Source organism: Hibiscus syriacus, unplaced genomic scaffold (genome assembly GCF_006381635.1).
Source record: "Hibiscus syriacus cultivar Baekdansim isolate YM2019G1 unplaced genomic scaffold, ASM638163v2 tig00112508_pilon, whole genome shotgun sequence".
Classification (NCBI taxonomy): domain Eukaryota; kingdom Viridiplantae; phylum Streptophyta; class Magnoliopsida; order Malvales; family Malvaceae; genus Hibiscus; species Hibiscus syriacus.
In genome coordinates, this window is record NW_024063352.1 from 313,372 (window position 1) to 385,460 (window position 72,089).

At 33.1% G+C, this 72,089-nt stretch overlaps 2 protein-coding genes and 1 long non-coding RNA gene across 3 annotated transcripts; 2 read left to right on the top strand and 1 right to left on the bottom strand.

Moving 5' to 3' along the window:
• Positions 1-11,194: 11,194 nt before the first annotated feature.
• On the top strand, positions 11,195-13,810 carry LOC120181125 (BEL1-like homeodomain protein 1). Its single transcript, XM_039186325.1, has 4 exons — positions 11,195-11,962; positions 12,150-12,523; positions 12,609-12,669; positions 12,767-13,810. The coding sequence occupies exons 1-4, from the start codon at positions 11,210-11,212 to the stop codon at positions 13,514-13,516; spliced, it is 1,938 nt and encodes a 645-aa protein (XP_039042256.1). The 5' UTR covers positions 11,195-11,209; the 3' UTR covers positions 13,517-13,810.
• A 6,342-nt stretch (positions 13,811-20,152) lies between these two features.
• LOC120181092 lies at positions 20,153-36,672 on the bottom strand. Its single transcript, XR_005521732.1, has 3 exons — positions 36,485-36,672; positions 20,263-20,502; positions 20,153-20,188 (listed from the first exon to the last, which is right to left on the bottom strand). It is a non-coding gene; the product is annotated as an uncharacterized LOC120181092 (long non-coding RNA).
• A 1,862-nt stretch (positions 36,673-38,534) lies between these two features.
• Positions 38,535-39,300, top strand: LOC120181101 (RING-H2 finger protein ATL70-like). Its single transcript, XM_039186310.1, has one exon. It carries the CDS (start codon positions 38,709-38,711, stop codon positions 39,237-39,239), a length of 531 nt encoding a protein of 176 aa, XP_039042241.1. The 5' UTR covers positions 38,535-38,708; the 3' UTR covers positions 39,240-39,300.
• The last annotated feature ends 32,789 nt before the right edge of the window (positions 39,301-72,089 follow it).

Below are 72,089 nucleotides of genomic sequence, written 5' to 3' on the forward strand. Positions count from 1 at the left end.
GACTCACACATCAAAATCAGATGTGCGACCCAGGTTGATTCAAATTAGTTAGAGCGAAGCTTTGAAACTGGAGGAAACAAAAAGAAAAAAGAGAAAGAAACAGATAACATCAAAATAGGAAAGTAATATATTTATTGATTGTAAAATTTAAAATTTTACATGGTTTTTAGATCAATGAACGAGTAAAAATGAATAGTTGAGATCATGAATGGATTGGAGGACAGGTGGGGCAGTCGTCTCAAACTCCCCCTAACATAAAATCATGCGTCTGTCCCTGGTTAAGATTAACAATAAAAAATTACTAGTTTTTTTCTTTTAAAAAAAGTAAAATATCTTTAATTTGAAAGTTGTGACCTTAGTCATTAAATTTAATTAATTTAATGATAAAAATGTACTACTTTGTCATTAACAAGATGATAATATGGTTAATGGTTGATGACGTGACTTGCCACACCAAAATAACATCATTTTGGTGGTGGTGTTTTGAATCCTATAACGACATCGTTTTAAATATTAAACTTTAGGGGTGTACAGATTTTACCACTAAACTTTAAAAAAAAAATTATCATTGCATTTTCTGGTCGTCACCGGAAGCCAAGCACCACCCGTCATTGTTCATATTTTATAGTAAGATCATTACTAAAACATTCTTATTTCACTCATATTTCTTTTTCTATGATTGTTTTTTTTCACAAAACTCACTCAGAATCGACGATAATTCATTTAAAAGTTTAACATATTAATACTCTGATATCTGTCAATGATTGTCTAATGAGGTTAATTTTAAGATATGTTGTTCGTATTCTCGAAATAATGTTTTTCGCCATTCAAAATTTTGAACAAACACCCAAACTATCGTAAATATAAGAAAGTATTCAAACATGAAAAAATGGTAGATTTGTGTTTAATTTCATCGATTTTGAGTGATTTTCATTAAAAAAAAAACTATATGAGAAGAATGAGTAAAATACAAACATTTTGGTATCAATTTTTCCGTGAAAAATGATAAGTGATCGGTGATGATTGGCTACTAGTGGCAGCCAGAAAGTGCGGAGTTAAATCAATAAACTATTTAAAATTGATGTAGCAAAATTGATACACCGCTAAAGTTTAATGTCTAAATTGACATTGTTTTAAGCATGAGAACAATCACACTAGAACAATGTTGTTTTGGTGTGGTAATCAACAACCGTTAACCATATCATCGCTCCGTTAGCAACTTAAAGCCAAAGTGTCATAACTGAATGTAAAACTAAAGTTTATTATTATGATTGGCAACAATGAAGATTTAGTGATATAAACGAGTCAAAGACAAAGTTCAATGGTATTTCAAGTAGTTTTTCCTAGATGTTTTTAGGAGCAATTTTTAAACTATTTAATTAAATATAATAACAATAACATCAATGTATACTAAAAAAACACCTTTAAGTTTTGACTAAATAATTATTTTCGTCTATATTCTTTTCTTTTCACCACTTCGACTCACAATGATTTACTTTGGGGCAAAATGCTCCTGATTGAATGGAAAAGATTAATTGACTAAATATTAATACTTATAGTTGACATGATAAGTTTTTCTTTTTCCAAGTGCTAATGTAGCACATGCAACGTATCCAAAGTGATGACATGATATTATCACGTGTGCAAAGTGATGATGTGATATGTCGCATCTCAAAAGTGATGATGTAACATTTTCCACATTATCACTATGAACACATAGAATTTGTCATGTCAAAGAAAAATATTGGTCATTAATCAAACGATTTTTATCCATACAAGGATATTTTTCGTAAAAGAAAACATTGTTGCCATAGTTCTTAAAAAAGGAATAAGCGTCAAAATGACTATTTTATCTAGCGTAAGGGACGAATTTCAATATTGTGCCTAAAATTTAAGTGGGTTCTATTTTTTATGAAAAAATAAATATTTTTTTAATAGTATGAGATAATCACAAAAGATCATCTAGGGATGGACTGAAGGAGTGTTAGAGGTACGAAAGATGATCTAATTTTACCCCTGAAAATTTATAATTTTATCCATCTAAATTTTCAATTTAACTTTCAATCTTATTAACAACAAATATATACAATCTACAAATATAAATCTTTAAATTCTAATCTTTTTAATTTTTTACTGCAAAATAACTCGATGAATTGTAGAAAAAAATAATTAAAGATATGGATGTAAAAATTGACCCAACCTGTAAAACTGACTAAAACCGACTCGAGTCAAAACTGTGTGTGACCTGAGCGATGGTGATCAGAAATTGACTCGAGTTCGAACTGGTGTTGACCTGAACCAGAGTTGGACCTGAAAATTGTAGATCTAAACCCGACCTGCACACGATCTGATAATGACCTAAACATGAATTGAACATATAATATGATAATTGAATCCGACTTGCATCCAACTGATATGAACCTAAACCCGAGATTAACATGGTAAATAACTAGTATTACCCGACCATCAACATGACCTGATATGATCCTCGCCTATAATTGACTAAACTTGTAAATAATCCGACTTGTTATTGACCTGATTTGATATTTATCTGACTTGATATTTACCTGACTTATAAGTTACAATTGATGAAGTTGTGAGATTTTAAATTTATAATAAACTATGATAATTAATATGATTACTTTTAAAATTTAAAATAAATTGTTAGTTATGATAATTAAATTAATAAATTTATTTTATATATTAATTATAATCCTTATATTATAAATCTTAATTATAATCATTAAATTAATTTCATTAAACAATTTATTTATTGAACATGATTTTATTAGATTATATAAAATAATTAAATATTTACAAATTTAATTTATTTTTATGTAATAATTAATTTATAATTTAATTATAATTTAACATAAAATTTTAAAATATCATATAAGATGAAATTATTTGAGATTAAAAATGTATATATATATATTCAATGTAAGTGGGAGAAAACTTTATAAAAAAGTTTTTTTTGTGTGGAACATTTTGATTATATTTGAGAATTTAGAGAGAAATTGAGAAATTTTGGGACATTAGGAAATTAAGAATATAGAGAGAAATCGGGAAACTTTGGAAAGTTGAGAAATTAAGAATTTAGAGGAAATTTGGGAAATTTTGAGAATAGAGGGAAATTGAGAAATTTAGAGGGAATAGATAAATTTGGGAAGTGAGCGTCAAATATAGTGTCCAACAAGATATTTTAGGTTAATTAGGCCCTATTCCTCCAACAATCATCATTTTTCCACTTTGTAAATTGTTTTTTGATTTCTTTCATTTTTAGTCATGGTTTAATTGTAAATCTCTTCTTGAGTTTTCAATTCGATGCAATTTAATCTTGTACATATTCTAATTACTTATATTTTCCCTTATTTCTTTAATATGCAGAATTATTAAATGTAAATGTTAATTTTAGAATTACTCATGTTTAATTATATATATACACTTATTATATACTTATGCCTACTTATGAATGTACAATGTATGTATACTTCTGTACATACATCACATATATATACTTACATATACTTATATATACATATTTATGTATATACTTTATACTTATATATATATATATATATATATATATATATATATATATATATATATATATATAAGTATATACATATATTATTTTTCTTTTATTTTTAAATAAATTACAACATATATATAAACATACATGTATCATACATGCATCATTGATCATACATAATTACACACACACATATATATACACACACACATAAGTATATACATGCATCATACATATGTACATACATGCATATATATTCTTATATATATACTTATACTATATAGTTTATATACTTACATATTATATACAAATATACTTATATATATATACTTGTACTATATAGTTTATATTCTTATATATTAAATACAGTGGCAGATCTAGAAATTAAAAAACGAGGGTCCAAAATTTTAAATATCCATTTCTTAAAAATAATGGCTAAGCAAAATTTTTTATTTTTTCTATTTTTCCTTAACATATTAAACTAAATTTCATTTTTTTCCTAAATAATAGGATGCACTTGGTCCCCTATAGGGCTTACTGCATCCGCCCCTGATTATATACTTATATAGTTATGTTATATTGTTTATATCTTTATATATTCTATATATTTTATATATATATTCTTTTCTATATATATATATATATATATATTCTTATATATACTTATATATATTATATGTATATATTATAAGTATAATGTATACTTATATTATATATTTATATTGTATGCATAAGTATAATGTATATTATATATATATATATATATATATATATATATATATATATATTATAATTGTTTCAAAAATTTTCCACAACTTTTGAAATGAATGCAATTCATTCTATTTTACAAATTTTTTTTCACATTTTATAATTATTTCAATTTGATCCCTCTATGTTATTTAATTATTTAACTTTTAATTTACAATTTCATATTTGTTCAATTTAGTCATTAAAATTATATTTGTATATGAAATTGGCTTATACTTATTTATATTTTGTAATTTACTTTATACCCTATAAATCACATAATAAATTTCATTTCAAATTTTATAAATTATATTATAATCTCCAAACCCTATAAATATTTGTTCACCAACTTTTTAAATGGATACAATTTAGTCCAATTTTATATTAATTTCAACTTCAAATTTTAAAATTATTTTGATTTGATCACTCATCAATGTGTGTTGTTTAATTTATTTAAATTTATGTTTGTTTAATTTAATCCTTCAAATATTATTTTTATCCAAATTGATCCATTATATTTTTGCAATTTACTCTAAATCATATACAATTAAAAATTACAATTCAACGTTCATGAAAGGTGAAAAATAATTAATCTAAAAATAAAAAATGAACCGACGTTAAGTCAATCTGTATCCGATAAGATCCAACCTGAATTTTATATGTTAATGATGTGACTCGATCTAAACGAGATCCGATTGAAGTCTATCCAAACCTGAATTAACCTGGTATTTAACTGCTTAGGAACTGAACCGTTTTTATCTAAACTAATATCGATCTGAATTGAAATTAACCCGACTTGAACCCAAAGTAACCCTAATGTCAAATCAACCTGAAAATGACTCGAACTGATTTAACTTGGACATAACTTGATCCGATTCGAACCATCAAATTGACTTAATACGACATATATCCGATTTTACCTTACCTAACAAAATCTAATTGAAACCTGAAAGATTACCTAATTTTACATTCGAAAATAAAGGAATTGTTACGAATAGAGGGAATGCACGTGGGATGGACACGGTGGGCCCGCTTGCTTGCCTAACTCTTACAATTATTAATGAGCTTACAGGGTGACTTTTCTTCCTTCACCTCCATCATGTCCTTTAAAAATAGGATAAATTATACCGTTCTCTATTAAACTATACTTTTTCTCCTATTTTCATCAACTTACTTTAAATTTTTTTATTTTACTCATTAAACTTTAAAAATTGAATCATTTTATCCACTCTATCTTTAACTTTTTAAATTAATATAAATTATCAGGATTTATTTTAAATTACACATTATTAATAACTATTAATGATTTTATCAAAACCGTAAACAATTATCAACGATTTCATCTCTCATTCACATCAGTTAGTGTCTTTGAGGTCGTATATACTGGTATTGACTTTATTTACCACTAAAGGTAACGGAAAAAAAAAACACAACACGATGATTTACTTATTTAGTATAAAATTAAAGAATTTTATACTAATTTAAGATCATCGGATTACTATAAATTAATATATAAGATTAGCAGTTAAAAAATTACATCATCTGTTTTAAATTATAAAAATCTTTTAATTTCTAACTATTAATCTTAATCATTAAATGATTTTAAATCAATAAAAAATATCTAATTTTATACAATATAAACGAATCCTACCTTTTTATATAAGGGTTATTATTTCATATACAAATTGTGTAAAAGTTATTTTTAAACAATTTACTTATTTTAAACTTCAATCCCATAGTCATGAACCTTATAAGATACTAAATTATAGATCATAGACACTAAATATTGAACGCACACCATAAATTTTAAACCGTAAAATCTAAAATCCTAAATGAAATAACTAATTGAAGTTGATTTAAGTGGTAAGGAACTTGATATTGCTTAAGCAAAGTCTCAGGTTTGAGTCATTATGTACGTAGAAAATCTATGCTGGGAGACTCACACATCAAAATCAGATGTACGACCCAGATTGATTCAAATTAGTTAGAGCGAAGCTTTGAAACTGGAGGAAACAAAAAGAAAAAAAGAGAAAGAAACAGATAGCATCAAAATAGGAAAGTAATATATTTATTGATTGTAAAATTTAAAATTTTACATGGTTTTTAGATCAATGAACGAGTAAAAATGAATAGTTGAGATCATGAATGGATTGGAGGACAGGTGGGGCAGTCGTCTCAAACTCCTCCTAACATAAAATCATGCGTCTGTCCCTGGTTAAGATTAACAATAAGAAATTACTAGTTTTTTTCTTTTAAAAAAAAAGTAAAAATATCTTTAATTTGAAAGTTGTGACCTCAGTCATTAAATTTAATTAATTTAATGATAAAAATGTGTAAAACTCTTAAATTTATATGGCGTAAATAAAGTATACGAAAGAGATAAAATCTAATTACACTTAAAAAAATTTGAGAGTTTTACACAGTTAAATAAATGATTAGTGCTAAAGGACCAGAGGGAGGGAGGTGCTATTTTAGCTCAAAGTAGTCCATGCAACCCAAGGGATTTTCTCACACGTAAAACAGAAAAGCAAAAATGTTATTTCTCTCAAAACAAGAAACAATGACAAATGATCCATGCAAGTTCCTCTACTAGTTCTTAGCCGACAACATTTTCATATCTACATGGAAATATTTTGTTTTTAACATAAATATCTACTTGGAATTATATCTTAAAAACACGATATTCTGATAGATGATTTGATTGTGATTATGATATTTTTTTACTCCAATTAATTACGGAAAGATGACATCATTATTACGAGTGCATACGTATATGCGTCGTTGTCTCATGCATTTATTTATTATTTTAATGTTCTGTGAAGAAGAAAACACAAACCGACGGTTAAATAAATCTACAGCAAAGAGTAGTCCCAAATCAAAAGAAATGGGTCCAAAAATTTAGTAATGCAAATGCAATGGTGTTTGTGGAGAATAATAAACCTCATTCAAAAAGGTGAAACTAAGAATCAATATATGTTTTCTTCAAAAAAAATCAATATATCTATCTCATTAATTAAGTTATAGAATGACTTTAATATCACGAATTAATCAGACACAAATTTAATTAAAAATTATTAAAAAATTAAATCTTTATGAGTTATTAAATATTTTTTAAATTTAAATTTATCATTTAAATTTAGTATACATATTAGGTTTTAGGGTGTTCGGTTGTATCCAGTCAAAATGACCAATGACTACTCCAATCACGTAACAAACGATTCAAAGATTCAATACATTCGAATCTTCATGAGATGACTTTAACAAGTATCATCAAATTAAATATATAAAAATTCAAATTTCAATTGAAAAAAAATTGTTAATAAACTTGCATGCACATGCAAGCGTTATACATGTAAGAGGGATTAAAATTGTTGCAATTTTACAGATAATTATTGAATGCATTTGTAAGACATATTGCATTTCAAAGATAAGAATCTAAGTTTGAATCTTAAAAACGACTTTGTTGAGAGTAACAACAACAAACTTTGAATATAAAATAAAAGAAAATTAACAGACATGAAAGTAAAAAAAAGTAGTCGTTTGTGTTCATGTTAATTAGTTATATCCCTAGAAATATTGTATACTAAGTAGTTGTTTGTGTTCATATGTTAATTAGATAAAAAAATATATATGAAGTTTTATAATTCAAATCCAATATATATTTAGGGTAGGATCTCCCCCATTCTATTTTTTATTCATTATTATGCAAAGCGTGGCTAATAACTATTTACAATCTATAAGCCTTAACAATATGTTAAAATTAATAGAAAAGAAACAATGAAGAAAAACGTAACCCATCATTTATGTGTACAGATTTTTTGGTTTGTCAATGCATGGTTCAACAGGTGGCATATAATTCGTAGAAACAATGCAGAGATAGGTTAGTAGTCTTTTGGGGGGCAATGGTCCGCTGTGAAACAGTTGACCAAACCCCATCCTAAACATTGAAAATTTGGTCCCCTGTCTTGTTTTGTTCCAAACATTTCCCCCCACATTGGACCTATATCTTGAACAAATAAAAAAAACTAATTAATCATATAAATATTTTTTTTCATAAATTCAATCATGAAGTTGATGATGGTATGAGTTGTAACTATATATCAATTTTTTTGTTATATTTGGATATATTTGGTCTCTTTATCGTGTTTCTTAATCCATCACTAATTGAAGTATTGGACATAGAATGGATGACAACAGAGAAGAGTTGGTGGGACATTAGCTACTTTGAAAATTTAAAATTATCATGTATTTTAAAAAAATTTGCGAATATTTTTTTTACTAAACATCTATTTTCTATCATTTTAAAATTTTAAAAATTCACCTCATGACATGACATGCATAAAAAGAATTAAGCTGCTGCAACCCAAAGAGATTCCATAATAACAAAACTAGAATAAATGTAGAAAGAAAAGAACAGACACAAAAAAGGCAAGCACATAATCCCACTTCTTACATGCAATCTTCATGGAAAAGAAAATTAATAAAATATATTCATCAAAGAGAGAGCGAAAGAGGTAGTTCGATGTGATGTGTGCCACATTCATGGGTTTTGCAATCCCATAGATTCCATTAAGGGAACACATACGACAATGTACTAGGATTAACAATATTGCTAACATTAAAAAATATATATATATAAAAGAAGATTTGGGTTCTTTTCTTTAGGTATAACAGACACATATATCAGTTGGAGTTGAGTCAGTATTCGGTGATCAATGGGAAAGCTCAAATAAATAGGGATTACCTGAAATAAATTAATGCATAACAGCTCTCTCCTTTATTACTAGTAGTACCATAAATTGTTACAGATGATGACGGTGATAGCAAAACTTAGTTGAAATTGTTATTGTTCAGCTGAGAATTAACATCTCCCCTATAGAATCTTCTTCGATTTCATTCCCATCATCTTTTATCCTTTTTAATAAAAACATTTTTAATTGTTTGAGGGTATATATAACGTCATCTATTCTGAATCTTTTTTAGTTATTAATAATATATACATTCTATATATACAACTACTCGAATTTAAATATTTAAAAGATAATAATATTTTCTTTTATTATTAATGTGACTGAGTTCTTTTGTTTTAAAAACTTATTGCTACCATATATCTTTCAAATATATATTATTTTTTTCTAATCCCAAATGGAGCCATGGAAAGGTTGTTTAGGGAGATGAAGATTGAAGACAGAATATGAACGAGAAATTAAAAAAAATGAGACATGGGATTGGTTTCATTTTATCATTTTTTTAATTATTAATTTAGTTCGGTTTAGGTTTTAATTTTTCATATTAACTTTTGGTTTTATTTAAAAGGTAATTTTAAAAATATATTTATTTTATGTTATTCTGATCTTTTTAAAGTCTTTGATGTAAATATTAATAAGAATTACGATATAAATAAATATAAATAATTAATATTTCTTATATAATATTTATAAGTTATTTTCATTATTTAAGTATAAAATAATTATTTGTCTATTATAAAAACAGAAATTATTTATGAATTAGATAAAAAAAACTAAATATGATTCAATTTGAATAATTATTAATAAATTCAAATATTATGAGCTATTAAAATACTTCAATTCGATTTGATTTTTTATTGAATCTTTATTTAACCCTATTTAAAAGATTTATTTTAAAAAAATTATAAATTTTCTAATTTTTTTCTAAAAGGGTTGTTGCATGAAGAAACCAAAGGAGGGTCCTACACAGTTTTGGAGCATTTGATTCAAATTCTCCATATTCATGCTGGGATCCACTGCTTTTGTTTTGTTTCAATATAGGTTAAAACCATTTACTTTTGGATAGGTTTCAAAGTTTTTATATGCATTGGGATAAACGATACAAACCAAATCATGTCGAATGCGTGTGTGTATATATATAATTTAATCTTATCTTTAAAATAAAATTAAAGGGTTTTATGTTAACTAAACTATTTACGAGAACACAACTTTAGTGATGAAATAGAATGTGTTTTATCTTAAAGTTTTAGGTTGGAGTAGTTATGTATGTAGGAAGTACATGCATTTTCAATAGATTAAGAAAATTTTAAATATATATATTGTAATCACTTCAAATAATTCAAAAAAAAATATTATGCTTTATGAAAATTTGACGATGTCATTTTATATATAATTAATAATTTAAAATGTGATTATAATATAATATTTATATAATTTTTTCTTAACTAATAATATGTATATATGTTGTCGATATCATTACTCAAACCTAAATTCTCTCTCTCTTTATATATATCTCTTAGACCTCTTAATAAAATCTTAAAAGTTTAGAATTTTTTATATCATAAACCAAATGATATTAATGATTAAAAAATTACTATTATTCATCAAAATTTCGAGTTTAAACACTGTATAAATAAGAGTATGAAAATTTATACTATTTTAAAAATCGGTGGTTAGCTCTTGCACTCCTAATTTAATTGCTTTATCTTCAGTATCCAACTGAAGGGGAAAAAACAATAATTGTGAAAATCTTAAAATAAAAAAGAAAACGACAAACAGATATTTAATGTTGAAATGAGGGGTAGGACCATCTCCACCCTCATCTCTTTCATTTTTTTAATTAATTTCATTTCTTAATTAAGCTTTGTTTGTGGAAGGAGACGTTTCTCCATGTTTCAGCAGTTTGTAAACTTTCTGACTCAGAAATATTTATTTCCTTTTAATTTAAAAAAATGCCCTTTTTATTTATAAATTTCAACTTCAATTACAAAAATCATCTCTCTTTTTCTTTCTAGTATGAGGGAGTTGCAGAGATTTTCAGTCTGACAAAAGAAAAAGACTCTTTTTGATGATATTGGAATTGAATTGATTTTGATACCGAATCATATATCATATTCAGAGAGGTAGATTTAGACTCCTCTCAGATTATAAAAGTATATTAGATTTTCTTTCTCAACTTTTCATGGCGACGTACTTTCATGGGAACCCTGAAATCCAAGCGATGGATGATCTTCAAACCCTCGTACTTATGAACCCTGCCTATGTTCAGTACTCCGCCGCCCCTCTGCCGCAGGCGCCTCCTCCGAACAGCCTCGTTTTCCTCAACTCCCTCTCTCCTAACGTTCCATCTTCTTCCCACGCTCAGCAACTCATCGGCATCCCTCTTCCTACAACCTCAGATTCCAACCAAGAAGCCGTCTCCTCCTTGCATGGCCTCCTACAGCGCGTCCACTACAACTTGTACAACTCGATAGACCCTTCTGGACCGGCACGTGACATGCCACGCGCTCCGCAGGGACTGTCTTTGACCCTTTCTTCCCTACAGCAACCCTGTTATGGATCACAGGCTCAAGCAGTGCCGGGTGGGGACATGCGGGTTTCCTGCTGTTCCGCCTCTTCTGGTTCAGCCGTGACCAACGGTGTTTCGGGTATACAAAGTGTGTTGGCGAGCTCTAAATACTTGAAGGCTGCTCAAGAGCTTCTTGACGAGGTTGTTAATGTCAACAATAGTGGGATTACAAAGAGTGAATTGGCTAAAAAGGGTACTAGTAGAAATCATAACAACAGCAGCAAGACTACCGGAGAATCATCGGCGGTGGTCGGAGATGGCTCTGCAGACGGGGAGGCCGGTGGGAAGCGCAATACTGAGCTGAGCACGGCTGAGAGGCAAGAAATTCAGATGATGAAAGCAAAGTTAATTAGCATGCTTGATGAGGTATGGAAATTATGTGTATGAAATATAGAAATGTATTATTGTCGATTTGTATATAATTGTATGTCTATATGTATTGGTGGGTTTGGTTTGATTCTTTTGAAAGTGAAAGCGTATAAGAAAACAATTTTGTTTTCTGGGAAAAAATTGTGTGTTTTTATTTTGCTTAACCGTGATATTGTTTTCCCAGGTGGACCAAAGGTACAGGCAATACCATCACCAAATGCAGATTGTTATTCCCTCATTTGAGCAATCAGCTGGAATCGGCTCTGCTAAAACATATACGTCTCTTGCATTAAAGACCATCTCTAAGCAGTTTCGGTGTTTGAAAGACGCGATACTCGGTCGAATTCAAGCTGTAAATAAAAGCTTAGGTGAAGAAGATTGCCTAGGAGGGAAGACAGAGGGGTCGAGGCTTAAGTTTGTGGATCATCACCTTCGGCAACAAAGAGCACTTCAGCAATTGGGGATGATCAAACACAATGCTTGGAGACCTCAAAGAGGATTACCGGAAAGATCGGTTTCGGTTCTTCGAGCTTGGCTCTTCGAACACTTTCTCCACCCGTAATCCTCTGAATGATTCCCGTGCATTCATCAATGACATACCTTCAACTTCCTAAATGTCTGATTTTGTTTATTTGTATTTCAGATATCCTAAAGACTCGGACAAACACATGCTGGCTAAACAAACAGGGCTTACCATGAGCCAGGTACAGGCTAAATTCTATATTGTTTGAGTTCAGCATTGCTTTGAGTTGTCCAATTGTGGCATGTCTAAATGGATGATGCCTTTTTGTGATCATTTAGGTATCTAATTGGTTCATAAATGCTCGAGTTCGGCTTTGGAAGCCAATGGTGGAAGAGATGTACTTGGAGGAAATCAAGGGGCAAGAACAGAATGTTGAAGATTCAGCATCCAAATCCTCTGGTCTAGACAAAAGTCCAGCACCAGCAGAGAACCAGGATAAAAGTTCATCGATGACAATTTCCATGGCGTCGGCATCTCCTCTCAAAGGAAATGTCCAAAACCAGTTAGCGTTTTCGTTCATCGGGTCATCAGAATTGGAAGGGATCACTCAAGGGAGTCCTAAGAAATCAAGGAGCACCGAAGTAGTATTGCAATCACCAACTAGTGTGCCATCTATAAACTTGAACATCAAGCAAAGAGAGGCAAACGATGAGGTCTCCATGCAGTTTGGCAAAGAGGGATACTCATTTATGGGAACCAATACAAATTTCATAGCAGGTTTCGGGCAATATCCTATTGGAGAAATGGTGAGATTCGATGCGGAACAGTTCGCTCCAAGGTTCCCTGGTAATGGTGTTTCACTCACTCTCGGTCTTCCCCGTTGTGAAAACCTCTCATTGTCCGCAACTCACCAAACTTTTCTACCAAACCAAAGCCTGCAAATGGGGAGGAGGCTCGACATTGGCGAACCAAATGAGTTTGGTGCTATAAACACTTCCGCACCCCACTCTTCCGCTGCATACGAGAACATCGACATCGAGAACCAAAAAAGGTTTGCCACGCAATTGTTACCCAACTTTGTTTCCTGATGAATATGATTCCAATTCAGATTCAAGAAACTTATAGGGGAAGAAGGGTGTCCTCTTTTTCACTATTTATTGTCCATTTTCTCTCCTTTAGGGAAACGAGTAAAATGCATGGTAGTATAAAGAAAGAAGAAAATATAGTGTTAGTATAGATATATACTTTGGACAGCACAATTTGAGTCCTTAGCCAGTTTAGGATTTCAGCCATATATTTTGAGGATTGTATATTAATTTTGTATATTCTGAGGATTGGTATCATAAATTAGTTACTTGGTATACAAGTAAATCAATTTGGGTACAATTCTAGTCTACAATTTTCATGGATTTCAAAACCATTTCAACTTGGTCTCAATTATTTCAGTTATAGGACTTGATGCATGACATCAACTATTTAATGGGATGCATCCACCCCCAACTGTTAGCAAATTCCATAAAACGGTTCCGCAAAAATTCAGCTTAAATCATATTATTAAATTATGGCAGCAACACATGGCAACGGCTGGATCGTAATGTTTTTAAAGGTCATCATGACATCGCAACTGGATCTGTAATATAAAAATATAATTATTTTTAAGAAATAAATTATGACAACATTTGTAACCGTGTAACACTATGACTGAAATAGGAGTGAAAATGATATCATCTTTCCTGCCTCGGAAACCAATCAGAGGCTCACATAAGAAAGCTTCTAACAGATTGTTAAATCTAGGAAACAGGCTCCCCACACAATCTTTACCTGGGATTTGATTTCATCACTGGGGAATCATCATATTCTTTTGCCGTGTACTCAACCTGCTCATCAGCTGACGACTTTAGAACACTGAATAAACTCTTGCTCTTTGCAGTTGCAAGAGCAACATTCAAGAGTTTTGCTCTAATTGTTAATCAGAGCATCATAGAGGCTCACCGGAGTTCGGAAAAGGCACTTCAAGCCAAAATTGACATATACAAGCAGGGATCTAAATATCAGTTGCGATCGCGCCAGTTATGTTACATTTATCACAATTGCGGACATAGCGGATAATATTGCATTCATTGCGAGTATTGCGATCATGCAATAACAATTTTGGACGGTATCGATATCAGTGTATAATAACCGATATTTCGCTTGTAAATCCATAGATCAAGTATAACGAGCTCTTTAAGCTCGTTAAAATTTTGCTCGACTCTTGCTCGTTAAAAAACTTGTTGCTCTACTCACTGTTCGTTAAGTTTGCTACTCGTTAAGCTTGATGCTCATTGCTTGTTAAGTTCAGCAAAATTGTTACCTTATTTTCTTAACTATAGGTAAAATCTACTAATACAATATATAGCTTAATACAAACATAAATTAATAAATTTAACCGAAAAATATCAAAAGATTGTATGAAGTAATTTCAAAGTCTGAATTAAACGTAACAATCCACAAATATATTAAAAAAATAAACGTCTGATTTTTGGGTATAGTAAAATATTAATTAATAATTTAGTATTTTGTTGTTTATTAAAAATTTATGGATTAATAATTTATTATTTTTTATTATCTATAAATAAATTAGTAATTTTTTGAATAAAATATTTTTTAAGATAACTACTAAAATTTATATAAAAAAATTAACGAATTGCTCGTGAACTTATCAAATCGAGTTAGACTTTGCTCGACTCAACTCGTTAAGGTCTCGAGTCGAACTCGAGTTCGAATCGAGTTAACCTGAATCAAGCTTTTATCAAGCTTTAACCGAGTCGAATTCGAATTGCTGACGAACTGCTCAACTCGTTAAGCACCCCTAATCTCTGTTATGCTATATCTCCTTATATTATTTTCAATAAATGACTTCAGGTGACATTCTCCTACATATATCTATTTTCCATAAAAAAATCATTAAATGTTATTTCTCAAAAACTTAGGGATCTTTTAATATTTTATCTGATTACGGCAATTTGACCAAAAAATACCCCTAAAAATCAAATATCTCTAATTAGACACCTTTCACTGAATATTTACTGATCTAATACTCTTTTGGAGGAGAGAAAAGGTGTGTTGCACGGGACGTGTCTTCTAGGGGTTTTGCTAACCTGGCACCACAGTGGACGTGACTTTAAAGGTGTGTTTCGGGAGACGCGCTTTTCATTCTTGGATTTTTGGTTTTTTTTGCTGGGTTTCTAAATCTAAAAAAATTACAATTATTTTAATACAAATTTAATTTAATCTTATCATTTTCCTTATCGGGTTCTAACAGTTATTTCTGCACAGAGTGCATTGTCAAAAAAATTAAAATTTATAAAATGGTACCACTTTATTTAATACATAAATAGGGTATTACTTTATTAAGTTCATCGATTATTAAAAGTTATAAAATGGTCATCAGACTATAGAGTGTTGTTCTGTTGAGTCCTCCGACTATTAAAGTTATAAAATGATCACATGACTATTCATTATATTCCAAACTCGTCCTTTTCCATTGAAAAATGGACGATATTCTAAGCTGAACGTTAACATGTTGATTGTGATATAATAAAATCTGATATCAAAATTTCAAACTACTATCATATCTCAGTCATTATGTTAACCTCAAGCTTAAACAACCTTCAACTTTTAATAGTCAATAGACTTAACAAAGTAATATTATATAGTCGAAAGATCAATTTGTAACTTTTAATAGTCAAGGAACTAAATAAAATAATATCCTATAATCAAGAGACCATTTGTGTATTTTACACTAAATTTAAAGAATCAATTTTCCATTAAAAATTGACGATCGTTTAAGCTTGAGGTTAACATGATGACTGAAATATGATAGTCGTTTGAAATTTTGATATCAGATCTTATCATATCACACCATGTAGACACAACTACTCAAACCCGATAAGGATCCCAACAAAAAATTGTGATTTTTTTAATCAGGGAATAAAAAGCGCGTGTCCCGAAATGCGACTTCAAAGGCGAGTCCACCGTGGCTCCAGGTCAGCAAAATCCCTGGAAGGCGCGTTGCACGGAAACACCTTACCTTTTTTTCACCTAAGACGCTTTTGGTGAAACGCGCCTCCTTATCTCTCCTCCAAAAGAGTGTTATATCGGTAAATATTTGGGAAAATGTGTCTGATCGGAGATATTTGATTTTTAGGGTGATTTTTAGGTCAAATTACCTCTAATTACTTCACTTTAGAAAAATATAATTTTCCCCTCTTTCCTTTGTTATTTCCCCCTTTTTTTTCTTTATATTTTTTCTCAGCTTCTCTTCCTCCTCCTTCCTTCTTCCCCGTGAAACTCAATAGAAAAGAAAAATGGAAAGTGGGAATAAAAATAGAAAAGAAAAGAAACCCCTGAGCAAAAAGAATCATCAAACATAACACCCCAAAATTTTAAAATTCAAATTCCTAGGATTAAATCTAATTTTTTTTATTAATTAATATTTTATTTTATATTAAATAATTTTTTCCGGTTAGACACATTCGATTGATTTTCTACGAAATCTAATATTTTCAAACATGTTATCGAGTATTATAAAGAATTATCTTATAAAGAGTGTCTTGTATTGGTTTTGAACTGGGTGATTATTCCAAAAACAATTTTTGAATATGAAATCATATTTTAAAGAGATTTATTGTTATGTGTACGCGTGTATTCAGTTTTTGTTAAAGTAGATTCTATATATATATATATTGGCAAAGTATTATATGTATATTAATATTGAGTGTGTTTTAAAAATTATAATTAACTTGGAGTGTCGACCAAATATTTAAAATAACTTGTTTTATATTCGAATTTATATATGGATATTCGATTGTAAAGTGAATAGTTTTAATTGGTGGATTTCAAAGCAATATATATTATCATTATTTTATTAGGTTAAGTGTCATTATATCCAATATTTTGGAGTTGAGTTTCCGAATACTATAATGATGATGATGATAATAAGTGAATCCTTTAGTTTTAGGATCTAGAGATTTTAAACCTAAATCTCCCCGACCGATTGTTCAACCATTTTCAGGTCATCGGCGAAGTCTGGTTCAACAAACCAACCGACCATCTCCAAAATCAATCGGTTCGAGCAATAAATAAACCGAAGAAATTTTGGAATTGATATTGTGTGAAGTTATAATTATCAATCCTATAACTAACTTGATGAAATTATTTTTCGGCGACTTTAAAATGAATTTAAAATATTAAATCTTAAAGGTTTGAAAAGAAATCATTGTTTTAGGCAATGGATTGAATTGTTTGAGAAATACGATCTTAACAATACAGGCGAAAAGATTACTGCATCTAAATTTAATTAGTTCATATTTTGGATACCTTAGCTATAGGGGTCGACTTGAGTAACATTTTGATTCGAAATTTTCTGGGGTGTTTTCAGAAAAATTACCAAGGTTGCCATTAGATAGAGAGATGAAGTTCAGAACCAACACACAATCTTGAGTTTGGTATTTATGCTAAAAGTACGGTGTCACCATCTGATACGATGAAAGATGTTATAGTATACTAGTTATTAAAGTTCAAAATATTTGATGATGAGAAATGCTTGACAAGACCAAAAATGGTGAAACAAAAGCACTTTAACGTCAAGTTCGATGAATGTCTCTATTATCAGAATAAAATATATGCTCTTGATGATAATAATTTAAAACGAGTGTTCTCAATCCAATCTATTGACAATGCGACCAAAGGTAACAAATATAATAGAATTTCAAGTCGGTAATAATGGACAGATATAAAAAGAGTCGTGATTGATTTCATAACAAAGTATATGACTCGTCAGCATGTTAAAGTAAATACCAGGTCTCGGCTGGATTATTACAATTTATTTTTATTCTGCTGTATAAATAAATAAAGTTGTAATAGACTTGAGACGTGCTCAATGACGCCTAATAAAAATGAATGGATATGATATGAGCAATTGAAGATAGACTGATGAAGTCTGCATTTTATTGCAGTTCAAATAGATATTATTTGAAATATATATATATATATTGTTTGATTTTTTAATTAACAGAATCGAGTATATATGATAGAGATCTGAGACTTGTGATTTTTAGAGATTCCTTGCATAAGATGTTAAGACGTCGATTTGATTATTCTTGTATTGTTTTTAATCCGTCTACTAATGGTCAATTGGAGAAAACAATACAGATTTCAAAAGATATATTTGGAGCTTATGTGATCAAACTTGAAGACTTGTAGGAAAAGTATTAGTCGTTGGCATAGATGCTTATAATGATAATTAGAAAGTAAATATAAGGATGACACCTTACAATACTTTGTACGGTGAAAGGTATAAAACCATTTTAGAATTTGTTCGAGCTCAAAGATAACTCATTGATGGGATCAAATTAGCTTTAGACATGAAAGACATTGTCGCAACCGGCCCCTATTGGAAAGTTCGACGGGTTGCAACGATAAAGTTTTTGAAATGGTTTTATGAAATATTGGGAGTCACCACCAACTATTATAAGGTGTCGTTAGAACATCATAAAAACATGTTAATTTTAATAAAACATTTTATTTTTATTAAAACACCAAGTTTGGAGTATGTGAAAACCAGAAACTAAGTTCAGGAGTTGGTTAAGCATAGGGAAGGGTTAGCAACTCCACAACGCCCAGAAGTTAATACCTAGTTGATTACCCTATTTTAAAATTTGGAAATTTGGAGTTCATAGTTTAATTAATTTAGAATCCACTATTGATCCACTATTGAGATGACTATCCAGCTCAGTTGGTAGAGCACAAAGTTCTTAACCTTGAGGTCGTGGGATCGAGTTCCACGGAGGGCATTTCATAATTCGGAGGTCTTCTACGGAAGCTGCTCTCAACCTGGTGTTGGGGACAACCTACTATCTTACCTCCCGCTTACCCCATTAAATATGGGAACAAGGAACAACCATTTTTTTATTGATTCACTACAGCAAAATAGTGTTTTAGCGGCCTTTTTTTAGTCCTAGCGGCATTTTTAAGCGCCACTAAAAGCACTTGCAACGATAGGAAAAACGCCGCAAGAAGCGCCGACCATACCAACGCTGCTAAAGTTAGCGGCGTTTGAGAACAAAAAACGTCATAATAGAACAAGATCTATCGCGACATTTTTGGAACAAACGCAGCAAAAGGTCGATAGCTATAACGACGTTTTTGGAACAAACGCCGCAAAATGTCAAGATCTATAGCGGAATTTTTGGAACAAAAGCCGCAAAATGTCAAGATCTATAGCGGCATTTCTATAGCGGTGTTTTTGGAACAAAAGCCGCAAAAGGTCGGATCTATAGCGGCGTTTTTGGATTCAAACGCCACAAAATGTTAGATCTATAGCGACGTTTTTGGATACAAACGCCGCAAAAGGTGAGATCGATAGTGGTGTTTTTGGATACAAACACCACAAAAGGTATGATCTATAACGGCGCTTTTTTATACAAATGCCACAAAAGGGCTCATGATAGGAAAAAAAAGAACCATTAATATCTAAAAATAGATGACAAAACATTTCCCATTTTCTTAGCTAAAAATGTTTATTCGAGGGTTAAAAATAGTAAAAGCAATATTGCAACCACTAAATAAGTATAATAGTTGTCAAGAACCGAGCAAAAGTAGAATCACCAAAAAGTAAGTACTGTGAAATCATATTTACATATGAACTTCACTCACAAGATGTTTAAGAAACTTAAAATCTCCTTCAAAATAGCTGTCAAAAACTGAGCAACTTCCATCTGTGTGAGAATTAAAGAGTCAGACATGAGAGTGAGGTGTTTTTTGTAGGACGAAGTTCTTCTTTAGTCCTCACCTCTCTTAGATGCATGCAGTCCCTCAATATTAAAACCTCTAGTAGATCTCCACCACTGCCATTTCCCAAATTCCTGATCAAAGAGAGAACTTCTGAGTAGTGTGTAAAAATAAGTGTTAAAAAAAGAGGACTTCAAAAGAATCTCATAAGTATGGTTGACAAGGGCTGAATGGACCTAAAAAAGGTTCCAGTAATCGAGTATGACGTTGAAAAATCAACATATTTAAGTTTACGGAATCCCTGCAAGTGATAAGACCACCGTTCAGTTTAGTATAATAAAAGAGGATCACCATTCTTCCAGAAAAAAATAAATGTATGCAAAGTTGAATACACAATTGAGCTCATATGATACTACCAACATATTCATCACAAAAGAAACTCTGATGAATGTAATTTCCTATAATGTACAACATCAACTCTATATGGTAAATTATAGAAATCAGTTAGAATGATGAAGTTATGATCCCACCAACATATTTTGCTCATGTCTCCCTTCAGAAAAGCTTTGACATTTAAATCATATAGATGTCGAAATGACAAAATAGAGCATTAATGATATTGCTACAAGTTCCAAACACTGCATCTAAATTTCTGACCACAATAGTCCAACAAACTGTGCTAGAGCAACATTCAAAAGGAACACTAAGATTTCTAATTCTTTTGCGAATTTAGAGGGTAATCATGAAATATATGGAGATATTATCTCCTTTTCCAAATAAAAGTATAGGATAGAAACATTTTTTTGTCTCATCATTGTACTAAAAGCATATGATTAATGGATCCAATGGAATTCAAAGGTATAGGAAGAAGCTCTGTCAAATATAGAAAAATCTCTATCTTCAGTAAATTTTATATGAAATTTTGTTCACTGATATCATTAGAAAATAACAGGAATTATAATATAAATACAAAAGATGCCCTCTAGGGAACGAGCCTTTACTATCTACATGCAGGATGATTTTGAAGCATTTAAAATCTACTGCAACCAAGACAGAGTGAGAAAAGAATACATGGACGATTCGATGCACAACATGCCCACTTGATACAAGCTTCCAATCCCTAATCTCAATATCACTATCATAAATTCAGCGATGTGCTGATATGCCATAAAAAATATCAAACTTCCGAATATATAAGCTACTTAAATACCAACAATGAAAAAACACATTGAAGGTTCTCTTTCCAACGCTATCCGCCTCTACTAGACCTACATAACATTCCATCTCAAAGTTCACTCCAAATTTCCGTTAGTTACTTTCTAGTTAATGAATAATTAATAACCCATTCCCACTAAGGACACCAATATCGCACCACATTAAATTTCAAGGTTGTTCCAGAGATATTAAGGGGCTATGCACATAATTGATATGATAAGCTGCCTGAAACATTAATGAGTAGAGCATATAAAAAACCAGCTTATATAGAAACTTCAAAAGAGCACTTCCCAGTTCTAAGTTCATTAAACTGTGAAAGAATTTTGGGTTTCTCTGTAGAACAAACAATATGTAAAAGGTTATTTAATACTTCCTATCCCGGAATACGTTCAACAATCTTTAGCTATAAACACAATACTTTGATCCCCACCAAAAGGCAAATAAAAAAGGGAATTCATTAATCAACAAATTCTACCGCAGAGATTAAAACATAGTATATTGTGTCTGCACTCAAATCATACACTAACCAAAAGCAGCATAAGAATCTTAAAGAGCTCCACTTGAAATTCAACTAATATACGGAACACATGAGAAAACAAAAATAAAGAAGAATTATGATCAAACATAAGGAAGCAGAAAAGATTAAAGAGGCTGACCAATTGCGGCCAAGAACTTCCTCAGCGCGATAGCTAGTAACCATCTCAAAGACGGTATTGACATAAATGATGGGATGGTCGGACTCGAGAGCATCGGTGACTATTAAGCCGCAAGGAGCGGTTTGCAGGGATGTGGGAATAGGGAAAGGAACAGAGCCTCCCTCGTTGAGAAGGAAGCCGTCGTCGTCGTCCCCACTTAGATCAGAATTACTATCCCACTCCATATAATTCTAAAACAAGGGAATCGAGGTGGGAGGTGCTTATTCAACCCATGGATAAGGAAGGAGAGAGAATAGGATTCAGTGCGAGAGAAGGGAGATAATGATGAGTGGTGAGCAATGATGAGTGGTAAAAAATATACCAACAGTTGAATGGAACCAGGAGACCCAGTTGTTCCAGGTACTATATCGAGCTTAAGCGACGGAGTTATGAAGTGAAGCATGTTTCCAAGAGGAGCGATTCGCGGCATAGAGGAGGAGGCAACCTAGGTTGTAAGCGCGATCGATTAGAAGAGATTGATCGACGTCGGAAAGGGAGGAATGGAGGAGGCGGTCGAAGGAAAGGTCGAAAGAAATAGGAAGGGAGGAATCAGGGAATCAAATAGGGACCGAAAAGGTTAGGGAAACAGAAAAGGTGAGATCGGCGGGAAGCATAAAAGGTTAGGGAAAATAAAAGATTAGATCAGGCTGAAGGGAAATAAATTTTTTAAAATTTCCCGCGTTTTTAAACTCAACCCCCCCACCATCCCCCACATCCCCACCATACTAAACTATTGTGGCTTTTGTTAAAAATACCGTTAAAGAACTATCCTGCTGAGCATTTGTTGAAAAAATACAACTGTATATGATCCTATTATTACGTTTATATAAAACACCACTAAGTATTATTATTTTGTGGCGTTTGTTAAAAAAAAATAAATTTTTAAAATTTCCCGCGTTTTTAAACTCAACCCCCCCACCATCCCCCACCCCCACAAACATACTAAACTATTGTGGCTTTTGTTAAAAATACCGTTAAAGAACTATCCTGCTGAGACATTTGTTGAAAAAATACAACTGTATATGAATCCTATTATTACGTTTATATAAAAACACCACTAAAGTATTATTATTTTGTGGCGTTTGTTAAAAAAAGACCACTATAGATGAACCCTATTACGACATTTTTATACAAACGCCGCTAAAGTACTACTCTGTCACGACGTCGGTTGAGAAACGCCTCTGTGGATGAACCTATTGCGGCGTTTGTATAAAAACACCGCTAAAGCACTACTCTGTTGCGGCGTTTGTTGAAAAAACGCCACTATAGATAAACCCTATTATGGCATTTTTATACAAACACTGCTAAAGCTATAATTTTGTGGCGTTTGGAATATAAACGCCGCTATATGTTTAAAGTTAGCGGATTTTACTCTCAAAACGCCGCTAAAAACGCCGTTGTGGAACATTTTTGTTGTAGTGATTTAAAGTTGAAGAGGGTGTTTGTTTATTAAAGCCAATAATATTCACCCCTAGCATGAATGTGGGAGATCAATTATTGTACCCAATAACTAAACATTGACTCGACATTTCAAAAAATGAAGGGGTTTTTAAAAGGATGTTTACATATGTTGAATTATGTTTTAATATAACAAATTAAGGAAAAATGTTTTTGGACTTGAATTGAATTTATTCAAAGTTTTCAAAAATAATTCGAAGTCCAATTAAATTAGAATTTGAGCAAAAACAATTTTCCACAAATGTAGTACCAATATTGTTCTTACAGCATCGATACTCTATGAACAATATCGATATTCTATGAACAATATCAATATTGTTCATGTGGTGTCGATACCAAAGGTAAGAGAAGTATCGATACTCTTCAGGTAGTATTGATACTACCAGTTGTTTTCAAATAACTCAAATTCCAGAATGCAAAATAGGTATCGATACTACTTTACATAGTATTATCGATACCATGAACATAGTATCGATATTGGTCAAGCCCAACGGCTAGTAATGACTAGTTGATTTAAAAATTATAAAGGAAATACCAATACTCATTAAAGGAGTACCGATGCTCCCTGTCATGGGCAGTTTTATTTTGTAGAAAAATTGCTCCAAATCATCCCCAACGGCTAGAAACGACCACAAATACATTCCAACATATAAATACAAGTTCAAGACACTTGAAGAAGGGTTAGAACACCTATACAAGCAATCAAACACAAGAGAAGAATTTTTCATTCTTATTTTTCTCTCTTGTAAATATTTTTGTTCTTGTGAGCTTAACCTTGTAAACACCTACCTTTTAGAGATTTTCTTGTTTACTCATTTTATTCCTTTTGTAAAAGGGGAGTGGTTCTAACTTAGCCTTTGAAAAGCTAGGGAGTGTAAAGGTTATCTCTTTATCATGTGAAAAAGAAAGAACATATTAGTGAATTTGTTAGAAAATCCTCAGTGAGGAGTTAAGGTAGTGGATGTAAACTTGGTAGAGAAGTTGAACCACTATAAATCATTGTGCATATTGTCTATCTTTTTAATCTCCTTACTCCTTAAACTCAATAACTAACTTAACCTCTATTGGCAAACTATTCGGTTGTTAATTGAGCTTTTAAATATCCCAACAACCTACTTCAAGAATCACCATTGGTAACCCCCAGAGCATGATGGCAGGGACTATACTATTTATTCCCTCGTAAGTTAACATTACCTTGTGTTTGAAAAATAAATGCAATTAATCAACATGTTTAAGAACCTAATTATACTAAACAAGTTTATTAAAGGATTGATTACCAAACCTAAAGTGTCAAATTATGAAATTAAAGAACCTAATGGACTAATGAAATCTCTAATATTAGTCATATTATTTTATTAACCAATTATGGAACGAATAATTGATTTGAGCAATTGGGTATTTTCATGCAAAAGTCCAAATCGAATCACCCCTAATTAAAGGACTAGATTGAAATTAAACCTAGTGTCAAGGCTCTAATTGATCCTAATTTATCATGTCAATTGGGAAACCTAATTAATAGTTTAGGGACTAGAATGTGAAAAATTAAAGTCAAGGGACTAAATCTAAACAAAAGCTCTAATTAATAATTAGATTCATTATCTAACGGAAAGTCAATTTGAATCCTTGAGCATGAAGGCAATGACCAAATTGAAAATTCCCCCTCTTTTAAAGAACTAATATGTGAAGAATCTAAACATAAAAGATTGAAATTGAAATCTAGTTATTAACATGCTAATATTAGAATTAAAAAATAAAATAAATTTAAATTAAGGGTAGAGTATAGTAATGGTCACTGAACTTTTCTAAAACTTTCATTTAGGTCCCCCAACTTTTAAAACTTGCAATACAGTCCTCCAACATTTAGTTCGTTTGCAATATGATCCTCGACGTAACTGACCGTTTGACGCCGTTACACTGCTGTTAGTACGTTTGCAATATGGTCACTGAACTTTTCAGGCACTTGCATTTAGGTCCCCTAACTTTTAAAACTGCAACACAATCCTCAATTTCCAAAATATGTAAAAAAATCCAATTTGTTCACGATATATCAGTCCCATAATCAATATGAACTTATTAAAAAGAATACGAGCTCACAGGATGTCGAAAACCACAGGTCAGATCAATACAATTCTCAGTAAACTAGTATCAGTAGTCTTTCGAATTGAGTATGGCGATTTCACTATGTCAATACTCACAACCAATTCCTTGATTTAAATAAAAACCAAATAAGAAGATAAAAAAAAATTTAGCTTAAGACCCTCTTTCACTTCTATTCTGATGGACTGAATATCTTTCATAAGGAGTACTAAAAGTTTTGATTAAGAAGAAAAAAAGAAAATTAGATGGTTTTGGTTCAAAACTAACATTTGAATATCCATATCATTGACATGCAGTTCCAGAAACATAAAAATTTCAACAAAAACACACAATGCGAGCTGAAAAAGGGGAAGTACGAAAGATGAAAAGCTTACTTCCGGATAGCCCAAAAGAGAAATAAATACCTTCTTGCAAGTAAGGGGAGAGGCTAAGAAATAAACACAATAGGTGTTGCGTTCCAGCAATTCTTCCTCCATTTTTTCTTTGTAAATAAAAAGCTGAAAGACAGAGCACTGCTTGGGTTTACAATTTTACATGGCGGAAAATTGAAGAACAAAAACCATACGAGAGTGCATGTGAGCGAAAGAGACTAAGAGGTGAATGCGTTGTTTGGGATTTCATTATATTTGATCATTGTTGGAAAATCTTTAACTATAAGGATTAAACGAAAAAATTATTATATGTCATTTATACAAAATATTCCAGCTTTGTTGGTGACTTTCAACAATGATACTTAGTTCATCTTAGTAGTATTTGTCAACTCTGCATTTCTAACCCCATATTTTTCTCACAAGCATTTCATCGAACATCTATGCTTCACCTGAGATGACCTGTATCTAACATTACACCTTGAATCGTTGATGGTTCCGATAGTCCGTTGGTCGGGTCTTCTCTCAATGGACCCTTATTCATGTCAACACCTCCACATAATTCAAAGTTAGATTAGAGTTTCCCATGCATCCCGACTGAAATGTTACGTTGAAAATGAGAAGAGAGAAGCGAAAAAGAAAATTCGAGATCGAAAAGGAATTTAGGGTTTAGAATGAAATTGAGGACTGTGTTGCAAGTTTTAAAAGTTGGGGGGACCTAAATGCAAGCTCTTGAAAAGTTTAGTGACCATATTGCAAATGTACTAACGGCAGTGTAACGACGTCAAACGGCCGGTTACGTCGCGAACCATATTGCAAACGGACTAAATGTTGGAGGACTATATTACAAGTTTTAAAAGTTAGGAGACCTAAATAAAAGCTTTAGAAAAGTTCAGTGACTATTACTATACTTTACCCTTAAATTAATCAAGAAAATATACCTTAGTGGACATACATGAAAAGAAATAGAAAAGAAAATTAGAATATTTACTAAAACAATTTAATTAGAATAAATAATATAAAAGAAAAGAATAGCTAAATTAAAAAAAGAAATAAAAAATAGTGTCGAGGTTTAAAAGATCCTTTATAAACTATATGGAAACATTGACTTTCTCTGGAATTCCCTCCGAAACTATTGGAAACCCTAATGGTACTGCCGTGGTTGTCCCGTCAGGTCGACCGCCGGATGGCCTGCCGCTAGTTACCACATTGTCCCCCAGAGCGATCGGGTCTGGCGATCCCACAGGACGTGTTACCGGCTGGTAAAAAAGCGAGAAATAACGAGAACATGGTTATGGCTGTGGAGACGAATCTATCATTTATTCCCAAGAAGCCGATGAGACCAAGGGGGAATCGCCAGAAGAGGATGATCACCAAAAGATGTACAAGGTATCCTTTAGGGATATGGTCACCGGCCACACTGGACAGAATCAGCGGGTCAATCTATAGATGTCGAGTTGTGCCCAGAGGATATCTGAGTTATTATGGATGGCGCAGTTCCGGAAATACGATTTTTCGAGAAGGTTCACCAATCTATAGATAACAAACTTTCAAAATATTTGATTGTGCGACTTTTGGGAAGGACAATTGGCTATAGAGCACTTCTAAATCGTATACATGAGTTATGGAGGGCATCAGATGAATTACAGGTGGTTGATTTAGATAATGAGTACTTTCTTATTCGTTTCGCTCTAGATGAGGACTATCAAAGGGTCATATCTGGTGGCCCCTGGATGATATATGGATGTTATTTAACGGTAAAGCCATGGTCGAGGAACTTCTCAAATTCGGAGGATCATCCGAAAATTATTTTGGTTTGGGTCTGGCTTCTTGGACTGCCATACCGCTACTATACGAAAAGCTTATTCCAGACGATTGCGGACGCACTAGGGGGTTGTGAAAGTAGACTACAACACTACAGAAGGCAAATGGGGACGATTTGCTCGAGTAGCAATTGTTGTCAACATGTATGTTCCTCTAATACCAGGCTTGCTGATAGATGGAAGATACCAGAAAGTGGAGCATAAGGGGCTCCCTACCATTTGTTACTTGTGTGGAAAATATGGACATCCGCAAGATGCTTGTTTAAAAGATAGCACTAGTTCTCAATCCGACACAAATCAGGAGAACGTGGAACGGAAGACACCCAATGAACTGTATGGTCCATGGATGCAGGTGATTAATAAGCGGAAGAAGACATCCTCGAGCAAGAATATGGGCAATACTGAAGGAACCTCGGCTGGAAACAATAGTCACAATAACGGCTCTAAATAAGGTGCGCTGGCAGAAATAGAGCATGTGGAAGAGCAAGTTAATGAGGAAAAGAAAACAACTGATAAAAGTCAGAACGTGGGGGAGGATGGAAGGAATATAGAAAGGGGAAGAATCAATCTGTTATTCCCTCGTCTAGTGGAGCAGCACCAAAGCTTAAAGCTGTTGCAAATGGGGCCACACGAAGAGAGACTGCTGCTGCTATCGAGAAGAAGCAAGAAGTTAATAAAGATTTAGTGGTAATTGCAGCGAAGGAAAAAGTGGTGAAAATTCAGTCCGAGCTTAACGGAGGGAATCACAAAGCCATCCAGATTTCGGATGAAAATCGTCGGGGGTGTTACGTGAGAGAAATAGAAGGAATACAGCACGACCTAGCCACGGTCAGAACCTAAAAATTGGAGTTAAGAACACGACAGCTGCTAAAAGTATCATTAAAAAAAGTAGCAAAGCTAAGAAGCAAGATGTTAAAGGACTGCCTAAACCGATATTAGCCGCTTGGGTTGATCATATGACGAGAGAGCTCAATCAATCCATGGCTGGAACAAGTACGGGGGATCCGAGTTTGAGGAAGTCTAGCGGCAGTACATCTCAGCCTGTTCAATGGAGGGAGAATACCACGTTTGAGGATGGCCAAAATGCGCCCCAGCAGTGTTGATTATGGTTCATTCTTCACTTCTATTTTTTTATGGTTAAGATTATGTTTTGTAATACCCAAGGAGTTCTTGGGCTTATGTTTAACTGTTACTTCAAGTTGTTAATGAAGATTAAAAAACCTTATATTATTTTCTTTGAGCCTAGAGTAAGTGGATCTAAGGAGGAGTTCATTCATAGATCCGGGTTCGATCATTCATTTAGAATTGAAACGAATGGCTATTCGGGTGGTATATGGATCCTGTGGAGGGATACTGTTTTATTGGATTTCTTGGTGGCTTCTAATCAATATGTTCATGGCTATTGCACAGAAAGGGATACATCGACAAGTTTCTTTGTTTCCTTCATCTATGCAAGCACGGATAGTAGTATCCGAAAGTTGGGTTGGAATCAAATTCAAGCTCTTGCGCCTGAGGACATCTCTCATTGGTTAGTAGGAGGAGACTTCAACTCTATTTGTGATTCTTTAAGAGGAAAGAGGGATCACAAAGAAGAACCAGAATCTGCCCGTTTTTTGGTGACTTCATTTTTCAAGATGGATTACTAGATATGGGTTTCAATGGTCCTCAGTATACTTGTCAGAGGGGAGACCTTAGCCAAAGACTTGATCGGTGCTTATGTAACAGTCGGTGGTACAATGTTTTTCAAGCTTATTAAGTTTTCCATCTGCAGGTGGGTTCTGATCATAAGCCAATTCTAATGTTAACTGTGAATCCAGAATCACACTATAAAAATCGTCCCTTTCATTTTGTGGTAGCCTGGAATGAGCATTCAGATTTCGAGAGGTTCCTGGAAGCCTCCTGGAATAAGAATGTTCCACTGTTCTCTAGTCTTACCGAGTTCCAAAACAAATGTAGAGCATGGAACACGGAAGTCTTCGGTCACATTGGTAGACTGAAGACCTAATTGCTAGCCAGGATTCAGGGGATTGAAATGGCTTTGGAGAAAAATGAGACCGTATACCTTTTGGAACTTTATGAAGCTCTTTAAAATAAGTTAGATACGGTACTCGAACAAGAAGAAAGCCTCTGGCATCAAAAATAGAGAAGCCAATGGATCATGAAGGGGGACCGAAATACAAAATACTTCCATGACTCTACCATTAAAAGGAGGAAGCATAATAGCATTCATATGTTTCAATTGGAGGACGACCGTTGTGTGATGATCAAGTAACCTTGCAAAGCCACGCAGTTAATTTCTTCTATAAGTTATTCACTTCCGAGCCCCGCCAAAACTTAGGTAGTGATTTTATTGGGGGTTTCAACTCGATTGCTGGAGCTTCTAAATAGGTTAACCTCTCTAGTGAGACCGGAAGAAGTTCGTGATACTCTTTTTATGACGGATCCGTTGAAAGCTCATAGGGTTGACGGGTTTCAAGCGGTTTTTTTCAGAAGAATTGGAGTGTCGTGGGAGGTGATAAAACCAGGTTTCTTAAGGATTTCTTCGAGAGTGGAGTCTTACCAGATGGGGTCAATAGAACTCTGCTTGTGATTGTTCCGAAAGTTGGGAAGCCTGAGAAGATTTTGCAATTCTAGCCGATAAGTATGTGCACGGTACCGTATGAAATTATTACAAAGATTTTGGTGAACCGATTGAAACTACTTTTTCCAGATTGGGTATTTGAAAATCAGCCCAGTTTTGTTCTGGGAAGAATATCACGGACAATACCATTCTCACCCAAGAAGTGATTCATTTGATGTCCAGTAAGACGACAAGAAGTCGTGGATGGTGATAAAGGTTGACCTTGAGAAGGCATATGACAAATTAGAGTGGAGTTTTATTGAGGAGAGCCTTACAGAAGCAAGTTTGCATGAAAGGTTTGTTAGATGGATAATGGTGTACATTATTTCTGTTTCTACGCAGATTATTTGGAATGGTGATGTGAATGAAAGTTTTAATCCGAGTAGAGGAATTCAACAAGGAGATCTTCTTTCTCTGTACATCTTTGTGCTGTGCATGGAAAGACTGTCTCATGCTATAAACAGAAAAGTTGCAAGTGGGACGTGAAAGCAGATTCAGCTATCAAGAAATGGTCTCGGTATTTCTCATCTTTTTTTTTTTGCATATGACTTAGTTCTTTTCGCAGAAGCCTCCATAGAACAAGTAGGGGTTATCAAAGAGGTCATGGAATGTTTATGTGCCTGTTCGGGTCATCGAGTCAGTGCTGTTAAAACGCAATTGTTTTTTTTCTAAGAATTACGATAATACTTTGAGAGGAATGATTACCCGGAGTCTTGGTTTTGAGGAGGTGAAGAATCTTGGAATGTTCCTTGTTGGAAATGAAACACTCACATAAACAACTTTTATTGAAACTCAAACAAATATTACAAGAGCACTCTCACTCAAAAACAAGATACTACAACTCACTCTTATAAGACTTTATTTCTTCATTCACTTGAAGCTCTTAATTTTTCTTGATGCTTAAACTAAAATGGGGAGCAATATTTATACTACTTAAGAACAATCTTACACCACACAAATAAACTAATTTAAACATAAAAAATGAGACATACCTAACTCTCACCTAACTAAATTGATGTAAGCAATGACATATTCACCTAATTGATGTAAGTAATGACATCAATTTAGTTTGGGTTTGGGTTTAGGCTCCCATAATAGATCAAGTTTATGATCCAACACCCCCTTAAACTTGATCTTGTGACCCTTAGTAAGTTCCTTAATCTTATGAAGTCTTTGATTGTCAGTGGCTTGGTAAAAATATCGGCAATTTGATCTTGTGACTTCACGTATTCAACTTCCACATCGTTTCTTGCAACATACTCCCTTATATAGTGGTAGCAAATGTCGATGTGCTTGCTTCGATGATGGAATACTGGATTCTTTGCTAAGGCAATGGCTAACTTGTTGTCGACACAAACCTTGGTAGGCTCTTCTTGTATCAAACATATCTCCTTTAATAGATTTCTAAGCCAAATTGCATGACAAACGCATGAGGTAGCAACAACATATTCTTCTTCACAAGTGGATAATGTGACAATCGGTTGTTTCTTTGACATCCATGTGAAAGCAATATCTCCCATGAAAAATACGAATCCAGTAGTGCTCCTTCAATTACTATGTCTCCACCCCAATCACTATCACTATATCCAATAAGCTTGTAATCATTAGAAACTGAATAAAACAAGCCAAAGTCAATTGTACCTTTCAGATAGCGAAGAATTCTCTTTGTGGCTTTAAAATGGGTGGTTGTTGGAGATTCCATGTAGCGACTAACCAATCCAACTGCGTGAAGAATATCGGGCCTCGTGCCTCGTGCAAGTTAGATAGCATAGACTTCCCACCAAACTTTTGAAGAATGTTGGATATACACTTTCGCCTTCTTCATGTTTGGACATCTTGATCTCATATTCTGTCGGTGTGTTTATTGGCTTACAGTTCTCCATCTTGGACTTCTTCAGTATCTCCTTTGCATAGCTTTCCTGTGAAATGAAAATTCCATCCTTTTGTTGCTTAACTTTAATGCCAAGGTAGTACGCCATGAGCCCTATGTCTGTCATCTCGAATTCCTTTATCATCACATCCTTGAATTCATTAAACATGCTTGGGTTACTTCTGGTGAAGATCAAATCGTCCACGTAGAGGCACACGATCAAAATATTTCCATCTTTGATCTTGATATATAGAGCGTGCTCGTAGGAACATTTGTTGAAGTCATTCTCTTGGAAGTACTTGTCGATTCAGCTATTTCATGCCCTCGGTGCTTGTTTTAACCCATAAAGAGCCTTCTTCAACTTCAACACTTTGTCTTTGTGCCCTTTGACTTCATAGCCTGATGGTTGCTGAATGTAAACTTCCTCTTCAAGAACTCCATTTAGGAAGGCATACTTTACATCCATTTGCTGTATCTTCCACTTGTTTTGAGCTGCCAAAGAAATGATTAGTCTAATAGTCTCCAATCGAGCAACATGAGCAAATACCTCATCATAGTCAATTCCAACCTTTTGACTATAGCCTTTAGCAACTAGCATCTCTTGTGCCTTTCAATATCTCCTTTGAAGTTTTGCTTTGTTTTGTACACCCATTTTACACCTATCGCCTTATGTCCCTTGGGAATTGACGTAAGTTCCCATGTATCATTCTTCTCGATGGCCTTGATTTCTTCGTCCATCACATCTTTCCATTTCTTTTCTTGTACTGCTTCTTGAAAGCTCACTGGTTCACAATCGACAAACAGACAAAATAATGTAAGATTATCTTGTCGTTCAGTTACCTCATAGAGATCTCTAAGGCTTCTTGTACGTTGTACAACTCTTTCACTTTGACTCCCACTTGATGATGACGAAGGTGATGAGTCTCCTTGAGTGGTTGATGTTGGTGAAGTGGGTGGAGTTTCAAGCTCTTGTTGAGGTTCACCTAGTTGTTCCCTCATTGTCTGCTCATCTTCTTCAAACTGAGGAAAAAAATTGAAGTTATCCGCATGAGAGTTAAAATCCCATTATCTTTCTTCATTGAAGACCACATCTTGACTAATCACAAACTTCTTATTGTCTGGATTATACAGCTTGTAGCCTTTCGAATTTGCATTATAGCCGATGAAGATAAAACTCTTGCTTTTATCATCAAGCTTCGTTCGTCTCTCATCTGGTACGTGAACATGGGTTATACTTCCAAAAATTCTCAAGTGGGAAATGTCAGGCTTTCTTCCACTCCATGCCTCTTGCGGTGTCTTTCCCCATACACTTCTTGTTGGAGATTGGTTTATCAAGTAGACTTCACACGCTACTGTTTCCGCCCAAAATTCCTTGGGTAGTTTCTTGCTTTTGAGCATGCTTTGTGACATATCGAGGATTGTTCTGTTCTTTCTTTCTGTCACACCATTTTGCTGGGGGGATCTAGGAACTGTCATTGGTCGACGAATTCCATTTGCTTCATAGAACTCTTGAAACTTCTTGGAAGTAAATTCTCCACCTTGGTCGAATGTCATGACTTTGATCTAACTACCGCTTTCTCTCTCCACTGATGCTTTGAACTTCTTGAAGACTTCGAAAACTTATGACTTATATTTCAAGAAATATACCCAGGTTTTTCTTGAAAGATCATCAATGAAGAGAAGAAAATAATTACTGTTACCGAGAGAGCTTGACTTGATCGGTCCACACATCGGTATGGATGAGCTCAAGTGGCTTCTTGGCTCTTGTCTCTGACTCCTTTGGAAAACTTTTCCTGAATTATTTCCCGACTAGACACCCTTCACAAAACTGGTCAGGATGGTTGATGCGAGGTAGTCCCTTCACCATCTCCTTCTTAGACAGCAGCTTTAGACCTCCAAAATTGAGATGCCCAAATCGAAGATGCCAAAGCCATGATGCATCTTTGTAGCAAGCTTTCAGGCACTTTGCAACATCATTTTGTATGTTGATCAAGAACATTCTATTCTTTGACATCGAAACTTTAGCAATGAAGTTATTTTTATCATCTTTTATAGAAAGATTATAATTATTCATATTAATATCATAACATTTCTCTACCAGTTGCCCTAAGATTAAGATGTTACTTTTAATATTGGGCACATAGTAGACATTTGAAATAAATTAACGTCTCCCATCTTTCAAACGAATAAGAATGTTACCTCTCGCTTTCACTGCTATTGTGGAATCATCTCCAAACAAAGAATTTCCGCTTATTGACTCGTCTAGCTCCACGAACATGTCTTTCCTTCCACACATGTGATTGCTTGCACCACTGTCAAGATACCAGAAATTTACTTGGCCACCATCAGTTTCCTTTCGTGCCAGAAGAAGAGTTTATTTTCTATCTACCTTTTCCTCCACATAGTTGGCCTTTTCCTCAATTTTATTGTTGGGAGCTCTACATTCTGAAGCATAATGCCGAAACTTCTAACAATTATAACATCGAACTTGAGGTTTGTCATACTTTGAGTTCAGATTGATTCTTCCACGGCCTCGTGTTGAGTTTTCTCATTTCTCATAGTTGTTGTTGGAATTATTATTGTTGTAATTCCAGCCTCATCCACGATCGCAAATTTCAACCCGAGATAGGGATCAGGTTAGACAGTCTAGTTCTAGTTCGACTAGTAGAGGTAAACTGACTTAGAGTAGAGGTTCAGATAGATTTTTAGTGAGCCAGCCTGGGTTGGAATAAAACATTATATGCTCACCTATTAGATATCTAATACGTAAGAGATCATAAGGTATACAAACTTCTACTTTTATTCGAATATATATATGTAAAATTTTATCACATGGACCACTAAATATGGATTAAATAAAAAGACCACTTCAGTTATTTTATGACAAAAAATTATATTCCTTTATTCCATATACAACAAGTACACCCTAAAGTCCAAGGACATAGACAATAATTTTCTGGTTGTTAGAGTGGTAAGGTGTTTATAGAGCATATTAGTACAAACTCATGATTGTGCACTCAATAAGGAAATATCACTCTAGGACTCTCATAAGCACATTACTCATGTGGGTGTAATATTATAGGATATCTAGTTATAGTGAGATTTTGTAATCTTAAAATGTCTGTTTGTTATAGACACAATTTCAGTTACTTCAATTTAATGATATTTATTTCAAGGTTATTTTCTATAGATATAAAGTTTGTTTTGATTTATTTATACTATGATATAGGTAAAATTTGATCTCATTAATATTTAAAGAGGGCCAGTTGAAAATAGGTATATTTAGTTCACATTGCACATGGTTTCCATTCTACACTCAATGATTGATATATTTCGTTTGACGGTGTTTGCATACGTGATCATAGATGAATCTAGTCATGATTGATACGATGAAGACTACTTTGATCCTATATAGATAAAGTTGATGGACGAGATTGTTATAGAATAACTATTATATTATAGAAAATTTTGAACTCAAGGTTGTATATTTTTCAGGAAACATATGCTATCCAATTTGTAGGTTGTTGGATTAAATTCAATAATTGTGGGCAGACATGTATAATGTATAATGTTATCATAAAATATGGCATAAAAAGTAACTAATTATGTTAAATGTGTTATATGTATTAAAATGTCATGAAATCAAAGTGTATATACCATAAGTTATATTTATAATGTGATGGCGGACAAAATTTTAAATATTTAATATATTGTCTCCAAGAAATAGGCTAACATGTATTACTATTTTCCAGTCAGAGAATTTTTACAGAAGAGAAACCTATTTTATTGGAATATAACAATCAAAGAAAGACTCGGGTATTTTAATATATTAATTAATTCAAACATGCTTATGTACTAATATTTTTATTATTGATGATTTGACACAATTAAATCCCGGGTTTTGATTTTGTATCAATAAGGTTTTAGTTCTAACATCCATTACGGTTGAAGCTTACGCCTATGCATGTATTGCAATTGTCAAATGAATTGAACTTTCGAGTAATCATCGAAGGAGACTCACTTACGATCATCAAGAAACTGCAAAGTATGGTCGAAGATAGATCCATAATAACAATATCATCACAGAAGCGATGAGCAGATTGAGAGATTTTGAAAGAGCAGTTTTCAGATTTGTACCTCGTGGCGCAAATTCGGCTGCCCATGTTCTCACCGAAGAAGATCCAATCGTTGTAGAAAGAGTGGTTGAACGAGATTAGAGAAAATTTGCACCGATTTTAAGTCTAGAAAAAAAAAATGCAATTTAGTAGAGAAAGATGAAAAATAGTGAATGATACAAATGCCAGTCAAATCCAGAGAACATGAGCATAACTTCGATATGATTACAGAGAGAAAAGAAGATAGGTGGCTGCAACCAGCCTGGCCTATAACTTGGATCCCCAGCTTATCTAATTACTGTTCATTCGCTTTCAAATTTAATAACGAAATTGATATAATTATGTTTGGTAGGAGAAAACTTGTAACAGCCATTCATTATGGTACATCAATTTGCAATCAGAAATGTGTTTTCAGTTGTGTTGTGGTTGTGGGTGCATTATTTATTCCTTCTTTATCCATTTTACGCTACTTGTAAAATATTGGAAATAATCTATCACTCCATGATTTTTTTATTTATATAGGTAAATCAAAGGGAAGTGTCTATGTGGGCTGATAAAAATTGTTTTCTGGGTTTAAAATAAACGAGCAGTAAGCAGCAACTTCTTATGCAAATTCATGGAATGTGGAGACTTTAGTTAAAAGGAAAATGGACGCGTTAACTCAAATCCAACGACATATTATACCTTAGGAACAAATCAGAACCGTTGACTTCCAATCAGCCCTGTTTCTGAGATTTTAGTGACCCGGGAATATAAAAATTAGGTCTCCAATAATAAGTGTCAAAAAAATTAAATTGTAAGAGCAAAAAATAATTGTTTGTAAATTATTTTTTAGTACGTTTAATAAACTATCTAATAAATACATAAATATCTCAGACATTTTCGGGACCTTGAGCGAAACTAAAAGACAGACTCATATAAAATAAAATTATATTCTAATAATTTGAATAATTAATTTAATATTATGTTAATAAATCATATAAAAATGATTAAATTAGGGGTTTAAATTATAAAAGTAAAAAATATGCTTGAACAATTAGAGACCCCAATTATAAAGGTAAAAAGTGATATTAAAAAAATAGGGGCATCAATTTTAAAGGTAAAAAATTAGATTGAAAAAAATTAGGGGCCTAAATTATATGAGTAAAAGATGGGATTGAAAAAAATTAGGGGCCTCAATTATAAATGTAAAAAGTGAGTTTGAAAAAAGCTGGAGCTTAATTATATAAGTACAAGGTGGGATTGAAAAACTTAGGATCATCAATTATAAATGTAAAAAAAATGGAATTAAAAAAATTAAGGGCCTCCGTTATAAAGATAAAAAGTAAGATTACAAAAATTAGGGATCTTAATTATAAAGATAAAAAACTAAAATTAAAGAAAATTATAGGGTTAAATAATAAAAATAAACAATATTATAAAAAAAATTAGGAGCCCCATACAAAATGAGGGGCATGAACAGTTGCTCAAGGTGCACCCCTAATAGCAAATATATATATATATATATAATTTTAATGAAAAACGAAAAATAATTTAAAAATATCATATAATATCGTTCTTGATTTTTTAATGATGAATAACCAACAAAAGTAAATTGTAACATTAAATATAATTTAAAAAAATAATAATTGAATAACCAAAACAAAAATAAAATAATAGTTGAGTGACTAAACAAATAATTTGTTATTTTTTTTAATTATATATGAATTTCTAAAATTTTGGGCATGAGCAAGAGGGGCGCCTAGGTAAGTGCCTCTTTTGCCATGCTCAAATACGCTTCCAATTAGGTGTACTCAATCTAAAAATTAAAGTTCTCCATTTGTACCTACACCTGATTCGATCCAAGTTGATCGTACCATAAAAAAAATTGATCCGACCCAAATCCATACTTTTAAAATAAAAAACTAATCCACTCATATATAATCAAGTCAAAACTCATTACATTCGGATTAAATTACCACTTCCAATAATCTCTCATAATCTTAAAACATAATGAATTCACATGCATGGCAAAGGGCGATGCAAATTCTTTTCTTTATTTAAACAGAGAGTACATCATCCCTTAGTTAAAACTCCACCAGTTTTGTTCTCTCTCATGGTTAACGTTGACTTAAGAAAAAAAACACTCTGAAAATCCACGTCCAATAACCCATTTCTTTGGCCACTTCCATGGCTGACCAATTCCATATTTTTCACCTCTCGAAATTGTTGTTTGTCTTCTCCTCTCATTCTTCCATCATTGGATCATGAACAACACCGCATCGGATTCCAGTGACGACGGACTTCTCGCATCCAACAACATTAGTGGCTTCGGATATGGCATCGGAGTTTCAGTCGGAGTCCTCCTCCTTATCACCACCATCATTTTGGCTTCCTATTTCTGCACCACCAGGACTCAACCGCAGCAAGAAGCACATTCGAGAAGGTCTCGGCAACGGCGACAAGAGCGGCCTAATATCGGTACGGATTGCTTCGTGGTCGATGTAGGCCTCGACGAGGATACGATAAAGAGCTACCCGAAGCTGCTTTACTCGGAGGCCAAGCTCCAGAAGAAAGATTCCACGGCTTCATGTTGCTCAATATGCTTGGCGGATTACACGAGCAGTGACCGGCTTAGGTTGTTGCCTGACTGCAACCATCTGTTCCATGTAAAGTGTGTTGACCCTTGGTTGCGGTTGAACCCGACATGTCCGGTTTGCAGGACATCTCCCATCCCAACGCCTTTGTCCACGCCTCTTGCCGAGGTGGTTCCGTTGTCAAACAGACAAGGTGGGTGATGTCAACAAAACTGTTACTTCTATATCTGTTCAATTCTTCATCATTATTCCATCAATGTATAATTTTTACTATAAGAAGAGAGATCTTTCCATAGTACAAAAAAGAAGAATCTTTTTGTTGTTCTTTTTTTTTTTTTTTGAATTTTTGTTATAGAAATGCAATGAATCTTCAAAATTATCAATATTCACCTAAAGATTATATCAGATCCCATATACAAAGTTATTTATTTGTTTATCTGTCATCCTATATGAAGTAGGATGTATTATTTGATTAGATTCTATCAGGTGGGTCCAACATCATTTGTTGCTACCCCACTACAATAAATTTGCTTAATCCTTGTCACAGCCTACTGCTTCCAGACTCATCTATCAGAGAAACTTATAAGATATTTCACATAGTGATACATAAATGATATCAAGGAAATTAATTAAACAATTAATTAAAGTTTTTTTTACGACTCACACAGAACAATTGATCTTTGTAGTAAAAGAAAATATTATCATCTTTAAAAAATTTAAATTTCGAGAATCTACTTTTATAAGATGTATGTATGTTGTCAAAGATTAATTTTTTTTAAACATATATAACCTTATAATCATCCTAAATTATTAAAAAAAATTACAGTTCTTAAATATACAAATCAAGTACTAAAGGATGAACTTAACACCATCATTTAATTGTATGTTTGATAATAAATGAGTTACAATACTTATATACACGAATCAAATAATTAATGTTGAAATTAACATTTAACACTTCATATTTAAAATTTTTATCATTTTAACAATAGTTTATTGATGTTTTATGACAAATATCATTTATTGCTTTGATTAGATTAGCTCACTTGGTTAACAGTATTGTAAAAAAATAAATTGATTGAATTTTGAAATATGAATGGTTAATTTCTTTGAATTGAGATAAAATTAATAGAATGTATAAGTTTTGTAGATAAAATTAAAAAAAATGAATAGTTAAATTGATTGTATTATTGCTTTAATTACATATCTATTTTATTTTTAATGAAAAAATATATTTTTCATAATATTTTAATTAAATAATATAATTATATCTTTTTAAAAATTAATCTATGTATTATCAAATAAATATTTAAATAACATAAAATATATTTATCTAATAATTACTTTAATCTCCAACAACAAAAGAGAAAGAAAACTGTTGTGAGCTGATAATAACAAGTGCATGTGACGTTGCAAGTGAGTATTCGACTCAAATAGATATGCATGTCAGCATGTACAGAAGAAATCATGCCAATATTGAGAATTGAAGCGTTTAAGATTGTTTCACCTGTATTATTAAAATACATTATCATATAACGTTCATCTTGGATCTTCGATTGATGACAACATTGCATCTTAAATTTTATAATTAAAAAAAGGACGAAAACCTACAAATCAGGCGTGATAATGGAAAATTTGATAGGAAGGAAATACAAGAATTTGCCCCAAAGTCAATGAGGGTGGTAAAATGATAAAGCAAGTAACATGTTACAAAGAAAAACTTTAAACATTAAAAAATTAGGAGTTTAAATTATAATTTTTAAAAATTATGAAGGGTTTAATTTACATTTTTTTTCTAAAAAATTAAGGTCTGATTAATTTTTTTGAAATTTAGAGAGACTTTATGAGAATTTTTAAAAATTACGGGAGGATTTAATCAAGAATATTAAACAATTTTAAAGTTTAATATAAATTTTTAAAAATTAAAAAACTTAAGGGTTTAAATTATATATATATTTTTAAAATTTTGGAGGGAGCCATGGCCCCCACTAGTCTCTCTTATATATTCCATAATTCTCGTAATAAGTTTAAAACTCACAACTTAAGAGAATATGATAAAACAAAATAAAATACTTAAACAATTGACTAAATATATTTGCTCACAATTATAAGCTTTTTAAAATCTAAATTAGAAGTTGATGAAATGCTCCTCTTCAAAAAATCAACACCCTTTAAAAATAACAGTAACAATATTAAATGAATTAAAACAAAATCAATGTATAAATCAAAATCAATAATAATGCATGCCTTTTAATTTCATGTGTTACTTTTATATTACATCCGATTTGTGGATCAAAGAAAATAATGTAATAAATAAAAAGATAGTGAAATAATAGTATAAAGTGATTTTTATTCATTACATTATTTCAATATATTTAATAAATTGATTTACTTGAAAGCTCCGAGTTGACATTTTTCTTGTTCTTTAGTTGTGAGTTCAATACTTAATAAGAACAAAACTCCTCTTCTCCCTCTTAAATAGAAATTGATAAAAACTAATAATCCCATTAATATACAACATTTAATTACTTTTGGTTGTTTTCCAATTGAATTGTATGTCACCATATCTGTAACATTCATTTCCCGTATACGTTTCCGTACACAAGTCACAGATATCACATAACTTTTAAAAGATTTTCATTGTGAAAAACCAGTAAAAATATTTTTTCATAAAACATTTTAATTTAATAATAATAAAACGTTCATTTACTTTTAGTATGCAAATAAACCTTAAAGTTCGAACATATTCAATTTTTTTACATTATTATAAGTCAAATACTTTTTAGAGTATTGTCATAAATCTATTACATGCAAGCTAATAACATCAAAATGTAGACATAGTTTTCGTATAGTTACTGATGAGGCGGTCCTTGATTGGCGATGTCAGTTGCACTCCTTACTCCGCTAGTATTAATACCTATGCGTGAAATCAACACACGCTAAGTAGTCACTTAGTGAGGCATAATAACAATGAGGTGAATTTTTAAAACAAAGTATATCATAACTATCAAAATATGAATTGGATATTACAATTCATTATAAATTCGTGGTTTTGCACACATATTGCCGATACGATAATTCACAAACTCATTATGAATTACGTGGGGTTGCACACATAATGTCAATACGGAAATTCATAAACTCATTCTGAATTTCGTGGGGTTTGCACACATAGTGCCAATACTGAAATTCATAAACTAATTATGAATTTCGTGAGGTTGCACACATAGGGCCAATACGGAAATTCATAAACTAATTATGAATTTCGTGGGGTTGCACACATATTGTCAATATGGAAATTCATAAACTCATTATGAATTTCGTGAGGTTGCACACATAGTGCCAATACGAAAATTCATAAACTCTATGAATTTTGAGAGGTTGCACACATAGTGCAAATACGAAAATTCATAAACCCACTATGAATTTCGTGGGGTTGCACATATAGTGCAAATACGAAAATTCATAAACCCACTATGAATTTCGTGGGGTTGCACACATAGTGCAAATACGAAAATTCATAAACCCACTATGAATTTCGTGGGGTTGCATATATAGTGCCAATACGAAAATTGCAACATATACATTACACAACATGCATCTATGACTATCATAACATATAAGTACATAATAAATGCACTCACCTGGTAAGCCTTACTATTATGCCTTACTGATGTCCGATTATTCGGCAACTTTATCCTTGCCTTTTGTTCTTGCTTGATTCAGGAACTTGATTACGATCTACATAAGCATCCATAATCACATATACAATACAAATGTTACTATACTTTCTAACATTTGTACAAAGTAATAATACTAAAAAATACTATTATTCTCTAATTCTAGTAAAGTTCATCCTAACTTAAAATTCTAGGCTGATTAGTATTGATACTTCTATACTATGGTATCGATACTTCTATACTATGGTATCGATACTCCCTTCAGTATCAATACGATTTTTGCATTCTGGAATCCATTTTTAAATAATAGTATCGATACCTTCCTCTTGGTATCGATACCCTACTTCAGACCGATACTACTTGCATAAGTATCGATATTGTTCATCGTGTTCATCATCTTTCCTCAAATTTAACCCTATAGTATCGATATTGTTCTTCCGGTACCGATACCTTTACCCATATTTTACATATTTAACTTCGATTTTTACCACATTTTCACCTAAATCTCTTACTTTTATCCCCAACCATACCATTAAACTCATCATTACTTAATACAACTAAATTACATCCCTAAATATTCTCATAACAGCTAAAATCTCCAAAGGACACTCAAAACTAAGAATCACATCAATTTTTCCAACTTGTTTTTAATCACTTCTAAGGCTCCAAATCTCTTATTCACTTTTTTGACAAGTTAAAAATGCCTTTAAACTTCCATAATTGACCATATTTCATCAAATTATTTAAAAACCCATTTTATTAAATCTCAAATAAAGCATTCATCTCTTAGTTTTAATCCTCCTTGAACTTTCCTTGAGCCTCTATATCACTTAAGGTTTCAAAACAAACCCAAAAACAAAAGGAAAAACCAACATTGAAGAATCCTTACCTTAGTTGTGGAGAGCACGAGACTACAGGGAAGAAGAAGAGAGTAGATAACCATTTTTCCCTCATTTAACCTTTAATAAAAATGAATATTAAATTCATTCAATTCTAAAAGACCAAAATGCCCCTCTATTTCTTTCATTCTTACTAATAGGTCTTAAATACAGTTTCTTAAATAAATCCTTGTACTTTTCAATTTATTTAAATTAACCCACCAAATTTTTAAATCCTTTTTCTATAGTCACTGACCTTATATTTGGGGTATTACAATTCTCCCCTTAAGAAAATTCATCCTCGAATTTTAAGATGTACCTGATGTGAAGAGATGTGGAAACTGTTTTTTTATGTCCTAATCTCTTTCCCAAGTAGCTTCCTCGACTTTATGATTTTGCCAAAGTACTTTAACTAGAGGAATCTTCTTGTTACGTAGTTTTTTGATTTCTCGTGCCAAGATCCGCACTGGCTCTTCCTTGTAAGTCAAATCTGTTCGACTCTATATTTCCTCTGGTGTGATAATATGTGATGGATTGATCGGTACTTCCTAAGCATCGACACATGAAAACAATTATGGATCTTGTCCATATCGGGAGGCAAAGCTAGCTGATAAGCTACTGGGCACACCCTTTTTAAAATCTCATAAGGTCCTATAAATCTCGGACTCAATTTTCGTTTGCGCCTGAATCAAAATGCTTTCTTCCAAAACGATACTTTCAGAAATACCTTATCTCCCACTTGATATTTAATCTTTTTTCTCTTCAGATCAGCATAAGACTTTTGTCGATCGGAAGCTATCTTAAGATTACCTTGAATAACTTTCACTTTATCTTCTATTTCTTTCATTAAATCCGGGCCAACAAGATCTCTATCATTTAGTTTAAATCAGTTTAATGATGTTTTGCATTTCCTCCCATACAAGGCTTCATACAGGGCTATCTTAATACTCGATTGGTAGATATTATCATAAGCAAACTTCGCTAAAGGAAAATATCTTTCCCATGATCATTTGAATTCAATCACGTATGCCCTTAGCATATCCTCCAATACCTGAATAGTTTGTTCTGACTACTCATCTGTCTACGGATGAAAAGCCATACTAAAATTCAATCGAGTACCCAATGCCTCGTGTAAGGACTTCAGAATCTTAAAGTAAACCTTGGGTCTCGATCGGATACTATCGATACAGGTACTCCACGCAGCCGAAGTATCTCTTTTATATATAAATCCACATATTTATCCAGCGAGTAATCTACTCGAATTGGAATAAAGTGAGCTGTCTTGGTCAATCTATCCACAATTACCCATATCGAGTCCTTTTTACTGGGTGTCAAAGGTAGCCGTGAAACAAAATCCATTGCAACTCGTTCCCACTTCCACTCGGGAATAGATATTTGTTGTAACAATCTGGAAGGTACTTGATTTTTAACTTTCACTTGCTAACATGTCAGGCATCTTGCAACAAACTCGGATATAACTCTTTTCATGCTAGGCCACCAATAACAACTCTTTATATCCTGATACATCTTATTCCCGCCTGGGTGCATCGTCAAGAACTATAATGTGCCTTAGAAAAAATATCTTTATTCAATTCTTTATTATTTGGAATGCAAAGTTATCCACGATAATATAAATATCCATCAGTCCTAATTTGGAAGTCTTTGGCCTCATCTTTTTCTATTTGTGCAACTCTTGCCAAACATTTTTTCATCTTGTCTTTGTATCTCTTTTATCATATCCAATAGCATCGACTTTAACTTAAGCTCAACAATCAAGGCACCATATTCCTTTAAATACATATATGCATCTAAAGTTCGTAAAGCTGCAAAAGTATTTCGGCTAAGTGCATCAGCTACCACATTATCCTTCCCTGGATGATAATCGATGATCACATCATAATCTTTTAAAAGCTTGATCCATCTTCACTGCCTCAAGTTTAATTCTTTTTGAGTCAACAAGTACTTTAGACTTTTGTGATCTGTATAAATAAGGCACCGCGCACCATACAAATAATGATGCCAAATCTTCAAAGCAAACACGACCGCTGCTAATTCTAAGTCATGTGTCGGGTAATTTCTCTCGTGAGTCTTCAGTTGTCTCGAGGCACAGGCCACAACTTTCCCTTATTGCATAAGCACACATCCCAATCCATTATGAAATGCATGACTAAAAACTACAAAATCTTTACCCGACTCAGGTTGTACAAGCACTGGTACCTCTATTAAAATCCTCTTTAGCATATAAAAACTTTCTTGGTTTTTCCCGACCAAACAAAAAACACATCTTTCCGTAACAACTTAGTTAGCGATGAAGATAACATTCAAAAGTTCTTCACAAATAGTCTATAATAACCAGTAAGCCCTAAGAAACTCCAGACTTCAGAAACATTCTTTGGGGGTTGCCAATCCACTATAGCTTGAATCTTTTTGGGATCTAGTCTTATGCCTTCTGCGGAGACTATATGGCCAAGGAAAACAACCCCGGCTAACAAGAATTCACACTTGGATAATTTGACATACATTTTCTTCTCTCGAAGATTCTAAAGAACAACATGAAGATGAGCATCATGCTTCTCTCTTGACTTTGAATACACCAAAATATTATCGATAAATACCACCATAAATTCATAATGTCCATACTGAGTCTGAAAAGCTATTTTTGAAATATCCTTCTCTTTAATCTTTAATTGGTGGTATCCTGATCGAATGCCTATCTTAGAGAACACTGCTACACCTTTCAGTTGATCGAACATATCATCAATTCTTGGAAGATGATATTTATTCTTTATTATTACCTTATTTAGCTGTCGGTAATCTATGCATAATCGCATAGACCCATCATTCTTTTTCACAAAAGCACAGGAGCTCCCCAAGGAGAAACATTGGGTTTGATAAATCACTTATCGAGCAGCTCCTGCAATTAGGCCTTTAAATCTCTCAACTCAGTTGGAGCCATTTGATACGAAGCCATAGAAATAGGTTCAGTACCTGAGTAAACTTCAATATGGAATTCCACCTCATGGTCTAGAGGTAAGCCCGATAATTCTTCTAGAAAAACATCTAAAAACTCCCTAATTATTGGAATATCAACAAATTTCACTTTCAAAATTTGAGTGTCTATCACGTTGGCCAGAAAAGTTGTACATCCTTCCGACATTATTTTCTTTGTAGTCATTGTTGATATCACATTGGATGGTGATTTTGCTTTTTCGTCGATTACTACGATCTCTGAGCCTTCTGCATCTTTAAAAAATAATCGCTTCTTGTGACAATAAACCCATCCATGATGATGAGACAACCAATCTATTCCCAAAATAATTTTGAACTCGTCGAAAGGCAATTCCATCAAGTTTTACCGGAACACAACCCCTTGAATCCTTATCGAGCATTTTCTACATATCCACGTTACTCTTGCACTATGACCTATAGGGTTTACCTCTATCATATCACTAAAAATTGGTTCTAAAGGAATTCCTCTAGCTCTAACCAACTTTGTACTAATATAAAAGTGTGTAGAACCAGGGTCAACCAAAAACAAATACAAGTTCATCAAAAAGATGAAATGTACCTGTTAAAATCTTCGGGTTATCCCGATCCTCATTAGTCTTAATATTATAAATTTGGGCCACTCTTTGAGTCTCTTATCACTGGTTGGACTCAGATGGTCCGCTGAATGTTCATCTTTCTCTACTTCTATTAGATGCTGCTACTGATCTCTCAGTTTGCAATGATCTATCTTCGAATCTCTCTGGACATAGTGACCAGATTCACCACAATGGAAACAAGCACCAGAGAGCAATCTACATTCTCCCTGGTGCGATTTACCACAAGTCTGACATGGATTATTTCATTCCCCAAACGCTCTACCCGAGGTAGCAGTAAAAGACTGTGATTGATTATTCTTCTGTGAAGCTGCAGCAGAACCATCTCTATTATTATATTGAGAACTTGAAACCTTGCCTCTTTTAGCATGATGGGAAGTTAAAGACATTCTAACTCTTTTTCCCATCTGCATACCCTACTCCGTTGCTAGAGTCTCCTCTTGAGCTCTTTCAATGGCCTTAGCCCGATTTATAACTACTTGAAAGCTAGGCATGTTTAAATCCAACATCATCTCTTTCAACTTTGGTCTTAAACTCTCGATGAACTAATCACGTTGGGCTTTATCATTGGGAACTACCTTAGTAGCAAAATGAATCAGCTTGTTGTACTCAGCCTCGTACTCATGTACTACTTGACTTCCTTGTTTAAATTAAGAAACTTCAGTAGAATTGCTCGAATAAATTTCTCACCAATGTACTTGTTCTTAAACTCATCTTGAACGAATTATCAGGTCACTTGCTCAGGTGGTGCATACATCGTATTGTTTGTCCACCACACTCGAGCTAATCCTCAAAGTAAAGATACAACTCTACCCAACTTTTTAGAATTTAAGCAATAAAGATGTTCTAGAATCACCATAACATCATTTAACCATTAATCAGCATCCATCAGACCTTCATCCTCTTGTTCCCGGAACTCGGAGCTCCCAAACTTCTCAACTCTTTCAAGATTAACATTCGCGGTGTTGGAGGAATATGAGAAGGTGGAGAAGGTTGAAATTGAGTTAGGATAGCATCGAGAGCCTACATAAAATCTCCAAACTCTGGCACTGACATACCCTGATGTACCGGTGCACTAGAATTTTCCGAGGTAATCTGATGCTCCCAGTTAATTTCATACCTCTCGCTACCCGACCCTTTTCTAACTTCTTGATCAGTCACTCTCCACGAATTCTTAGAATCCGACATATAATAGAATATACATAATAATAATAATAATAATAACAATAATAATAATAATATCAAGTTAGTAAAGAGACATCAATCATATTCTAACTATACCATATCAGCAACCTTAACATCTTAGTAGCATGTAAACTCCTTTTAAAGTAAAATACACCCAATTTTGGCTGAGAATCGGCTAAACCTGTATCTCTGATACCAATAAATGTAACATCCATATCCCGTATACGTTTATGTACACAACTCACATATGTCACATAACTTTTAAAAGATTTCTGTTGCGAAAAACCAGTAAAAATATTTTTTTCATAAAATATTTTAATTTAATAATAATAAAACGTTCATTTAGTTTTAGTATGCAAACAAACCTTAAAGTTTGAACATATTCAATTTTTTTACATTATTATAAGTCAAATATTTTTCATAGCATTGTCATAAATCTATTACATGCCAGCTAATAACATCAAAAAGTAGACACAGTTGTCGTACAGTTACTGATGAGGCAGTCTTTGATTGGCGATGTCAGTTGCAGTCCTTACTCTGCTAGTACTAATACTACGCATGAAATAAACACACGCTATGTAATCACTTATTGAGGCATAATAACAATGAGGTGAATTTTTAAAACATAAGCATATCATAACTATCAAAATATAAATTGGATATTACAATTCATTATAAATTATGTGGTTTTGCACGCATATTGCCGATACGGTAATTCAAAAACTCATTATAAATTACATGTGGTTACACACATAGTGTAAATACGGAAATTCATAAACTCATTATGAATTTCATGGGGTTGCACAGATAGTGCCAATACAGAAATTCATAAACTCATTATGAATTTCGTGAGTTTGCACACATAGTGCCAATACGGAAATCCGTTATGAGATGCATCACTAAAAACTACAAAATCTTTACCCGACTCAGGTTGTACAAGCACTGGTACCTCTATTAAAATCCTCTTTAGCATATCAAAACATTCTTGGTTTTTCCCGACCAAACAAAAAACACATCTTTCCGTAATAACTTAGTTAGCGGTGAAGATAACATTCAAAAGTTCTTCACAAACAGTCTATAATAACTAGTAAGCCCTAAGAAACTCCAGACTTCAAAAACATTCTTTAGGGGTTGCCAATCCACTATAGCTTGAATCTTTTTGGATCTAGTCTTATGCCTTCTGTGGAAACTATATGGCCAAGGAAAGCAACCTCGGCTAACAAGAATTCACACTTGGATAATTTGACATACATTTTCTTCTCTCGAAGATTCTAAAGAAAAACATGAAGATGAGCATCATGCTTCTCTCTTGACTTTGAATACACATAAATATTATCGATAAATACCACCATAAATTCATAATGTCCATACCGAGTCCGAAAAGCTATTTTTGAAATATCCTTCTCTTTAATCTTTAATTGGTGGTATCCTGATCGAAGGCCTATATTAGAGAACACTGCTACACCTTTCAGTTGATCGAACATATCATCAATTCTTGGAAGATGATATTTATTCTTTATTATTACCTTATTTAGCTGTCGGTAATCTATGCATAATCGTATAGGCCCATCATTCTTTTTCACAAAAGCACAAGTGCTCCCCAAGGAGAAACATTGGGTTTGATAAATCACTTATCGAGCAGCTCCTGCAATTAGGCCTTTAAATCTCTCAACTCAATTGGAGCCATTCGATACGAAGCCATAGAAATAGGTTCAGTACCCGAGTAAACTTCAATATGGAATTCCACCTCATGGTCTAGAGGTAAGCCCGATAATTCTTCTAGAAAAACATCTGAAAACTCCTAATTATTGGAATACCAACTAATTTCACTTTCAAAATTTGAGTGTCTATCACGTTGGCCAGAAAAGTTGTACATCCTTCCGACATCATTTTCTTTGTAGTCATTGTTGATATCACATTGGATGGTGATTTCGCTTTTTCGTCGATTACTACGATCTCTGAGCCTTCTGCATCTTTAAAAAATAATCGCTTCTTGTGACAATAAACCCATCCATGATGATGAGACAACCAATCTATTCCCAAAATAATTTTGAACTCGTCGAAAGGCAATTCCATCAAGTTTTACCGGAACACAACCCCTTGAATCCTTATCGAGCATTTTCTACATATCCACGTTACTCTTGCACTATGACCTATAGGGTTTACCTCTATCATATCACTAAAAATTGGTTCTAAAGGAATTCCTCTAGCTCTAACCAACTTTGTACTAATATAAAAGTGTGTAGAACCAGGGTCAACCAAAACAAATACAGTTCATCAAAAAGATGAAATGTACCTGTTAAAATCTTCGGGTTATCCCGATCCTCATTAGTCTTAATATTATAAATTTGGGCCACTCTTTGAGTCTCTTGTCACTGGTTGGACTCAGATGGTCCGCTGAATGTTCATCTTTCTCTGCTTCTATTAGATGTTGCTACTGATCCCTCAGTTTGCAATGATCTATCTTCGAATCTCTTTGGACATAGTGACCAGATTCACCACAATGGAAACAAGCACCAGAGAGCAATCTACATTCTCCCTGGTGCGATTTACCACAAGTCTGACATGGATTATTTCTTTACGCAAACGCTCTACCCGAGCTAGCAGTAAAAGACTGTGATTAATTATTCTTCTGTGAAGCTGCAGCATAACCATCTCTATTATTATATTGAGAACTTGAACCCTTGCCTCTTTTAGCATGATGAGAAGTTAAAGACATTCTAACTCTTTTTCCCATCTGCATACCCTACTCCGTTGCTAGAGTCTCCTCTTGAGCTCTTTCAATGGCCTTAGCCTGATTTATAACTACTTGCAAGCTAGGCATGCTTAAATCCAACATCATCTCTTTAAACTTTGGTCTTAAACTCTCAATGAACTAATCACGTTGGGCTTTATCATTGGGAACTACCTTAGAAGCAAAATGAATCAGCTTGTTTTACTCAGCCTCGTACTCATGTACTGCTCGACTTCCTTGTTTCAAATTAAGAAGCTTCAGTAGAATCGCTCGAATAAATTGCTCACCAATGTACTTGTTCTTAAACTCATCTTGAACGAATTGTCAGGTCACTTGCTCAGGTGGTGCATACATCATAGTGTTTGTCCACCACACTCGAGCTGATCCTCAAAGTAAAGATACAACTCTACCCAACTGTTTAGAATTTAAGCATTAAAGACGTTCTAGAATCACCATAACATCATTTAACCATTAATCAGCATCCATCAGACCTTCATCCTCTTGTTCCCGGAACTCGGGAGCTCCCAAACTTCTCAACTCTTTCAAGATTAACATTCGCGGTGTTGGAGGAATATGGGAAGGCGGAGAAGGTTGAAATTGAGTTAGGATAGCATCGAGAGCCTACATAAAAGCTCCAAACTCTGGCACTGACATACCCTGATGTACCGGTGCACTAGAATTTTTCGACGGAATCTGATGCTCCCAATTAATTTCATACCTCTCGCTACCCGACCCTTTTCTAACTTCTTGATCAGTCACTCTCCACGAATTCTTAGAATCTGACATATAATAGAATATACATAATAATAATAATAATAATAACAATAATAATAATAATAATATCAAGTTAGTAAAGAGAGACATCAATCATATTCTAACTATACCATATCAGCAACCTTAACATCTTAGTAGCATGTAAACTCCTTTTAAAGTAAAATACACCCAATTTTGGCTGAGAATCGGCTAAACCTGTATCTCTGATACCAAAAAATGTAACAGCCATTTCCCGTATATGTTTGTGTACACAAGTCACATATGTCACATAACTTTTAAAAGATTTCCGTTGCGAAAAACCAGTAAAAATATTTTTTTCATAAAACATTTTAATTTAATAATAATAAAACGTTCATTTAGTTTTAGTATGTAAACAAACCTTAAAGTTTGAACATATTCAATTTTTTACATTATTATAAGTCAAATATTTTTCATAGCATTGTCATAAATCTTTTACATGCCAACTAATAACATCAAAAAGTAGACACAGTTGTCGTACAGTTACTGACGAGGCAGTCTTTGATTGGCGATGTCAGTTGCACTCCTTACTCTGCTAGTACTAATACCTACGCATGAAATAAACACTCGCTAAGTAATCACTTATTGAGGCATAATAACAATGAGGTGAATTTTTAAAACATAAGCATATCATAACTATCAAAATATAAATTGGATATTACAATTCATTATAAATTATGTGGTTTTGCACGCATATTGTCGATACGGTAATTCAAAAACTCATTATAAATTATATGTGGTTACACACATAGTGTAAATACGGAAATTCATAAACTCATTATGAATTTCGTGGGGTTGTACAGATAGTGCCAATACAGAAATTCATAAACTCATTATGAATTTCGTGAGTTTGCACACATAGTGCCAATACGGAAATCCGTTATGAGATGCATCACTAAAAACTACATAATCTTTACCCGACTCAGGTTGTACAAGCACTGGAGCCTCTGTTACAATTCTCTTCAGCATATCAAAACTTTCTTGGCATTTCCCAGACCAAAAAAAGGCACATATTTCCATAACAACTTAGTTAGTAATAAAGCTAACATTGAAAAGTTCTTCACGAACCATCTATAATAACCAACAAGCCCTAAGAAACTCCAGACTTCAGAAATATTCTTTGGGGTTGCCAATTCACTATAGCTTGAATCTTTTTGGGATTTACACTTATGCCTTCTGCGGATACTATATGGCCAAGGAAAGCAACCTCGACTAACCAGAATTCACACTTCGATAATTTGACATACATTTTTTTTCTCTCGAAGAGTCTGAAGAACAACATGAAGATAATCATCATGCTACTCTCTTAACTTTGAATACACCAAAATATCATCGATAAATACCACCACAAATTCATAATGTCCATACCGAGTCTGAAAAGCTATTTTTGAAATATCTTTCTCTTTAATCTTTAATTTATGGTATCCTGATCGAATGTCTATCTTAGAGAACACTCATGCACCTTTCAGTTGATCGAACATATCATCAATCCTTGGAAGAGGATACTTATTCTTTATTGTTACCTTATTTATCTGTCGGTAATCTATGCATAATCGCATAGACCCATCATTCTTTTTAACAAAAAGAACAGGTGCTCCCCAAGGAGGAACACAGGGTGTGATAAATCCCTTATCGAGCAGCTCCTGCAATGGGGCCTTTAATTTTCTCAACTCAGTTGGAGCCATTCGATACGGAGCCATAAAACATGTTCAATACCCAAGTAAACTTCAATCTGGAATTCCAACTCACGGTCTGGTGGTAAGCCTGGTAATTCTTCTGGAAAAAATACGGAAACTCCCTAATTATTGGAATATCAACTAATTTTGCTTCCGAAATTTGAGTGTCTATCACATTGGCCAAAAAATTTGTACATCCTTCTGACATCATTTTCTTTGCAGTCATTGTTGGTATCACATTGGATGGTGATTTAATTTTTTCATCGATTACTACGATCTTTGAGCCTTATGCATCTTTCAAAAATAATCGCTTCTTGCGACAATTAACCCATCCATGATGAGGAGACAACCAATTCATTCCCAAAATAATTTCAAACTCATTGAAAGTCAATTCCATCAAGTTTGTCGGGAACATAACCCCTTGAAACTTTATCGAGCATTTTCTACATACTCGCGTTACTCTTGTACTATGACTCATAGGGTTTACATCATCATCTCACTAAAATTTGGTTCTAAAGGAATTCCTCTAACTATAACCAACTTTGTACTAATATAAAAATGTGTAAAATCAGGGTCAACCAAAATAAATACATGTTCATCAGAAAGATGGAATGTACCTGTTAAAATCTCTGGGTTATCCCCATCCTCATTAGTCTTAATATTATAAATTAGGGCCACTCCCTAAGTCTCTTGTCGCTGGTTGGACTCAGATTGTCTGTCGAATATTCCATTTTCTCTGCTTCTATTAGATCCTGCTACTAATCTCTCAGTTTGCACTGATCTATATCCGAATCTCTTTGGATAATTTCAAGCTTAGTGACAAGTTTCACCATAATGAAAACAAGAGCCAGAGAGCAATCTACATACTCCCCAGTGCGATTTTCCACATGTATGACATGGATTATTCATTCCCCAAACGCTCTACCCGAGCTAACAACAAAAGACTGTGATTGATTATTCTTCTGCGAAGTTGCAGCAGAACCATCTCTATTATTAAATCGAGAACTCGTACCCTTGCCTCTTTTAGCATGATGGGAAGTTGAAGACATTCTAACTCTTTTTCCCATCTGCATATCCTCCTCCACTGCTACAATCTCCTCTTGAGCCCTTTCAAAGGCCTTTGCTTGATTTATAACTTCTTGCAAGCTAGGCAAGTTTATAGCCAACTTCATCTCTTTCAACTTTGGGCTTAAATTGTCGATGAAATAATCAAGTCGGGTTTTATCATTGGGAACTACCTCAGTAACAAAACGAAACAGCTTGTTGTACTTAGCCTCGTACTCATGTACTGCTCGACCTCATTGTTTCAAATTAAGAAACTTTAGCAGCATCTCTCGCGTAAACCGCTCACCAATGTACTTGTTCTTAAACTCGTCTTGAACGAATTTCCATATCACTGGCTTAGGTGGTGCATACATCATAGTGTTTGTCCACCACACTCGAGCTGATCCTCAAAGTAAAGACAACTATGCCCAGCTTTTTAGAATCTGAGCATTGAAGACTTTCTAGAATCACTATAACGTCGTTTAACCATAATTCAATATCCATCAGACCTTCATCCTTTTCTCCCAGAATTTAGGAGCTCCCAAACTTCTCAACTCTTTCGGGATTAATATTCGCGGTACTGAAAGAATAGGGGGAGGCGATGAAGGTTGAAACTGTGTTAGGATAACATCGAGAGCATGCATAAAAGCTCCAAACTCTAACACTGGCATACCTTAATGTGCCGGTGCACTAGCATTTTCTGACGGAATCGGATGCTCACTATTAGCTTCATAGCTCTCGCTACCCGACCATTCTCTAACTTCTTGATCAGTCGCTCTCCACGAATTCGTAGAATCTGACATATAATAGAATATACATAATAATAATAATATCAAGTTAGTAAGAAGTGACATCAATCATATTCTAACTATACCATATCAGTAACCTTGACATCTTAGTGGCATGTAAACTCTTTTTAAAGTAAAATACACTCGGTTTTGGCCGAGAATCGGTTAAACCTGTAGCTCTGATACTAATAAATGTAACACCCATTTCCCGTATTTGTTTCCGTACACAAGTCACATATGTCACATAACTTTTAAAAGATTTCCATTGCGAAAAACCAGTAAAAATATTTTTTTTATAAAATATTTTAATTTAATAATAATAAAATGTTCATTTACTTTTAGTATGCAAACAAACCTTAAAGTTCGAACATATTCAATTTTTTACATTATTATAAGTCAAATACGTATCATAGAATTGTCATAATTCTATTACATGCCAGCTAATAACATCAAAATATAGACATAGTTGTCGTACAGTTACTGATGGGACGGTCATTGATTGGCAATGTCAATTGCACTCCTTACTCCGCTAGAAATAATACCTACGCGAGAAATCAACACACGCTAAGTAATCATTTAGTGAGCATAATAACAATGAGGTGAATTTTTAAAACATAAGTATATCATAACTACCAAAATATGAATTGTATATTACAATTCATTATAAATTTCGTGGTTTTGTACACATATTGTCGATACGGTAATTCAAAAATTCATTATGAATTACATGGGGTGGTACACATAGTGCCAATACTGAAATTCATAAACTCATTACCAATTTCGTGGGGTTGCACACATAGTACCAATACGGAAATTCATAAACTCATTATGAATTTAATTAGGTTGCACGCATAGTGCAAATACGAAAATTCATATACTCATTATGAATTTCGTGGTGTTGCACACATATTGTCAATACGAAAAATCATAAACTTTTTATGAATTTCATGAGGTTGCACACATAGTGCTAATACGAAAATTCATAAACTCATTATGAATTTTGTGAGGTTGCACACATAGTGCTAATACGAAATTCATAAACTCATTATGAATTTTGTGGGGTTGCACACATAGTGCCAATACGAAAATTCATAAACACATTATGAATTTTGTGAGGTTGCACACATAGTGTCAATACATAAATTCATAAACTCATTATGAATTTTGTGGGGTTGTAAGCACAGTGCCAATACAGAAATTGCAACATATACATTACACAACATGCATCTATGACTATCTAAATATATAAGTACAACATAAATGCACTCTCCTAGTAAGCCTTACAATTAAGCCTTACTGCTGTACGATTATTCGGTAACTTTATCATTACCCTTTTTCTTGCTTGATTCAGTAACTTGATTACGATTTACACCAGCATCCATAATCACATATACAATACAAATGTTAGTATACTTTATAACATTTATACAAAGAAATAATACTCAAAAGTACTATTATTCTCTAATTCTATTAAAGTTCATCCTAACTTAAAATTCTAGGTTGATTAGTATCGGTACCCTTTCTATGGTATCGATACTTCTATACTATGGTACCGATATTCCCTTCAGTATCGATACCATTTTTTCATTTTGGAATCCATTTCTAAATAATAGTATCGATAACTTCCTCTTGGTATCGATACCCCACTTCAGTATCGATACTACTTGCATAAGTATCGATATTGTTCATCGTGTTTATCATCTTTCTACAAATTTAACCCTATAGTATCGATATTGTTCTTCTAGTACTGATACATTTACTCAGATTTTACATATTTCACTTCGCTTTTTACCACATTTTCGCCTAAATCTCTTACTTTTATCCCCAACCATACCATTAAACTCATCATTACTTAATCTAACTAAATTACATCCATAAATCTTCTCATAACATCTAAAATCTACAAAGAACACTCAAAACTAAGAATCACACCAATTTTTCCAACTTGTTTTCAATCACTTCTAAGGCTCAAAATCTCTTATTCACTTATTTGACAAGTCAAAATGTCTTTAAACATCTATAAATGACCATATTTAATCAAATCTTTTAAAAACCCATTTTATTAAATCTCAATTACAACCTTCATCTCTTATTTTTAATCCTCCTTGAACTTTCTTTAAGCCTCTATATCACTTAAAGTTTCAAAACCAACCGAAAAACGAAAGAAAAACTAACATTGAAGAATCCTTACCTTCGCTATAGAGGGCACGAGACTACGGGGAAGAAGAAGGAGAATAGAGAACTATTTTTCCCAGACTCGTCCTCTTTTTCCCTCCTTTAATCTTTAATAAAAATGAATATTAAATTTATGTCTTTCTAAAAGACCATAATGCCCCTCTATTTCTTCCATTCTTACTAATAGGTCTTAAACACGGTTTCTCTATGGTCATCGACCTTATATTTGGGGTATTACAATATCAAAGTGAAGATCACTACAATAGTGTAGATATATAGAAATAAATTAAAGATTGAAGGGTGTTAAAAGTCTTTAAATTGAGAAATAATATTAATCGGTTGGCCAAGCTGTTTATCTTTGTTCTCACATATTTTCTTAGTTTATGAGTTATAAATCAATCAAGTGCACTATCCTTCCTCTAGAGTCTCCCCTTCCTCTTCCTCTAGATAAGATTAAGATTAGATTTAGAATTTGTCAAAAAAATATTGAAATATTTATTTAAAAATTTAATTAAATTAGTGTTTATTACTTAATGAAACCTTTATACATCATAATTTAATTAATTTATCCCTTGAATAATGGTAATTATAACTCCCTAAATTTTGAGTTAGTGGTTTCAGGTTGACTAGATAGGTATGTAAACCACACGGAGTTCGTAATTGAAGTAGTTCAGCCAAGTGAAGGCATAATTAAATGTAATTTTGGATTTAATGGTTATAAAAAAGGCATTTTCCATTGAAGGCAAAATATGAGGGATCAAAAGTGCAATTAGACCCTTGTTGATAAAAAAGCTAATTTTTGTGGGATTATTATTCAATGGTGGAGAGCTTGGAAAATAGTTGGTAGCTTTTCATCTTTGTTTTCTCTTCTTTCTTTCTTCTTATTTTCTTTATCTTTTATTCTCCGTTTTTCCTCCCAAGTGTCACAGCTAAAATGTGAGTTCTGTCATGCTTCTTTTAGAATTTAAATTTGTCCCTTAGTTTTCCAACAATATCTCTTTTGTTTATAAACTCATAAATTCTCTTATTGGCTAGAGAAAGTGGGTGGTGAGAATCCTAGTTCAAAAGGAGAAGAAGATACAAAGTATAGTTGAGAAAGAATGTTTATTTTAGGTTTCCAAGACCAAGGTAGACTATTTCTAATTTTTTTGGTGTTAAGGTTTTCATAGTCATGATGCTTTGCTGAGATTTTGGTTTAAGCATTTTAGGGTTTTTGTTTGATTCATGTCATAAATGACGTTTTTTGTTGCTTAGATTGTGTTTTTAGGGTGCTAGAAACCTAAGTGACTTCACTAAGCTTTAGCACATGATTTTGTAACAAACTAAGACACTAGAGAGGAATTTTTTAGTATTTTCCGAGGAAATTTCTTGGTTTTCTCGGTTATAGTGTCGATATGTTTCTCGTAGTTTGAATATTGTTCTTTAGTACCAATATTATAGACTTATACTATTGTAGTACCTATACAGTAGTTCCAGTAATGTTGTAGTACTGATACTTTTGTATTACCAATACTATTGTAGTATCAATACTCTCTAGCATCAAAAGATCTACAACATCGCTCGTTGCACCTGAATGTCGATAGATGACTATGAAATGCACAACTAAGCTTCGAAAAGAGTCATAATTTATTAAATGACTCAAATACTTTATAGGTGGAATAAATTACCAAAATAAACTTAATGAGAAATAAACTTCAAAAGTACTCCTAAAGGTGCACGTAGTGAACGATTATGAATAACTGATCATTGGAAGGAATACATACAAGCAAGAAGTTATACCATGCGAATAGTATGATAAAGGAATCATGTACCACATGAAACGATAAACTAAAGTCGCACAATTTTCCCTTTCGGTTCATGGGTAAATCTAGAGGTGAGCAAAACTTGACCTAACTCGAAAAAACTCTACTTGTAATTTCATAAACTTGACTTGGTTAAAAAAATTCATGTTCAAGTCAAATTGTAAAATACAACTTGAATAAGTCAAAATTTTTTGTAATTAGTATACTGATTTTCAAGTTTGAGTCGAATAAATTGACTTTGTATGATATATTTATATCACAAATGAAAAAATTATGAAGAAATATTTTATAAAAATAGGACTCATCAACTCAATTAACTCGAAATATTTTGACTCGACTTGATTGAATGCTCACCCCTAGGTGAACCTAAAGAAAGTGTGATAAGAATAAATAGAGAGTCACTAGTGAATAATGAACTTGAGTTGAGTGTCGCGCTAGAAAATAATACTCCAAGTAAGTAGTAGTAATAACAATCCTCATAAAAGATGAAATGATAAAGAAACCTTTAGAGGTGAAAATGATCAAAATACTCTTAAATATTAAATGAAAAGAATATAGCAATTTGATAAACTAATAGTGTAAAAAATTAGTAAGCCCTCATTGAACATTCTAGATGAGAGAACGAGCGAAATAGTAGTGAGTGAGGGAAGGACCTCCGTTTAGTGTGATAAACTATGCTACTATGTAGCTAAGCTACATTAGTTGTCATGGTATGGCATTGATTGTTATGTCAGAAATTTGGGCTCCCAAGTATGCATGTGTCATTGCATCGATTTGTACATCAAATATTCTTAATGGTACTGAGATCGAGAAAATGTTATATTTGAGCGGGAATTGTACTGAGGCTTATGTGTGACCAGGTTCCTCTTCATGATCTACCTGAAGGCTTTCTGAGGACCAAGAGATTATTCAACATCATGGTGGAAATTTTAACAAGGCTTATTGGATATTGGGTTCCCCTATTTGTGACTAGTATCTGATGGTTATGTGAGACTAAGTACTAGTAGTGTGTTGTGTGTAGCATTTACAGAATACACAATGATTCGATATTGTAGTTAGAGACACAATACACGTATACCTTTGGTGAGGCCCTTAACAGTAGATTAGGGGAAGTATGAGACTCATACTTTAGTGATAAAATAGTTAAACCATAAGTAGGAAGTAGTTGATTATGATAATGCATTTACATACTTCTTATTGCCATGTCTTCTAGCATGCTTATGTTTATGAGACTCATAATGCTTCTTTAGATTAGCAATTATACTACCGGGATTTGTAAGCTCAACATTTGGATGTTTTCGATTATAGGTTAGTAGTTGAGCTGTTCGAGGAGCACCATCGCAACATGAACTTCAGCATCCCTTCCAAAGTATTATACTATTACGTTTAGTGGGCATGTGTATTCATATGACCCTTACTTATGTATTTGATTCGCAAACTTTGAGTTGTATTATTTGATTTAAACTATGTATCATAGAGCTTTGATTTGTAAAAATATTATATAATGGTTTTGGATGTGTATTTTGAAAATGATGTCATCTTTTAAATGGAAATAAAAAATGTTATAGTAAATTTAGTGGTTGACTCAATATCCCAATGTGACACTTTACGCCCAATCGGGTTTAGGGTGTTACATCTAGTGATATTAGAGCTTAGGTTGAGTCGGTCCTAGGACCCAGTGGTTGATTACTATAAAGTGTCAGTGAATACATGTCCCAAGGTTCTAGAAGTACTTTTATAAGTCTAGAGCTATGATGATGCTCATTCTCTTTGACTGTTTTTATAGAAATTGTGAAGATTGGTGGTTCCGAGTATAGTCTCAAGGATACAATGACGAGTCTAACCTCTTATCCTGAGGATGTCAATGATGAGTTCTTACTTAAGATAGAGAATTATGGGGTTCTAATAGGAGTAGGATTTATAGAAGCGACCTTCTCTAGAGATCTCACTTCACTTTTAGCGAGATAATGGACATTATTCCTAAAGCGTATACTGTTTAACCATACTTTGAGTACTTTAGCGTCAGTAGAATCCTTAGTAGAGATACCGATGAGGTACAAGATAATTGACTTCTATGGTTTAGGTGATGATGATAAGTTTTTGGGTGATTAGTGGTTGAAGTAGAGCGTAAAGTCCTTAAGATATGTTCACCTTACCCCGAAGGGTAAGTTAGAGTGCATCACCACATTACTCGAGGATGAAGCTATCGATTGGTGGGTGACTATGACGATAACTCTATAACTTGAGATGCCTACATGATATTAATTATTGAGGAAGTTTAGAGGCAAATATATTGGTGAAGCACACATACATGGGTCGAGGATGCAATTCTTTCTGTTAGTTTAGGGAGGTTGCTTAGTGTATGAATACGAGAGAGATTTTCTTTGGTTGAGTCATTATGCTCTAGCTGGCTGCAACTGAGCCCTTGAGGTGTAGGAGGTTCCTCGAGAGGCTTCATATTGATATACATACGCAGTTGGTGGCAGACTCACCCATAGTGTTTTTAGAGTTGACACAACAGCTAAGGTCATGAAGAGAGTACAAAGCATAAGGAGGAGTTTATTGGGTGAGACAAGCACCCCGAGTGTAAGGATTTGTGTAAGAGTAAATATATCATAGTCGGTGGTTAAGAGGGTTAAATATTTTCATGAACAGAGGATCATGATGTTAATTCAGTCACTCCAACAAAGTTAGAGGTCTGACGTTGGATCTCATAGGAGACCACCAACTTCACAGTCTGTAGTAATCTTTGGAAGCTTTAATAGAGTATTGGGATATCAAGAGTGTGAGCATTGTGGCAAGAAACATCGATGCAGATGCTTTAGAATCTCGATAAAGTGTTATAGATACAAATCCTTATAGCATATAGTGAGTAATTTAACTAGTTTGGATAATGATGACTTAGCTCGACCTCATAGAGCAATCCCAGTAGCGTAGCATGCCAGAGAGTATACACATAGAGGTTTCAGTGCTATGCTCGAGCAAAAGTGTAGAGAAGTAGATCGACTTATTTTTGGTTGATGATGCTCGAGGATGTTGATGATACAGATGGGATATATATCAACATTTTGATTTCGAGAGTGACCCAAGTCTCATCCAAGTACCCTGGTTAAAAGGGTGTGAGTCTTGTGATGTTGTATGACCCAATCTACCTATGATGCCTTCTTGCAAGTATAAATTGTTGTTTGACTTTCAGACACTGATATATAAAAAATTAAACGTGGCATGCATGCCCTTTAAAATATACTAGTATCGTACTTGCAAGCAACATAGGAGGAACTCCTTTTTCTGATGTCAATAACTGCACATGATCAATTCCTTTTAGCCAGATATGGTAAGTAATAGAATGAGATTTGAAAAAGCTCAGTAATATAGAATGATGAGATTTTTATTAATTAATTCTTCATGTAACAGCCAGGAAACCTAGAGTTAAGAGGAAATATTCAGATAAACAAATTAAGAAGATTAAATTAGGGTGTCTAGTGTGTTCCAACAAAACCAAAAAATAAGTGTACATATAGTTTAAAAATAGTAGCAATTTATTTTAGGAAATCATATTTTAAAATCATAGTAATACCCTCAAACCAAACACCAATATGCAATTCCCCAAAATTGCATCCATAAGGACTTACCGTAGGCTCATTGAGCGTAGGTACCAACCTGAGGGGATACCTCATGTCCGTAAAAATTACTAGATAGATCGAAGCTGAACCTATAGAGACTCCATAACAGATCCTGGATAGTACCCCAATATAAACCAGACTATATAGTAAACGATGATATTAGAAATCATGAGCCATTAAAATATCATAAAAGTGACAATGAGGTTGATTTAAATCACACAACTAACCTTCACCCTACACCAAAATGCAGTCCCCCATAAATGCACCCATAATGACCATATATCTATTGGTATGTGTGTTTAAAAATACCCAACCCAAAATACCCTACTCGATTACCCATCAACCCTATTAGAATAAAGATTATTATTGCCTCGATTGAAATTACCTAAAAAGTTGATGGACTCATAGTTGGAAGGCATTCACACTCATGATGATTGCTTTGGCATAGCAGATATGTTGACCTAGTTGCTTTCACTTCCTTTACCTCAGTGGAGCGTTGTAAAATTTTCAACATATTAGTGATAATTGAGAATTGAGCGGAACCCGTCCTTGGTATCTAACTCGAATGTTCCAGGTGCTTTTCTCCCACTCTCAAGCCTTGAGGAAGGAAATTGATAGTCATTATTGGCAATTCTATCCAAAATAGAAAACGCCTCAGTAGGTGATTTAACCAGCAATGTCCCATTGCCGAGGTACCAAGCATTATCCTCGTGGGTGCATTGACTCCATTATAAAACATAACTAATTGAGTTTAATCGTGAAAACCTTGATTTCGACACTTATGAAGAAAACTCTTGTAACGATCTCAGCACTCATACATAGATTCGTTGTCGGCATGGTGAAAGAATGCTATTTCATTCCTTAGTTAAGTGTTCATGTTCGGTGGGTTATATCATAATAAGAAGCTATTGCAAATATCAGCCCATGATTCCATCGAACTGGATGGAACACCACTCAACCAAGTCATTTCTCGATCTCGCAAAGAATATCGAAACAACTTTAATTTTAGCACATCCTCATGCACTCATTCTTGGCGAAAAGAATCACAAACCTCCAAAAAATTATGAATATGTTGTCTAGCATCTTTAGTTGGTATGCCCCCAAACTGCCCTATGGAATTCATCATATTAAATATGACTAGTTTAAGCTCAAAATGTGCAGCTTGAATTTTGGGTGCCACAATTCAAGGATTCAGATCATCTAGCATCGGATTTAAATGACCACGAATAACACGAGGCCTATCAGGAGGTCCAACATTTTGTAATGCCTCATCATTCTGATTTCTTTCATCTTGACCAATGCCTTGATTTTCAATTTGATACATATTTTCTCGAGCACATTGATCACGTATCATTTGTCTAAAGAGTATTTCAATATTAGGTTCTATGGGTTCCAATGGCTTGTCAAAATCTCTTATAGGCATACAACAAATAAGCCTGAAAAAGAAAAAAAAATTAAATATAAGGTAAACTATACAAAAATAAAGAAACAAAAATAAAATGCTCTGGCAAAACTAACTAACTTCACGTTGCCAATCCCCGGCAATGTCACCAAAAACTTGTTGTGTGTTATGAATACTATAAAATTATATGCAAATAATGTGAAAATATAAACAATCGTTCAAGTAATAAAGTGATGAGCAAGTATCGTCTCCACATGGATTGGTGGAAATTACAAAGTTTGACCAAAGCAAAGCACTACTCTATCTAATATAGTTAGTGATGATATGTACAAATAGAGAATGTCAAGGCAATGAAAAGTGTGTGTGGATGGATGTGGATTGATAGTTTAATGGGGTAGTAAATGAAAATGTAGTGGCAAGAGTAGATTATAATGTTAAAAATGATAGAAATGTCAAGACAATGGAAAATGGTAAAAACAGTAAATAAATGATAGTTTGATAATCCTCACACAACAAGCTTACACGAGAATGAATGGTAGGGATTGATTTAAGGATGCTAAAACTTATCTCTCAAGCATATTTGATTTATCTAAACGTCACTTTCTCGACAAGGTTTGTTGAAAGTGCTCCCATTATCTCTAGTCAAAGGAACCTAATATAATATAATGCCATGACATCTCTTCTCAGTCTCAACTATGGCAGCTTATGCTATTGATACAAACTACCCCTCTTAGTCATTAAAATCCTACCTTAGTCTCTCTCAAGCACTAAGGGATTAGGATATAATATTACTATGTCGATTCTAACCTTAAAAAAATACTACACCCCATTGATTATGTGGATCTTACTTGTGTTTCTCTCAAATACTACAAATATTAATGACTAAGTTACTCTCGAACACCTAGCCTTCATCTAATAAATGGACACTCTTATGCCTCATACAAACTTAGAAGATGAAGTATTTCATACGTAAAATAAGTAAATACAAAAGATAAATATAAATCTACCTTTAAAATAATATCAACCATCCGTAAAATCAACCCCACCAAATAAGGTTAGTTCATGGTGGGGCTAGAATCATCCATGAAACAAAACATGAAATTCATCTGGTCCAACAACCCAATATCAAATGAAAAATAACAGCAAAGGGGAAGGGAGAAGAAGCCTTCGACGTGCATAGCCGGAGCTTTCCTCAACCACCATGACTCGCCTTAGCTTGCTAGCTCCTTTCAGACTCATAACTCGCCACTCCTTGGAGCTCGTTAATAGAGGAAACCACTAGAGAATGGAAGGAAGGATACGATGGAGAAGGTAAAGAAAATTTAGCTGAAGATGGTCAATGTCTTCTCCTTTCTCTCTCATATGAGGTGTATTAAATAATAAAAAATATCCCAGGGTATTAATGGGATTTAACACCTCAATTACCCATTATACCCCTAGAGTCACTCCTTGGGTGTGAGTCTTATCCTCCCAGGTGGCATTGGTCCCCAGCATACGTTATAACCATTAGACACGTGCCTTACCAGCTGTCATTTTATAAAAATATTTGTTTGTCCTTTTCTACGCTAGAAATGCCAAGGCATTTCAATTTGCTTCAGCAACGTCTGATGTCATGACATTCCTTCCTAGTTCAACCTTTTGCTTACTATTTCTTGTACAACATAAACAACCACACCTTTCCCTCATACAACACATTTACAAGATAAAATAGCATCACCACCATGAATACAACTATATGCAACTACATGATCCTAAAATAACCAAAATGTGCTTTTAAACAAACAATATCTTAAGTGAAAAAGGCCTTAAAAGTAGTATTTTTAGGGAATTATCATGCTAGAGTAACTCGGGTTTCCTAGCCGTTTCCCGAGCATCAAGCAAGGCCAATCTTATGTCAACATATATTCTTGGTTTCTAGGTGAGAAATGAGTTAACTTGTTTGTTTTCACTTGTATTGGATACTTATAGCTTATACGAACTTAAAACACTTTAGCTCGAACACCCAAACCAATTTACAAAAATTGTCCAAAAAAACACCATGGTATCGGTACTGTGACAACAATATCGATACTCACCTGAGTATCGATACAAAATTTTTCTTTGATGTTTTGAAAATATTCTTGGTATCAATACCACTATGGGGGAGTATCGACACTCTACCCTGGGTATCAATACTCCCATGAGTATCGATACCAAAATCAAATTCGATGTTGTGGAAATACCTAAGTATCAATACTAACCATCTGGGAATCGATATTAGACCCCGAGTATCGATACTCCTTAAAGGGTATTGATATTGCCCTTATAAAATGTTGGGTTTTATCTTTTCAGGAAGAACGAGATTTGTATTGTTCTTCTAGTAACGACACTGACGGACTAGAATGTTGATAACCATTGTTTTGTTATAAAAATAATTCCGCCTTCTTAATTAAATAGAAAGGAAAATGTAGTATAGAGAAGCAGGGTCGATCCACAGGGACTATGGTTTTTGTCATTTAGTAAAAATGTTTCTTGATTTTAAGAAGAGATAGAGTTCCAGGTAAAGTTGAAAAGATTTAATAAAATAAAATGGATAATAATAAATAAAAAGGGAAATAATAAATTAATAAATATTAATAGTAATAAATAAAAAATGGGTTTTTGAATTAATTAAATAAGTATAATGACATAAAAACTAAATAAACAAATAAATAAAATAACTAAATTAGGATAAAGAAGACTTATTGTGAAAGCAGCCTCAGACTTTAGCTTTGCCTCAAATTCATCGGATCATCGAAACAGATTTTTACTTCAAGATTCACGTCGACTTACAAGGACAATTCTTTGCTGCCAACTCAGATTATGTCGTTTCAACAATAACTGATTCCGATCTCAGTTTCCTCTTAGCAAACAATTTTTCTAAGTGTGTTATCGGGAAGTTGAATATGCTTCAATAAGAAAATCCTTCTTCAAACGTTAACCATAAAAATATCCAGACCAATGTTGAAATCATTTAAATTTGAAAAGTAAGCTTAGAAAATAGAGAGAAAATCCGAAGCGATTTAAGTACCTTACAATTCTCACGTTTGGAATTGAGTCTTCGCTTCAGCCTTCGGCTTGAAAGAAATTTAGCTAAGCATGACCAAAGTCATACTTAACATAATTGAAAAGTATGCAAAAAATAGAGAGAAATCTAGAGAGAAAAAGAAGATTTTATTCTCAGATGAGAGAGATATGTTTCTAGGCTTACCTTGAGAGGGTATTTATAGCCTTCAAATTCCTAAAAACAAGCTAAAACATCTTAAATCCTAATTAAAACACTTAAAACTATTTAAACTAAAATACCTAAAAATAATATTTAAAATAATATTCTAAATCCTAATTCAAATACTAAAATACCTAAAGCAAAGATAAAATATAAAAATAATATCCTAAAACTTAATTACAATACTACAACCTATTTAAACTAAAATACAAAGATAAAATATAATGTTTAAAATATTATCCTAAACTTGAGTTTAATTCAAATACGAATTCTAGTCAACTTTGATTCCGAAAATAAAACAACTGTAGAATTCTATCCTTTTTGTGCAATTTCCAGAATCTGACGTCCTGCATAGAAAATGAATCAAAACAAAATGATTAAGCCACAAAAACCAATGATTAAGAAGAAATTTAAAAGCAAAATATTAACTAAATTAAAAACTTATCAAATTCCCCTCACTTATTCAATGCTTGTCCTCAAGCATTCATCAATTAACATATCAAAATCATAAGTTATCATCCTCAATTTCAATTTATTCCTCAAACTTCCAATCGAACTAAGTCCATGATATTTGTCGAATTCAAGTTACAATCAAGCAAAAATACAACCAAGAAAATTTAAAGTAATCAAGTTATCACAATTAATTGCCAACCTCAATGAAACATGACTCAATACCTCACAAAGATTCTCACATATCCGCTCAAAGTGTTTGGGGTAAATGAAATCGCTCAAACCGAAACTAACCAAAATAATACCATAGGCTTGGAATCCAATCAAGTCTCCACTACGAAAAATGAACATAATGCAATAATCAAGGGGTGTTTAAATAAGGTGTAACTGGGCTTAGTTTAGGGTAGGGAAAAGGCTGAAAAGATAGGTTTAAAATACAAAAACAATAGATCAAAATAATTAAGAACAATCCACGAATTAACATGAAGTGCAATGAAGAACAAAACAAGGAAAAAGAATATATGAAAGATAATTGAAGCGATCGATTTTTAGGGTCTTTTTTTTTTTTTTTTTGCTATTCGAAATAGTGAACAACTTTTTTTCGGGGTTTTTTTAAACATTAATTTTTTTTCGTGGAACAACAATGATATAAGATCTCAAGTCTCGGCAAGGGTGTGAAAAGAGAGGAAAACTAAAAAAAGGCTTCGTGTAAAACAAAGAAAGTGAAATTAGCTCAAATTTAGTTCACTAGTGGATATATAAACGGGTAGGCTTTTTGGGAAAGGTGGGTTTATCCTAGGTTCCCCTATCACATTAAAACATTACATTCAACATGTACTTTCAATATGCATTGTAATTACAAGTTCTAGAATATCCTAATTAGTTCGGCACACACAAGTTAAACAATGAGCAAGAAAGAAAATGTATGATCGTTAGGCTCAAATCGCACAAGAAAAGTTTATATGCATTGAGTCAAGTTCATCTCTGTCGACAAAAGCATGAAATATCAATACTCAAAAAAAAAATTCACCAACTAATCAATCACCAATCATGCAAATTAAATTCGATAAAAAAACATGGTCATAATCCAAAAGAAAGCAAGAGTATAAAGCGAAATTCAATACTATCAACCAACGATCCCAACATATCAAATTCAGAATAACTCAATTTCAAACAATTAAACAAGTCAAGGAAAAATTTGACACATGCTTATCCTTCCCCCCTCACTTATTCTGTTTTGTCCCAAAACGTATATCAAATTTAAAAACAAAGAGAGGGAAAAAAATACTCCCCAATCTAGTGGCCACGTTGAGACGAGATGTTGTAGAGTAGAATGTTCAATATTGCACTGATCTGTTCGAACTTTTCTGCACAGTTCAAACCAAATCTATTTTTTTCTGCACTGTTTTTTCTACACTGCTTTCTTCGAATCTGCTATGTATTTTTATGAACTGTTAGAACAAAAACAATTTTGCTAAGTGTGTTCTCGGGAAGTTGAATATGCTTCAATAAGAAAATTCTTCTTCAAATGTTAACCATAACAATATCCGGGCCAATGTTGAAATCGTTTGGATTTGAAAAGTAAGCTCAGAAAACAGAGAGAAAATCCAAAGTGATTTAAGTACCTTACAATTTTCACGTTTGGAATTGAGTATTCGCTTCAATCTTCGGCTTGAAAGAAATTTAGCTAAGCATGACCAAAGTCATACTTAGCATAATTGAAAAGTATGCGAAAAATAGAGAGAAATCTAGAGAGAAAAAGAAGGTTTTATTCTCATATGAGAAAGATATGTTTCTAGGCTTACCTTGAGAAGATATTTATAGCCTTCAAATTCCTATAAACAATGTAAAACATCTTAAATCCTAATTAAAACACTTAAAACTATTTAAACTAAAATACCTAAAAAATAATATTTAAAATATTATTCTTAATCCTAATTAAAATACTAAAACTTATTTAAACTAAAATACCTAAAACAAAGATAAAATATAAAAATAATATCCTAAAACTTAATTAAAATACTAAAAACTATTTAAACTAAAATACAAAGATAAAATATAATGTTTAAAATATTATCCTAAACTTGAGTTTAATTCAAATCTGAATTCCAGCCAGCTTTGATTCCAAAAATAAAAAAAAACTACAAAATTTTATCCTTTTTGTGCAATTTCCAGAATCTGACGTCATGTATAGAAAATGAATCAAACCGAACAATTAAGCCACAAAAACCAATGATTAAGGAGTAATTTAAAAGAAAAATATTAACTAAATTAAACACTTATCAAATGCCCTGTTATAGGCACGAAAATGACTCTATACCTCACCCATACGCTCCCCTATGACTAGAAAAGCTTATTAAAGTCTTATTTGAGATCTTAGAGGCTAAAAGTTATCATCTTTCAAGCTTACAAACATAAGAAATGGAACTTGCCATGAAATTACTCTAGTATGCGTACATGAACAAAACACACCAAAATGCACATGCAATGATCTATATGTGGTATAGACAACTTAGAATCATATTACCTTGAAGCTAAGTGACTGAAAAACCTTCTCATATCACCCTAAGACCAACTTTTCCTTATCTTTATCTTTTGAGCTCTCCCATATTTCTTTGATGTATTGAAAATTTGCTTGGTATCGATACCACTGTGGGGAGTATCGATACTCTCATGAGTAACGATACCAAAATCAACTTCGATGTTGTCAAAATGCCTCAGTATTGATACTAACCATCTGGGAATCGATACTAGACCCCAAGTATCGATACTCCTTGAAGGGTATCAATATTGCCCTTATAAAATGTTGGGTTTTAGCTTTTCACGAAGAATAGTATCAGTACAGTTCTTCTAGTACCAATACTAACGGACCAGAATACCCTGTTATAGGACGAAAATGACTCTAAACCTCACCCATACACTCCCCTATGACTAGTAAATCTTATTAAAGTCTTATTTGAGGTCTTAGAGGTTAAAATGTATCATCTTTCAAGCTTACATACATAAAAAATGGAACTTTCCATGAAATTACTCTAGCATGCGTACATGAACAAAACATAGCAAAATGCATATACAATGATCTACATGTGGTATGGAAAAGTTAGAATCACATTACCTTGAAACTAGGTGACTGAAAAACCTTCTCAAATCACCATAGGACCAACTTTTCCTTGGCTTTAGCTTTTGAGCTCTCCCCTTTTTCTTCGATGTTTTGAAAATTTCATTGGTATCGATACCACTATGGGGAGTATTGACACTCTACCATGGGTATCGATACTTCCATGAGTATCGATACTAAATAAACTTCGATGTTGTTAAAATTCCTCAATATCAATACTAAGCATTTGGGAATCAATATTGGACCCCGAGTATAGATACTTCTTAAAGGGGTATAGATATTTCCCTTATAAAATGATGGGCTTTAGCTTTTCAGGAAGAATGGTATCGGTACTGTTCTTCCAGTAACGATATTGATGGATCAAAATGCCATGTTATGGGTATGAAAATGACTCTAAACCTCACCATTTTCTCCCCTATGACTAGCAAAGCTTATTAAAGTCTTATTTGAAGTCTTAGAGGTTAAAAGCTATCATCTTTCAAGATTACAAACATAAAAAAATGGAACTTGCCATGAAATTACTCTAGCATGCATACATGAAAAACATACTAAAATGCACATACAATGATCTACATGTGGTATGGACAAGTTAGAATAATGTTACCTTGAAGCTAGGTGACTAAAAAACCTTCTCAAATCACCCTAGGCTAACTTTTCATTGGTTTTAGCTTTTGAGCTCTCACATTGTTCTTGCACTAATCAAAACAAGTTTAATGAGTTGTTATCTCATTTACAATCTTAGGAAGAAGCCAGAAACATTTTCTTGCAACTTAACTCTCATAAAACAAACCAAAACTTAGGATTTACTAAACCTCCACTAAAACCCATTTTTATGAAACTTGGCCAAAACCTGCAAAA

Excerpts from the sequence above, each read along its gene's own strand:
- LOC120181101 (XM_039186310.1), top strand. The coding sequence starts at position 38,709 with ATGAACAACACCGCATCGGATTCCAGTGACGACGGACTTCTCGCATCC.
- LOC120181125 (XM_039186325.1), top strand. The coding sequence starts at position 11,210 with ATGGCGACGTACTTTCATGGGAACCCTGAAATCCAAGCGATGGATGAT. Across the intron at positions 11,963-12,149 it reads TAATTAGCATGCTTGATGAG|GTGGACCAAAGGTACAGGCA; the intron begins GTATGGAAATTA and ends TTGTTTTCCCAG. Across the intron at positions 12,524-12,608 it reads TTCGAACACTTTCTCCACCC|ATATCCTAAAGACTCGGACA; the intron begins GTAATCCTCTGA and ends TTTGTATTTCAG.